The following is a 72,089-nucleotide window of genomic DNA, read 5'->3' on the forward strand; positions in this document are numbered from 1 at the left end:
CAGAATCTAGGCATTGACCCACACCTAACACCATATACCAAGAGAAGGTCAAAATGGGTTTATGATCTAGACACAGAGTGATATCATAAGCAAAATGAAGAACATTGGATAGTTCACCTCTCAGATCTGTGGAGAAAGAAGGAATTTGTGATCAAAAACTGAACGTCATTACTGATCACAAAAAAGATAATTTTGATTATATTAACTTAAAAAGGTTTTGTACAAACAAAACTAATGCAAACAAGATAAGAAGGAAAGCAATAAATTGGGAAAGCATTTTTACATTCAAGGGTTCTGATAAAAGCCTCATTTGTAAACTATATAGAAAATTGACTCAAATTAATAAGAATTTAAGCCATTCTCCCATTGATAAATGGTCAAAGGATATGAACAGTCAATTTTCAGATGAAGAACAGAACTATTTCTATAAATATGAAAATGTGCTGTAAATCACTATTGATCAGAGAAATGCAAATTATGACAACCCTGAGCTACCACTACACACTTTTAAGATTGGCTAAGATGACTCTAAAAGATAATGATGAATATTGAAGGTGATGTGGAAAACCTGGGACACTAATACATTGTTGGTGGAATTGTGAATGGATCCAACAATGGTTGGATCTGGTTTCTAAGCCAGAACCAAATGTTTTTGATAACTGCTGTTTTATAATATAATTTAAGGTCTGGCACAGCAAGGCCACCTCTATTTGTATTTTTTTCATCAATTCCTTTAAAATTCATCAAATTTTCTTCTTCCAGATGAATTTATCATTATTTTAAATATGTAAAATAATATCTTGAAGGTTTGATTGGTATGGCATTGAATAAATAGATTAATCAAGAGCTATTTGGAGCTATGTCCAAAGAGTTATCAAACTATGTATATCCTTTGGTCCAGGAGTGTTTCTACTAGGCTTATGTTCCAAAGAGATTTTAAAGAAGGAAAGCGACCGACATGTGCTAAAATGCTTGTGGCAGCCATTTTTGTGGTGGCAAGGAACTGAAAACTGAGTGGATGCTTACCCATCAGTTGGAGAATGGCTGAATAAATTATGGTATATAGAATATTGTTTTTCTATAAGAAATGATGAACAGGATGATTTCAGTGTGACTTAAAGAAACTTATGTGAAGTGATGCTAAGTGAAGTGAGTAAAACTAGGAGATCATTGGGCAACAGCAAGACTGTATCATGATCAATTCCATAATGAGAAGATTCAGGCCATTTCCAATGGTCTTTTCATGAAGAGGGCCATCTGCATCCAGAGAGGACTGTAAGGACTGAATGTGCATCACAGAATACTATCTTCAATCTTTTTTTTGTTTGCTTGCATTTTATTTTCTTTCCCATTTTTCCTGTTTTATTTGATTTTTCTTGTGCAGCAAGATAATTTTACAAATACGTATGCATATATTGGATTTAACATATATTTCTATCAGTTTTATATTGGATTGCTTGCAATCTAGTGGAGGGAGTGGGGAAAGAGGAAGGAAATTGGAAAACAAGGTTTTCCAAGGGTTAATGTTGAAAAATTATCCATGCATATGTTTTGAAAATAACATTCTTTATTAAAAAGAAAAATAAAAAGTTATTATATATAAAAGCTTTCTATATGATGAAATGAATATTTTCAGAGTAATGTAGAAAGACTTTTTTTAATTAATGAAGAGTAAAGCAAACAAAACCAAGAAAATAATTCAACATTAACAAAAAAAATTAGAGAAAAAAATTAAGAATTTTAATCAATATGGTGACCACATGATTCTGCTGTAACAGTATTGAATCATGATATTCACTTGCAAATGGAAAAAAAATAAAACATATATTTAGAGATGTGGCAGATAGAGATTATATGTTGATTTAGAAAACTACATTATAATTATTTACATTCTACTGAATTTTAATTTATTTTTTAAAAATATTTTTAATTGGCGGAGCCAAGATGGCAGAGAAGACACACGCGTCTTTCTAAGCTCTTCTCTTACCCTCTTTATCAATATTATATAGAGCCTCAAAAATAGTCTTGATTGCTACAATTCGTAAAGATAAGAAGTAGAACAACTCACCAGCCGAAAAAAATCTGCAGTCTCGCCAAAAAAGGTTGGTTCCGGGGCCAGGGGGGAGATCGGCGCAGACTGGGAGAGAAATTAGGTTCCGAGGAGAGTCTCAAACCGAGGGTGAAGGCACAGATCTCAGCACAAGTGCACAGCCCCAACCCGCAGTAAGGGGCTTTTCCTTGGGGCAGTTGTGATCCTGCACTGCAGGAGGACACAGCCCAGGTTAGCCTCCAATCTGCGCAGTGGGGAGCTCGGCTTGGGCCATAGAGCTTTTCCAGGGCCGATTTGCATCAGGCAGAGACACTGGGCAGAGTTTGTGGCTGTCTGCGTTCTGCAGTCTGCACTCAGCTGCTAATATTCACAGTCCCAAAAGAGGCTCCGGCCTGGGTGGTGACACTTTCACCACTTAGTCTCTAGCCAAGGGCAATCGGTAATCCACTCAGCCCTACTAAGCAGTTTGATAGCTCGGCCAGTGCTGAATTCACTTCCTGTTGGGGGAAGGGAAAACTCTCACCCAGAGCACTCCCATACCTCAAAGCCAGAAATCGGTTTACATCTTTCCCTGCTCCACAGAGGAAGCTGGTAACCCCCTTGCCTAGGAGACCTACCCTAAAGGCTTTAAAACATGAATAAAAAGATGAAAAGAACAATCGACAGCTTCTATGCAGAAAAAGAGCAGGTCAGCAAACCTGAAGAGACCTCAAACAGCAAAATGCATCAGACTGTCCTCCTTTACATAATGCTCTCATAGAAGAGACCATTAAAAGTCTCAAAAGAGAGTTAGAAGATAAATGGGGAAAGGAAAGAGAAGCCTTACAAGAGAGCAACAACTTCCTGAAATACGAATTGGAAAAGTTAAAAAATTCTCAGGAAGTGCAGGGAAACAAAATTGGTGAATTGGAAAAAATAAAGAACTCGCAAGAAAGTAGGATCCGTGAATTGGAAAAGACAAAGAACACGCAAGAAAGTAGGATCTGTGAATTGGAAAAAGAAAATAATTCACTAAAAAAAAAAATTAGTGAAATGGAAAAAAATTCCACAGACCAAAACAATACATTCAAAAACTCAATTGGACATATACAGAAGGAAGTAAAAAAAGCTATTGAAGAAAATAATTCTTTAAAAAATTAGAACTGAACAAATTGAAACTAATGATTCATTGAGACAGCAAGAATCAGTCAAGCAAAAACAAAAAATGACAAACTGGAAAAACCAGAATTATCTACTTGCAAAAACGACAGACTTGGAAAATAGATCTAGGAGAGATAATCTGAGGATTGTTGGACTTTCTGAAAACTATGATGAAAAAAGAGCCTAGATACTATTTTACAAGAAATCATCAAAGAGAACTGCCCTAGATGTAATAGAATCAGAAGGTAAAATAGGCATTGAAAGAATTCATCGAACACCTTCTGAAAGAAACCTAAAATAAAACCCAAGGAATATTGTGGCAAATTTCAGAACTATAAGATTAAGGAAAAAATTTTACAAGCAGCCAAAAAAAAAACCATTTAAATAACGAGGTGCCACAATAAGGATCACCCAAGATCTGGCTGCCTCTACATTAAAGGAACGAAGGTGCTGGAATATGATATTCCTGAAAGGCACAAGAACTTGAGATGCAGCCAAGAATAAACTACCCAGCTAAGCTGAGCATTTTCTTCCAGGGAAGAAGATGGACATTTAATGAAACAAATGAATTCCATTTGTTTCTGAAGAAAAAACCAGAACTAAACAAAAAATTTGATCTCCAAGAATAGAACTCAAGAGATGCAGAAAAGGTAAAAATAACTCTTGAGAATTGTATTTCTGTGTGGATATACAAAAAGAATACATGTATAATTTGATTATACTGATATAACATAAAAAAGGGAAGTAGATATGGAAAAGGGATGATGGCAGAATAAGGTGGGAAGGAGGGATAAAAGAGGGAAACCACATCCACAAAGAGGCTAAGGAAACTTATCATATCTGAGGGAATTTAGAGAGGGGAGGAACATTGTGTGAATCTTACTCTCATCAGAGTTGGCTCCAAGAAAAATAATTGACATTTGTTTTAGAGAAAATTCTCTCTGCCTCATTAAAAACAGGGGAGAGGAAAAGGGAAAAGAAAAGAGTAATAAGGAAGGAAGGGGAAAGACTCAAAGGGGGAGGGAGGGATTATAAAGAGGATAAGTATCGTGATACAAGAGGGGACATAAGTTTAAAAGGGGAAAGAGGGTTGGGGGAGGCAAGAATAAGTAAAGCACAATCTGGGGTTATTAGGATGGCAGGAAATACAGATTTAGTAATTCTAACCATAAATGTAAATGGGATGAACTCCCCCATAAAGAGTAGGCAGATAGCAGACTGCATCAAAAGTCAGAACCCTACAATATGTTGTTTACAAGAAACACATTTAAAGCAGGGGGATGCATATAGAGTAAAAGTAAAGGCTGGAGCAAAATCTATTATGCTTCAGGTGAAGTCAAAAAGCAGGGGTAAGCATCCTTATCTCAGATCAAGCAAAAGTAAAAATTGATCTAATTAAAAGAGATAAGGAAGTAACTACATCCTGCTAAAGGGCAGCATAAACAACGAAGCTAATATCAATATTAAACATATATGCACCAAGTGGTATGGCACCTCAACTTCCTAAAGGAGAAGTTAAGAGAGTTGCAAGAAGAAATAGACAACAAAACTGTAATAGTAGGAGATCTCAACCTTGCACTCTCAGAATTAGACAAATCAAACCACAAAACAAATAAGAAAGAAATTAAAGAAGTAAATAGAATATTAGAAAATTAGGTATGTTGGATCTTTGGAGAAAATTGAATGGAGATAGAAGAGAATATACTTTCTTCTCAGCAGTTCATGGAACCTATTCAAAAATTGACCATATATTAGGACATAAAGACCTCAAATTAAATGCAAGAAAGCAGAAATAGTAAATGCTTTCTTTTCAGATCATGATGCAATAAAAACTACATTCAACAAAAAGTTAGGGGAAATAGACCAAAAAGTAATTGGAAACTAAACAATCTCATCTTAAAGAATGATTGGGTGAAGCAGCAAATTATAGATACAATTAATAATTTCACTCAAGATAATGACAATGATGAGACATCATACCAAAATTGTGTGGATGCAGCCAAAGCGGTAATAAGAGGGAATTTTAATCCTTAGAGGCTTACTTGAATAAAACAGAGAAAGAAAAGATTAATGAATTGGGCTTGCAACTAAAAAACTAAAAAGACCAAATTAAAACCCCCAATCAAATACTAAATTGGAAATTCTAAAATTAAAAGGAGAAATTAAAAATATTGAAAGTAAAAAAACTATTGAACTAATTAATAAAACTAAGAGTTGGTTCTATGAAAAAGCCAATAAAATAGATAAGCCTTTGCTAAATCTGATTAGAAAAAGGAGGGAGGAAAAATGAAATTAGTAGTCTTAAAAATGAAAAGGAGAACTTTCCACCAATGAAGAGGAAATTAGAGAAATAATAAGAAGTTATTTTGCTCAACTTTATGCCAATAAATTTGATAACCTAAGTGAAATGGATGACTACCTCCAAAAATACAGACTTCCCAGACTAACAGAGGAAGAAGTAAATTGCTTGAATAGTCCCATTTCAGAAAAAAAAATAGAACAGGCAATTAAACAACTCCCTAAGAAAAAATCCCCAGGACCAGATGGATTTACATGTGAATTTTACCAAATATTTAAAGAACAATTGGCCCCAATGCTATATAAATTATTTGATAAAATAGGGAATGAAGGAGTCCTACCAAATTCCTTCTATGACACAGACATGGTACTGATACCTAAACCAGGTAGGCTGAAAACAGAGAAAGAAAATTATAGACCAATCTCCCTAATGAATATTGATGCTAAAATCTTAAATAAGATATTAGCAAAAAGACTACAGAAAATCATCTCCAAGATAATACACTATGATCAAGTAGGATTTATACCAGGAATGCAGGGCTGGTTCAATATTAGGAAAAACTATCAATATAATTGGCCATGTCAATAACCAAATTAACAAAAACCATATGATCATCTCAATAGATGCAGAAAAAGCATTTGATAAAATCCAACATCCATTCCTATTAAAACACTTGAGAGTATAGGAATAAATGGACTTTTCCTTAAAATAATCAGCAGCATCTATTTAAAACCATCAGTAAGCATCATATGTAATGGAGACAAACTGCAACCATTCCCAATAAGATCTGGAGTGAAACAAGGTTGCCCACTATCACCGTTACTATTTAATATTGTATTAGAAACGCTAGCTATAGCAATAAGAGCTGAGAAAGAGATTAAAGGAATAAGAATAGGTAATGAGGAAGCCAAATTATTACTCTTTGCCGATGACATGATGGTATACTTAGAGAACCCCAGAGATTCTGCTAAAAGTTATTAGAAATAATCCACAACTTTAGCAAAGTTGCTGGTTATAAAATAAACCCACATAAGTCATCAGCATTCTTATATATCACTAACAAAATCCAACAGTCAGAGTTACAAGAGAAATTCCATTTAAAGTAACTACTGATAATATAAAATATTTAGGAATCTATCTGCCAAGGAAAATCAGAAACTTTATGAGCAAAATTACAGACCACTTTTCACACAAATTAAGTCTGAGTCTAACCAATTGGAAAAATATTAAATGCTCTTGGATAGGGCGAGCAAATATAATAAAGATGACAATATTACCTAAACTAATCTATTTATTTAGCGACTATACCAATCAGACTCCCAAAAAACTATTTTAATGACCTAGAAAAATAACAACAAAGTTCTATATGGAAAACAAAAGGTCAAGAATTTCAAGGGAATTAATAGAAAAAAAATCAAATGATGGTGGCTTAGCTGTACCAGATCTAAAACTATACTATAGAGCAGCAGTTACCAAAACTATTTGGTATTGGCTAAGGAATAGATTAATTGATCAGTGGAATAGATTAGGTTCAAGGATAAAACAGTCAACAAATATAGCAACCTAGTCTTTGACAAACCCAAAGATCCCAGCTTTTGGGATAAGAACTTACTGTTTGATAAAATTGCTGGGAAAATTGGAAACTAATATGGCAGAAACTAGGCATTGATCCATACTTAACGCCGTACACCAAGATAAGGTCAAAATGGGTTCATGACCTAGGCATAAAGAATGAAATTATTAATAAATTAGAGGAATATAGGATAGTTTACCTCTCAGACCTGTGGAAGGGGAAGGTTTTATGACCAAAAGCAGAACTAGAGATCATTACTGCTCACAAAATAGAAAATTTCGATTATACCAAACTGAAAAGTTTTGTACAAAACAAAACTAATGCAGACAAGATTAGAAGGGAAGCAATAAACTGGGAAAATATTTTTACAGTCAAAGGTTCTGATAAAGGCCTCATTTCCAAAGTATATAGAGAATTAACTCTAATTTATAAAAAATCAAGCCATTCTCCAATTGAAAAATGGCCAAAGGATATGAACAGACAATTCTCAGATGAAGAAATTGAAACTATTTCTAGTCATATGAAAAGATGCTCCAAGTCATTATTAATCAGAGAAATGCAAATTAAGACAACTCTAAGATACCACTACACACCTGTCGATTGGGTAAGATGACAGGAAAAATAATGATGATTGTTGGAGGGGATGTGGGAAAACTGGGACATTGATTCATTGTTGGTGGAGTTGTGAACGAATCCAACCATTTTGGAGAGTAGTTTGGAACTATGCTCAAAAAGTTATCAAACTGTGCATACCCTTTGATCCAGAGGTGTTACTACTGGGATTATATCCCAAAGAGATTATAAAGAAGGAAAGGGACCTGTATGTGCACGAATGTTTGTGGCAGCCCTTTTGTAGTGGCTAGAAACTGGAAACTGAATGGATGTCCATCAGTTGGAGAATGGCTGAATAAATTGTGGTATATGAAAATTATGGAATATTACTGTTCTGTAAGAAATGACCAACAGGATGATTTCAGAAAGGCCTGGAGAGACTTACACGAACTGATGCTGAGTAAAATGAGCAGGACCAGGAGATCATTATATACTTCAACAACAATACTAGATGATGACCAGTTCTGATGGATCAGGCCATCCTCAGCAACAAGATCAACCAAATCATTTCTAATGGAGCAGTAATGAACTGAATCAGCTATACTCAGAAAAAGAACTCTGGGAGATGACTAAAAACCATTACATTGAATTCCCAATCCCTATATTTATGCACACCTGCATCTTTGATTTCCTTCACAAGCTAATTGTACAATAATTCAGAGTCTGATTCTTTTTGTACAGCAAAATAATGTTTTGGTCATGTATACTTATTATGTATCTAAGTTATATTTTAATATATTTAACATCTACTGGTCATCCCTGCCATTTAGGGAGGGTGGGGGTAAGAGGTGAAAAATTGGAACAAGAGGTTTGGCAATTGTTAATGTTGTAAAGTTACCCATGTATATATCCTGTAAATAAAAGGCTATTAAATTAAAAAAAAAAAAAAGTATTCAAAAGTGAAAAAACCTGTATTAGAAATTAAAGGCTAGATGACCAGTTCTTGAGAGTGTTGTGGGAAAACCATTCAGGTTTCAAATCTAGCTATACACCAGATAATTCACTTTCAAAAGAAGTCTTAATGACGCAATGTGGAGAAGTCTTCAATCAAGATTCAGACATTTTCCCAAATCATTCCACTACATGCTTTTCTTTCTACCTTACCCCATCTTCTTTTCCTCCCTTTTGTGTGTTGTCTTTCCCCATTGTATCGGATTGTTAATGCTGTAAAGTTACCCATGTATATATCCTGTAAATTAAAGGCTATTAAATAAAAAAAAAAAAAAAAAAAAAAAAAAGGAAAAAAAAATATTTTTAATTATGTTTTTACATGGTTCAGGATGAAATTGAAAGTGTTGGCATTGAACATTTTTGTACTAGATGACTTTCAATGTGTCATCATGTGCTCAATTATTTGTTTTCTTTTAAGGTCTTTTTAATATGTCTTTTGGTACTTAATGTCTCATGGTTTATGCTGTAAGAACTTGTCTAGGCAGGGAGAGCCAAGATGGCGGAGAAGACACACACGACTTTCTAAGCTCTTCTCTTACCCTCTTTATCAATATTATGGAGCCTCAAAAATAGTCTTGACTGCTACAATTTGTAAAGATAAGGTAGAACCCTCACCGCCAAGGAAAATCTTAGTCTCGCCAAAAAGGTTGGTTCGGGGCCGGGGGAATCAGCACAGACAGGGAGAGAAATTGGTTCTGAGAGGGCCCAAAGAGTGAAAGCACAGTCTCAGCAAAAGCAGGCAGCCCCAACAGGCGTCGGGCTTTCCTTGGGGGCTTGATGCTGCATGGCGGAGGACACAGCCCGGTTTAGCCTCCAATCTGTGCAGTGGGGGGCTCGGCTTGGGGCCATAGAGCTTTTCCAGGGCCGATTTGCATCAGGCAGAGAAGCGCGGCCAGAGTTCCCGGGCACAGTTCGGGTAGAATCAGTGGTCTGCGGTCAGCTGCTAATACTCACAGTCCAAAGGGTCCTGCCTGAGGCAGTGACACTTTCACCCCTTAGTCTCTAGCAGAGGGCAACCTTCCCATATAGCCTACTGGGCTTAGATAACTCAGCCGTGCAGAATCCACTTCCTGTTGGGGGAAGGAAACTCCCCAGAGCACTCCCCGGTTTACTCTCCTGCTCTGCAGAGGCTGGTTTGCCTGGGAGACTTTAAAAGGCTTTAAAACATGAATAAAAAAGATGAAAAGAACGATCCCACAGCTTCATGCAGAAAAAGAGCAGGTCACAAACCCTGAAAACCCTCAAACACAAACATGCATCCAACTTCCTCCTTTCAGTGCTCTCCAAAGAGAGACCATTAAAAGTCTCAAAAGGGTTAGAAGATAAATGGGGAAAGAGAAGCCTTACAGAGCAACAACCCGAAAAATAATTGGAAAAGTTAAAAATTCAGGAAGTGCAGGGAAACAAAATTGGTTAATTGGAAAAAAAAAAGAATTCACTAGAAAGTAGGTTTGCAAATTGGAAAAGACAAAGAACTCACAAGAAAGTGGATCGGGAATTGGAAAAAAATAATTCACTAAAAAAATTAGTGAAATGGAAAAAAAATTCCACAGACCAAAACAATACATTTAAAAACTCATTTGGACCGAAAAGTAAAAAACTAATGAAAAAATAATTTTTAAAATTAGAATGAACAAATAAGAAACTAATGATTCATTGAACAGCAAAATCAGTCAAGCAAAAAAAAAATGATAAAATGGAAAAACCATAATTATCTACTTCAAAACGACAGACTTGGAAAATAGATCTAGGAGAGATAATCTGAGGGATTATTGGACTTTCTGAAAACTATGATGAAAAAAACAGCCTAGATATATTTACAAGAAATCATCAAAGAAATTGCCCAGATGTAATAGAACGAAGGTAAAAAGGCTTGAAAGAATTCTCGAACACCTTCTGAAAAAACCTAAAATAAAAACCCCAAGGAATATTGGGCAAAATTTTGAACATCAGATTAAGGAAAAATTTTACAAAAAGAAAAAAAAAAACATTTAAATACCAAATAAAAGGATCACCCAAGACCTGTCTTACATTAAAAAGGGAACGAAGGTGCTGGAATATGATACCCAAAGGCACAAGCTTGGGATCGAAGAATAAACTACCCATTTAATGAGCATTTTCTTCCAAGGGAAGAAGATTTAATGAAACAAATGAATTCCATTTGTTTCTGAAGGGCCAGAACAAACAAAAATTTGATCTCCAACCATAGAACCCAAGAGTCAGAAAAGGTAAAATAACTCTTGAGTTGTATTTCTGTTGTGGATAAAAAAGAATAATGTATACTTTATTGTACGATATAACATAAAAGGGAAGTAGATGGAAAAGGATAGGAGAATAAGGTGGGAAGGAGGGATAAAAAGAAACCACATCCCACAAAAGGGCTAAAAACTTATCATATCTGAGGGAATTTAGAGAGGGGAGGAACATTGTAATCTTCTCTCAAGTTGCTCAAAGAAAAGTAATTCATTTGTTTTAGAAAATTCTCTCGCCTCATTAAAAAAGTGGGGAGGAAAAAGGAAAAGAAAAAAGAGTAATAAGGAAGGAAGGGGAAAAGACTCAAAGGGGGGAGGGAATTATAAAGAGGGTAAGCATCAGATACAAGAGGGTAATAAGTTTAAAAGGGGAAAGAGGGTTGGGGAGGCAAGAATAAGTAAAACAAATTCTGCAGTTATTAGGATGGCAGGAATAAATTTAGAATTCTAACCGTAAATGGAATAGATAATTATAAAGGAGGCAGATAGCAGACTGGATCAAAAGTCAGAACCCAAATATTTTTTACAAAGCACTTTAAAGCAGGGAGATACATTAGAGTAAAGGTGAAAGGCTGGAGCACAATCTATTTGCTTCAGGTGAAGCCGAGGGTAGCCATCCCATCTCCAGATCAAGCAAAAGCAAAATTGATCTAATTAAAGAATAAGGAAGGAAACTACATCCTTAAAGGGTAACACAAAATAATGAACAATATCAATATTAAACATATACCAAGTGGACATCCAACTTCCTAAAGGAAGTTAAAGAGTTGGAAGAAATGGGCAACAAAACTGTAATAGTGGGAGATCTCAACCGCACTCTCAAATTAGACAAATCAAACCACAAAACAAATAAGAAAGAAATTAAAAAGTAAATGAATATTAGAAAAATTAGGTATGTTGGATCTTTGGAAAAATTGAATGGAATAGAAAGAATATACTTTCTTCCAGCGCCCATGGAACCTATTCAAAAAATTGACCAAATTAGGGTCATAAAACCTCAAAATTAAATGAAAAAGCAGAAATAGTAAATCTTTCTTTTCAGATCATGATGCAATAAAACTACATGCAACAAAAGTTAGGGGAAATAGACCAAAAAGTAATTGGAAACTAAAAATCTCATCTTAAAGAATGATTGGGTAAGAGCAAATTATAAATACAATTAATAATTTCATAAATAATGAAATGATGAGACATCATCAAAATTTGGAGATGCAGCCAAAGCGGTTAAAAGAGGGAATTTTATATCCTTAGAAACACTTGAATAAAAAAGAGAAAGAAAAATTAATAATTGGCCCAAAATAAAAAATACCAAATTAAAACCCCCAATCAAATACTAAATTGGAAATTTAAAATTAAAAGGAAATTAAAAAATATTGAAAGTAAAAAAAACTATTGAACTAATTAATAAAACTAAGGTTGGTTCTGTGAAAAAGCCAAAAAATAGATAAGCCGGAAATCTGATTAAAAAAGGAGGAGGAAAATAAATTAAGTCTTAAAATGAAAGGAGAACTTTCCACCAATGAAGAGAAAAAGAAAATAATAAGGAGTTTTTTGTCAACTTTATGCCAATAAATTTGATAACCCAAGGAAATGGACCCTCAAAAAATATAACTTCCCAGACTAAAGGGGAGGAATAAATTGTTTGAATAGTCCCATTTCAGAAAAAAAATAGAACAGGCAATTAAACAATCCCTAAGAAAAAAATCCCAGGACCAGATGGGATTTAATGTAATTTTACCAAACATTTAAAGAACAATTGGCCCCAATTTTAAATTATTTGTAAAATAGGGAATGAAGGAGTCCTACCAAATTCCTTCCATGAATGGTACTGATACCAAACCAAGGCTGAAAACAGAAAGAAAATTATGACCAATCTCCCTAATAAATATTGATGCTAAAATCTTAAATAAGTTTAAAAAGACTACAGAAAATCATTCAAGATAATACATTTGATTAAGTAATTTATACCAAGGAAGAGGCTCGTTAATATTAGGGAAAACTATCAATATAATTGGCCTGTTAATAACCAAATTAATAAAAACCATATGATCATCTCAATAGATCGAAAAGCATTTGATAAAACCAACATCCATTCCTAATAAAACACTTGAGGTATAGGAATAAATGGATTTTCCTTAAAATAATCAGCAGTATCTTTTAAAAACCATCAGTAAGCATCATATGTAATGGAGACAAACTGCAATCATTCCCAATAAGATCTGGGAAACAAGGTTGCCCACTATCACCGTTACTATGTAATTTGTATTAAAATGTACTTTAGCAAAAGATGAGAAAAGTTAAAGGAAAAAATAGGCAATGGGAAGCCAAATTATCCCTTTGGATGACTGATGGTATCTTAGGAACCCCAAATTCTACTAAAAAGTAATTAGAAATAATCCACAACTTTAGTAAAGTTTTGGGTTATAAAATAAACCCACATAAGTCATCAGCATTCTTTATATCACTAAAAAATCCAACAGTCAGGTTAAAAGAAATTCCATTTATAATTTATAATGATGGTTAATATTAGGAAAACTATCAATATAATTAGTTAAAACCAAATTAACAAAAACCATATGATCATCTCAATAGATGCAGAAAAAAGCATTTGATAAAATCCCATCCATTCCTATTAAAAACACTTGAGGTATAGGAATAAATGGTTTTTTCCTTAAAATAATCAGCGCATCTATTTAAAAAATACTACATCATATGTAATAAAAACCAAAATTCCCAAAAGATTGGGGAAAAAAGGTTTATATCACCGTTACTATTTTATTGTATTAAAACCTAGCTATAAATAAGAGCTGAGAAAGTTAAAGGAACAAAATAGGCAATGAGGAAGCCAAATTATCCCTTTGGATGACATAGGTATACTTAGAACCCCAGAATTCTGCTAAAAAAGTTTTAAAATAATCCACAACTTTAAAGTTGTGGTTATAAAATAAACCCAATAATATCAGATTCTTTATCACTAAAAAATCCAAAGTCAGACTTACAAAGAGATATTCCATTTAAAGTAACTCGTAATATAAAATATTTAGGAATCTATCTGCCAAGGAAAATCAAAACTTTATGAGCAAAATTGCAGACCACTTTTCACACAAATTAAGTCTGATCTAACCAATTGGAAAAAATTAAATTTTGGATAGGGCGGAAATATAATAAAGATGACAATATTACCTAAACTAATCTATTTTTTAGCCTATACCAATCAGACCCCAAAAAACTATTTTAATGACCTAAAAAAACAACAAAAGTTCATATGGAAAAAACAAAAGGTCCAAAATTTCAAGGGGAATTAATGAAAAAAAATCAAATGATGGTGGCAGCTTAAGATCAAAAATTAATTTATAGGCAGCAGTCCAAACATTTGTATTGGCTAAAGGAATGATTATTGCAGTGGAATAATTAGGTTCAAAAGGATAAAACAGTCAACAAATATAGCAACCTGTCTTTGAAAACCCAAAGATCCCAGCGGGATAAGAACTTACTGTTTGATAAAAATTTGGGAAAATTAAAAAATATGGCAAACTAGGCATTGATCCATACTTAACCCGGTACACCAAGATAAGGTCAAAATGGGTTCAGACCCTGGGATAAAGAAAAATTATTAATAAATTGGGAAATAGGATATTGACCTCTCAGACCTGGGAAGGGGAAGGTCTTTTATAAAAGCAGAACTAGAACTCATTACTGATCACAAAATGAAAATTTCAATTAAAAACTGAAAGTTTTGCAAACAAAACTAATTAGACAAGAAGAAGGGGAAGCAATAAACTGGGAAAATATTTTTTACAGTCAAAGGTTCTGATAAAGGCCTCATTTCCAAAATATGAATTCTCTAATTTATAAAAAATCGCCATTCTCCAATTGAAAAAGGTCAAAGGTAGGAACAGAAATTTGATGAAGAAATTGAAACTATTTCTAGTCATATGAAAAAGATTCCAAGTCATTATTAATCAGAAAAAAATTAAGACAACCCAAGATACCACACACACCTGTCGATTGGCTAAGATGCAGGAAAAAAATAATGATGATTGTTGGAGGGGATGTGGGAAAACTGGGAATTGATGCATTGTTGGTGGAGTTGTGAATGAATCAACCATTTTGGAGAGGGAACAGTCAAAAAACAAACGGGCCTTTGATCCAAACAGTGTTACTATCTGGATTATATCCCAAAAGAGATTATAAAGAAGGGAAAAGGATGTTGTGCGTGAATTTTTGACAGCCCTTTGTAGTGGCTAAAAACTGGAAACTGAATGGATGCCCATCGTTGGAAATTTGAATAAATTGTGGTTATTAAATTATGGAATATTACGTTCTGTGAAATGACCAAAGGATGATTTCGAAGGCCTGGAGAGACTTACAGAACGGTGTGGTGAAATAGCAGGACCAAGGAGATCATTATATACTTCAACAAAATACTATATGATGACCAGTTCTGATGGACCAGGCCATCCCTCAGCAAAGATCCACCCAAACTTTCCAATGGAGCAGTAATGAACTAACCACTGCAGGAAAAGAACTCTGGGAGATGACTAAACCATTAATTGAATTCCCAATCCCTATATTTAGAAACCTGCATTTTGATTTCCTTCACAAGCTAATTGTCAATACAAGAGTCTGATTCTTTTTGTACAGCAAAATAACGTTTTGGTCATGTATACTTATTGTGTATCTAATTTATATTTTAATATATTTAACATCTACTGGTCATCCTGCCATCTAGGGGAGGGGGTGGGGGGGGTAAGAGGTGAAAAATTGGAACAAGAGGTTTGGCAATTGTTAATGCTGTAAACTTACCCATGCATATATCCTGTAAATAAAAAGCTATTAAAAAAAAAAAAAAAAGAACTTGGCTAGTACTAACATTCTATATTCTATTTTTTTAGACTTTTTCTAGTTCTGCCATTCAAGATCTCTTCTACCACTCATGACTTTTTATGCAAATATTCAGAATTTAAAAATTATGCTTTAAAATTCCTTCCAGATTCAATAATATATGTCCCATATCTGTGAGTTCCTCTTAATTCTAGCATTTTTTCCCCCATAATAACTCATTGCATTACCCATTTTCCTATTATGGTTGTTTAGTGAATTATGAAAGAAGCTGAAGGTAAAAATAGTGTTTTTGGAATCAGAATACCTGCATTCATTTTTTAGTCATTCTGTATAGCTCTAATATTATATGACTATAATTTTCATTTAAAAGAAAAAATGCCTCTTCATTAAAATAATGTCATTATCATTGAACAAATCCCAACAAGGCAACTAGAAAAATCAAAAACACATGTACATCCTCAAGTATATACATTGATGTAGAAAAATATTGTTTCTTTGAAACCAATGAAATTAATTATTCTTAATTAATACATGACATTTTAAACACAGAGACATCCCTACCCGAACTCAGTTAAGAAGAGAAATAATGCTCAGTTATAAGAAGCAAAAACCCAGAAAGAGATATACAAAATGGAAATAAAATAATCTCCAAATAAACTTGCCTTAAGTACTCAATAACTAAACAACCTTACATATTAGGATATAAAGCAGGAAATTCTGACAGCTGGAAGTTTCCTGATATCTGCTTGCTTGCCTTGAATGAACAAAATACATATAAAATTGATTAAATTTTATAATTCCCATATCTGTCTTCTAATGCAGTGTGAATTGGAAAAAAAAGAAAATAATAGGGAAAAAACACATTGAAATTAGGATCACTGTACATGCGTTCTGGCCCATTCTGATTAGAATATAGCATCTTGTGTCTTGAGAATATAACCATACTCTAGAAAGGTGTGAATTAAGAACTCATTTTGTGGTTCAGAATATTATTTACCTCCTCTATAAAATGTCATCAATCATACATTTTTCTATAATTTTCACAGAATTTGATATTAATATATTATTAAGTTAGTGTTTTGCAAACTGCTTATGAAGTAGTTAATCACTATGTTTGCAGAGACATGCCATTAAAACTTCTCATTGCTTTATGAGCTTACCTTCTGCAGGAAGATTGTCATTAAATAGATTTCCATATATCGATTGCTCATAGTTAAAAGACAAATATCAACAATTCTGGATAAAAAAAATCTATCATTATTATGTGACAGGCTTAATATTTAACTTCTCTAACCTCAAAAATGAGAGACCGGAACCATGTTATCCTTGTAGTTTCCTCCATTTTCTAGCTCCATTTCATATTATTCTTGTATTTTATATCTTCATTCCTCTAATCTTCAGTTTCTTCCTCTTCAAGAAGAGAATAAAATGCATAACTTCTTCCTATGTATAGAGAATCAAATGAGATAATAGGCGAAGTTATTTCTATCCTAAGTTGAGAATATAACTATAATGGCAAAGAAAAGAAGATTTGGGGCAATGATGATATTGTTATTGATGATAATGGTGAAGAGGTGATGGCAATGATGATGTTCACATTGAATCGGTTATAAGTTTTACCTATATTAGGAGTTTTCCCACTCAATTTTTTCTTCTGTTTTCAGACAAAGCATTTGGGATTATTAAATGAGAATTTGTGTCTGTGTGTGTGTGTGTGTGTGTGTGTGTGTGTGTTTAGTGGTCAGGGATGTGTACATGTTTTGTAAGCTATAAAGAATCACATAAAATTGAAATAAATAGTGTTATTAAAAGACTAATGTTAATTTTCACTTTTAGAAGGAAAGCAAAAATTTTTAATGAACAGCTACAAATGCCTACTAACCCAAAAGTTTCAAACATTCGATTTCAATTGACTGAATTTTTACCAAAAATTTTAACAAAACACAAAATTAATCCCATTGCATTTAACTATTTCTCCCTTCTCTCCATGGAGGGAACAGTGACATGGTTTTTGATGACAATTACTGCTCATGAAATAGACATTGCACACATAATAGGAAAATCACACTCCAACACATACACACACCCACACATACATCCTAATACAATATTGCAGCTTTCAAATAGGGGAGAACAGAAATAAATATCAAAGTGAATAGGCTGTTAAAGGAAAATCAAAAGAAAGAGATTTCTCACCATGTATTTTGGGTTAGCTCTGTTCCTCATTCCCCCACCTCCTACCACAATCATCTATTTTTAGGTTTCTGTTTAACATATAAAATATTCCTGTCATATAAAGGGATTAGTCTAGATTAATGTGGGATGTGGGATGACTGGGATTTTTCAGGAAAACTGACAACTCAATAAATATAAATGGATAGACAAACAGATAACTAGAAGAAAGGATATAATGATAGATAAATTGATGAATAAAATATTTCACACACACACACACACACACACACACACACACACACACCCCTTTATAAAGCCTGACTTACTTCTTGCTGTTAATAAAGGATTACAGAATATCGGAACTGTAAGGATTTTAATAGCTGTCTGTGTTATCATGTAGATAAAAACCAAACAAACAACCAAAAACCTTTAATATTCTTGACAAATGGTAATAAAGCTCTTCAGGAAAACCTTCAGGAAAGGATAATCAACCACCACTTTTGGGAGACTTTTCCTTTTTCATCAGTTCTGTTTTTAACTGAACTCCTCTTTTTAATATGTTTTGTTCCCATTTATGACTTTTCTAATCTAGCAAAGTGGGTCTAATTCATTTTCTCCTTCAAATATTTAAAGCACTTTATTTCAGTAATCATGATTTTATTTCTTCCTCCCTCTTTCCCTCCCCACACACCCATTTTATCTCTTCAAGAAAATTACATAAGTTACTGTATCAGGAAACTTACTACTGTTGAATGATGAATCCAAGAGATTTCAGCGTGATGTTCCAATTATTATTCCCTTACATGCAGGCCTCCTTGTTAAACAAGGTAAGGTGATCTCATAATTATAACTATCTGCAGCTCAGAGATTAAAAATTATCACTAGTTAAATCATATTTCCTGGCCAGTAAGTTTTAAATACAATAAATAGTTGGCAATGTATAATCAGCCTGGGATCTTGCTGTTATATCTGTATCATTAGCTAAAAACAATTTCACTGCCTTACAATACTGACTCGTAAAGTTTAGCAGTAAACAAGTCTAATTTTACCCTCTGATCAACAACATTCTTTAAACTCTTAATTCAATTAGTGTTCTTAGATTAAATTCAGGTGTCTATAAACTAGAAATGGACAGATCAAGACTGGTATAAATTACAAAGAAACAGCCTATGCTCCAAAAAAGAATGGGAGAATTCCAGCCCCTGTGCACACAGTTTCTGAAAAACCAAGAACAATTAATTATTTCCTCAGCACTAGAAAGGTGGCTGAAGATTAATACCAACCTTTATAGTATATCTTTGTAATTTGAAAACAAAGAGGGAACATTTCTATATTGCAAATTAAAATAAATATATTTTAAACTCCCTGAAGCATCAGTTTAAAAAAATGAAAAGAACATTTTAGCAGATTCTAAAATGTGAGGAGAAGTATTTATAAGTCTTTGGGAATCTGAAAAGTAGAGCTGCCAAAAGAAGTTTAGAATTTTTTTTTCAATTAAACAATACTAATCCAACTTTGCTCCCTCCAGAGCATGTGGACACTTACCTGCTGGTCTCATGTGGTATAGTGGAAAATGTACTTCATTTAGAAACAATTCACTATTTTTCAGATCCTGATTGGCAACTGTAATTTTCAATCAGATTTTCCTAGGTTAGTGTCATGAGACTCAAAACAGAAAGTGTACCTGTCTATGTGCATAACTGTCTTTGCCTACCATTTGTAAGAATGAATGGAGAAAGAGAAATGGGGGTGAGAGAAAAAGGAGGGATAAGAGAGAGAGATTGAGGAGGGAAGGGGGAAGGAGGGAGAGAGAGAGAGAGAGGCAGAGATATAGACAGCAATAGAGACACACATAAGGAAATAGAGATGGAGAGACATAGACAGAAATAGACAGAAGCAGACAAACAGACAGAGATAGTGACAGAGAGGAGCACATAATGACAGTGAGACACAGAGACAGAGAGAGACTCGAATATGCAAAGAGACATACAAGGAAAAAACAAAAACAGAAAGAGAGATACAAAGAGAGGAAAATAAGAATTGGTCTGAGAAGAGAAAGGAATATCAATTATCTAGAAGTCCAATTGTTTGGGACTGCTTCTTTCTTCACTAACTTACTCACCTCTCCACTCTTTAAAAAGCTAAAATTTTATTGTTATATCAAGCCCTTCTTAAAACTTATCTATTCAATTTTCAGGTGAAGAAATTAAAACTATTTCTAGTCATATGAAAAGGTGCTCTAAATCACTATTAATCAGAGAAATGGAAATTAAGACAACTTTGAGGTTCCACTACCTACCTCTCAGATTCTCTAAGGTGGCAGGAAAAGTTAATGATGGATGTTGGAGGTGATGTGAGAAAACTGGGCCATTAATACATTGTTGGTAAAGTTGTGAACTGATCCAAACATTTTGGAGTGCAATAGAACTATGCCTAAAGGGCTATCAAACTGTGTATTACCTTTGATCCAGTAATATTTCTAATGGACTTATATCCCAAAGAGATCTTAAAGGAGGGAAAGGGACCCACATTTGCAAAAATGTTTGTGGCAGCCATTTTTGTAGTGGTAAGAAACTAGAAACAATGGGTACCCATAAGTTGGAGAATGGCTAAATAAATTATTGTTTATGAATGTTATGGAATGTTACTGTTCAATAAGAAACAATCAGCAGGATGATTTGAGAGAGGCCTGGAGAGACATGAACTGATACTAAGTGAGATGAGCAGAAGCAGGAGATCATCGTACACAGCCACAAAAAGATTATATGATGATCAATTCTGATGGATGTGACTCTTTTCAACAATGAAATGATACAGGCCAGATCCAATGATTTTGTGATGAGGAGAGGCATCTACACCCAGAGAGTAGTGTGCAGGAACTGAGTCAGTTCACAACATAGTATTTTCACTCTTTGTTGTTGTTTCCTTGCATTTTGTTTTCTTTCTCATTTTTTTTTCTTTTAGATTTGATTTTCTTGTGCAGCAAGATAATTGTATAAATATGTTTGCCTATTTTGGATTTAACATATATTTTTTACCATGTTTAACATATATTGGATTACTTGCCATGTAGGGAAGGAAGCAGGGGATGGTGGGGAAAAAATTGAAACATGAGGTTTTCCAAAGGTTAATGTTGAAAAATTATCCATGCATATCTTTTGAAAATTAAAAAGCTTTAATAAAAAAAGTTTTCTGTTCAAACACTAATTGCTAATATCTTAATCATACCTTATTTCAGGATGGTTGTGTTAAAAACCTTTTTTTGTTTTGGTGGTGTATTACAATCTTAGGAAACATTCATCAGAAGATTGGTGCAAAGTCCTCTTCACTTGTGGCTCCTATATCACGGTTGTGGTTTTATTCTTTGTCTTCTATATTTCCACCTATATTTAACCTACCAGTGGCAGAAAAATGATAAGGAATTTTCCATATTTTCTACTATGATTGAAGCCATGCTGAACCCTCTCATATACACACTGAGAAATACAGAAACAAAGAATGCCATGCAGAGCATTTGGTCAAACAAAATGTCATTGATATCTAAATAAAAACATAATCTTTAATTTTACCCCTCCCCCCTTTATGTCCTTGGTGAACTAATGGGTATTTTTGTCACAGAATATACATTAGTGAATAATCTTTTAAACGAATATTCAAGTCCAGGGTGAAAACCAGATCTTCATTCTTATCACAGCTCAGCATTACTGCTAATGTTTAGCACCAGGCATTGTACCCCTTAGTCACTTCATAAATAGTATAGTAATGATGAAGAGAAAGAATAATCTAACTTTTTTTCTCTCTTATATGTCTTCATCACAAATCCAAAATATTTTTCTCTTCTAAGAATGGAAAGAAGTAAGCTGTGAGATAGGGCCAGGTTCTGTCTTAACTATGAAGTAATCAAAGTTTTTTCTTTAATAATCAAATATTTCAGTCAAATCCACCAGTGTTTAACAAGCACATACTCTATGTCAGGCACTGTGCAAGGCATTTGTGTTACAAGCATAAATACAAAGAAAGACAATCCTTTCCCTCAAGGGTCTTACATTCTAATGATGAAAGACAATATATAAAAGAGTACAGTTTAGGAAGAGAGAAGGTAGGAGAGAATTATTATTTGTGGCTAATGTTTTCCTGATATTGAACAGTCCTGCATTTCTAGTATAAATCCCACATGATCATAGTGTATTATCCTGCTGATAAGTTACTGTAATCTTGAGAACTGTATCTGCTATTGGGGCAGACCAAAGGGGGCATTGCATGGGATGGTGCAGTTCTGAATGAACTCTGATGTGATGACATAAAAGAAAAAGGGATTAAAGGGTGGGAAAATGTCTCTACTGGGAAAAAAAATAGGAAAAGGGAGTTATAATGGAAAAAATTAGTTCCCATGAAGAGGTACAAAAAACTTATTACAATAGAGAGAAAGAAGATAGGGAATGAACATTTTCTGAATCTTGATCTCATCAGTTTTGGCTCTAGATGGAATAACTTAATCATTCAATAGGGTAGAGAAATTCAATAGTACTATTTGAACTTTTGTTAGAGAGGAGATATACCATGAGCATACACACACACACACACACACACACACACACCAGAAAAATTAAAAATATAAATATTTGTCAATGTTGTAATTTGATACAATCTTATTCATAAGTTTCATGATAATAATCTGGAAAATAATTGAAAAGGGGGAAAAGTTTGAGGGAAGAATAAAAAATGTGCTCTAAATTTAAGACTATTATTTCTAATAAAGGAAATTGAGAAAACCATACACAGAAACAAAAAGATTGAATCTTGGGTGAGAGATTAGGACTAATGATACAGATTTATGAGTGGTCAATGGAGACTTGTTGAAAATGATGAGACTGAATAATTTCCATGGTGTCTTTAATATGGGAAAAAAATTCAGAGACAAGAAATGGACCTGGGATATATAAATAATAAATGAGTAAAAAGAAAATAGGAAAGGAAAGGAAATAAAAATCAGAAACACAGATAAATAATAAAAATACTCTAAAAGAAGTAATGAAAATGAAGAAGAATTATGGTAGTCATTGAGGTTCCAATAGATTCAATTTCATATTACTAGATAAAAATAATTCATTCTTTGTAAACCAGATAGTTATTATTTTGATAAATTGAGAAGACATTTCATTGTTTTAGTCAATTCTATGAAATTTATTTTCTATTTCATCTTATAGTTATTATAAATTTAGGGAATCAACTACAATCATATATAGATAATGTGGGGTGATATCTCTATTTTCTACCTCCTATTGGTGAATTTGTCTTCTTTAGTCACATCTAAAGTCTTAGGGGAATCAATTCTAAATATATTAGGTGTATTCTGGTATTTCATTATTAGTTACTAAATTATAAATATTTCTCATTGATCATTCATTTTTTCTAATTAACATCCCAATGAATTAAATATCATTTATTAAAGTAAAAGTAGGTGATTATAGCATTTGATTATTATCTTTTTGCAGTAATCCCTCAAATTTAAATTATTAAAAAAACTGATAAATACAAATTTTAGATGATTTTATGAAAAAAATTAGGGCATTGGATAATTTGATTTAAAAAATGAAAACCAAATTATCAAAAATTAAAAGTATTAAGAATCAAAGGTGTTTCATTCGTCAAATTTAACTCAAAAATTAATGTTTTCATGTTAATAGTTCTGTAAATTGCTGACACAATTCTAGAAATACTTTGAGTAGTGCCTTTTATTACTATTTTTTACTATAAATTCACGGTTACAAAACAAGCATGTAGGCACAAAATGGTATCAGTCAATCAATCAATGAATATTTACTTTTGGTAGCAAGAATTCTTTATGTACAGGCAATTTACTTAACTCTGAGGATAGCAAAAGAGACAAAGGATAGTCTCTCAATAAGCTCACACTTATTACAAAGGATATTTTTATATTACTCTGAAAATAAGACACTTTCTTATTAAAACATTTCATTTTCAAAACATATGCATGGATAATTTTTCAGCATTGATCCTTGCAAAACCTTGTGTTCCCTGTGATTTATCAGATATTAAATTGCTATAGGCCTTGATAATTGTATCATGTGTAACTAATCTATTTCACTATTGCATCACTCTATTTCTTAGCCAGTACCAAATGATGACTGCTGCTTTATAATATAGTATTTGGTTTAGTACTGCTAAGCCAACATCCTTTGTATTTTTTTTTTCATTAATTCCCTTGATATTCTTGACCTTTTGTTCTTCCAGAGAAATTTTGTTATTATTTGTTCTAGTTCTATAAAATAATGCTTTGGTAGTTTGATTGGTATCTCACAAGTAGACCAATTTAGATAGAATTATCATTTTTATTACATTAGCTCTGACTAGCCAGGAAAAAATGATATTTTTCCAATTGTTTAGATGTGAATTTCTTTGTGTGAGAAGTGTTTTGTAATTGTGTTCATGTAGTTCTTGGGTTTGTCTTGGCAGTAGAACCTCAAGTATTTTATTTCGTCTACAGTAATTTTAAATGGAATTTCTCATTTGCTGATGGGCTTTCTCAGTAATATCAAGAACTGCTGATGATTTGTGTGGATTTATTTTATATCCTGAAACTTTGTTAAAGCTAAAAATTGTTTCCAGTAGGTTTTTGGATGATTTCTTAGGGTTCTCTAAGTATATCATCATATAATCTGTAAAGGGTGATAGTTTTATTTCCTTATTACCTATTTTAATTTCTTTAATTTCTTTTTATTTCTCATTGCTAAAGCCAATATTTCTAGTACAATGTTCAATAAAATTGGTAATATGTACCTTTGTTTCATCCTTGATCTTACTGGCACTGTATCCAGCTTCTCTCCATTACAAATAATGCTTGCTGCAAATTTTAGATGGATACTGCTTATTATTTTAAGGGAAGCTTTCTTTATCCCTAGGCTCTCTAATGTTTTTAGTAGGACTAGGGGCCATATTTTATGAAAAGCTTTTTTCTTCATGTATTGAGATTATCCTATGACTTCTGTTAGTTTTGTTATTGATATGTTGATTATGAAAACATTCTTCCTGATATTGAATCAGCTCTGCATTCTTAGTTTAAATCCTACTTGGTCATAATATATTATCCTGCTGATAATTTGCTATAATCTCTTTGCTAACATTTATTTAAAATTTTTTGCATCAAAGTTCATTAGGAAGATTGGTTTATAAATTTTCTTTCTCTGTTTTGGCCCTTCCTTGTTTAAGTATCAATGCTATGTTTGTGCCATAGAAGGAATTTGGCAGTACTCCTTCTTTAGCTGTTTTTGCAAATAGTTTATATGGACCATTTTTTAAAAGATGAATCTCAGCCATAATTTGGTTTAAGTGGTAAGTATTTTTAACCACATAAATTAGATAACTCTTTTAAGTCAGTATTCAAAATTTGACCTTAAGAAAGCTAATAAAAATAGAAAAATTTCCTAAACAACTGATATAGAAGGGTAAAAAGTGCCTAGTATCCTTAAAAAAATTCAACAGTTAAAGAAATATTTTATCAAATTGAAGAGAACATAAAAAATCCAATGTCAACTTAAAAAAAAGATAAATCTATGAAAAATAAGAAACTTGATATTTCTTGCAAAAAAACTAATTTTGATAACACTAAATTTGATTCTTAAATTTACATTGTGTGTATGTAAGTATGTGAGAGTGTGAGTGTGTACATGTGTGTGTGTAAAAGAGAGAGAGAGAAAGAGAGAGAGAGAGAGAGAGAGAGACGGAGAAAGGGAGGGAGGGAGGGAGGGAGAGGAGACTGACAGACAAGTAGGCAGGCAGGCAGAGAAAACAAGACAGAGACAGAGAGGCTATTGGGGTTCAGTAACTTGCCCAGTGTCACACAGCTAATAAGTGTCAAGTGTCTGACTCCTCTTCACATCAGGAGAACATGAGTTCTCCTGATTCTGGGGACAGTATTCTATCCATTGCACCATTTATCTTCCCCTATTTCTTTTCTTTGTTATTTTAAAACATGAAATACTTTGAATAACAAAAATTCTCATTAATTTTTAAGTGAAAATGAATTAACACACTCTATCCTATGATTAGAGTTAAAAGCTTTGAAGAATTATGGTATTGATTGAGAGAAAAGAATTTATAATTTTTTAAAATTAGTTATGAAATATTGTTTTTTTGGTCTCTGTTTCTGCCTCTGTCTCTGTCTCTGCTTCTGTTTCTGTCTCTGTTTTTGTGTGGAGAGAAACAAATCTCTATGTTAAGAAAAATTGAGGTATAAAATTTTGTTTTTCTGTCTCTGTCACTCTGTCTCTGTCTCTGTCACTCTGTCTCTAAGTGTCTCTGTCTTTGTCTCTGTCTCTGTCTCTCTCTCTCTCTCTCTCTCTCTCTATATATATATATATATATATATATATATATATACATATATTGCATTCATTTATATATTTCTGAGTTGAAAAAGTATATATTCAGAAAAATTAAAAACAAATTTTATGTCTGATATATATTCTTGTTTCCTGGTCAAAGGTAATGAGAGAGTTTTGTATTCTATTCCCTGATAGTCAATAATAGCCTTTACACTGACATGACTTAAAAAATAATTTTAATTTACCTGTTTTAAATGTATTATTAAATATGTGAAAATACATATATTATGTCATCTCATATATTTCATAATTATTTAAATATTATTTTAAAAATTTTCTATATATTTTAACATTATTCTGAGGCTGTTATATTTGGTTGTTAAATGACAGAAACATTAACAGAAACGAAAATGTTAACAGTCTCTATAATAGGATTCTAAATCCAAAAGGTGAATGGGCCATGAGATTAAGTAGTCCAAGTCTGTAAGTCACTATATAAAGTACTTGAGATCCAGAGAAGTTAAAATCAAAGTGGTTGGTGTTAAGGATCAGCACCTTAGTTCTCAGAGGTTACATGGTTCCAAGTTCAATGTTCTTTTCATAATGCCAGATGACTAATCTGAGCATGAACGTGGCTGAAGAGCCTGAAAAATATTTTTGGATCTATATGAATGTCTGTCAAAATAAACTCCCCTCACGGTTCTGTTTTTGAGCTATTTATTAGCTCAGAAAGTTTATCATTTTTTTCAGTCATTTTTGTTACATCTGACTGTGACAGTATTTGAGCTTTTCTTGGAAAAGACACTTAAGTAGTTGGTCATTTCCTTTTCTGGCTCATATTACAGGTGAAGAAACTGAGGCAAATAGTATGTAGTGATTTCCTCAGGATCACATAGCTACTTGGAGGCTGAATTAAGTCTTCCTGGTAGCAGGCCTAGCATCCTATTTCTCCACATGACTGCTCTCATGTCCTCAAATGATCTGAACATATAAATTCAGAAAGACAACTTTCAGTTAAACTTCTCCTTCACTGATACTTTCCCAACTAATCTCTTGAGAGCCTCAAGGCATTTCTGGATGGCCACTATCTGAAATTCAAGTGACAAATTCAGCATAGAATATTCAGTATCTACAGGTATAAGGGAAGATGTCTTCAGATATTCCACCATTGATTTATTTAGAATCTATTATTTATTATACTATTGATTAGTTACTAATCCCAGAGTCTGGGAATGAAGAGTTCATTTTATATTTATTTTGGAACCTATTAAATCCCTTACTCACCTACATAGACCAATTGAGAAAATATAACTTTTACTTGGTTTACATAAAGAATCATTTCAGAATTCTATGTATATACATTAGCATTTATATAAACATTTGTGTATGTTTATGTGTATACAGATTATAGGCACATAAATAGCATGTATGTTTATTCATGATTTCATGGTTTTTTATGGAAATAAAATACTTGTTAGAAAGAGACATACTAAGCATGATATTACAAATAAGAAAATTGAGATGGAATAAACATTTACAAGACATATGACTTGAGAAAAGATATAGACAACACAAAATCTTGACATTGATAATTTACACAGCTCACTAGATACTATTTTTGTAATTTTTCCATCACTACTTATGCCCATCATCCCACTACATTCCAATATTCATATGTGGCAAAGAAATACCTTTCATAGAACACTTTCAACCTAAAATTACATTTGAATAATCAACATCTTTTGCATGATAAATTAATGCAATTGATTTAGATTCCCTTTTCCCAAAATCTTTTGACACCATACCTTTCTCATGGCATTTTTCATTTCAGTATTTCTCAGAGTATAGATTAAGGGGTTGAACATTGGAGCAATGATGGTATAAAATAGAGCAAACATTTTATCCTCTGGATAAGTGGTGGGGGGTCGAAGGTAGGAAAAAATTGCAGGTACAAAAAACAAAACGACAACTGTAAAATGGGACCCACAGGTGGAGAGAGCTTTCCGCCGACCTTCAGCTGAATGTGTGCGTAGAGTCCATAAGATAATGGCATAAGAAACAAATAAGATCACAAAGATTGCCAAGACTATTATCCCTGAATTGATTACAACAAGAACACCAGACATGTAAGTGTCTGTACAGGCAATTTCCAGTAAGGGGAAAACATCACAGAAATAATGATCAATTTCATTGGGGCCACAGAAGGGTAATTTGAGAGCCATGGATAATTGAGGAAAGGAGTGAGCAGCCCCTCCAGCCCAAGCAGCGAACACAAGAAGGTTGCATTTCTTTCTGTTCATGATGACTATGTAGTGGAGAGGTTTACAGATGGCAACATAGCGGTCTAAGGCCATTGCAGTCAGGATGAAGACCTCAATACTGCCAAAAAAATGCATACTGAAGACTTGGAACATACAATAATCATAGGAGATAGTTTTTCTCTTGGTTAATAAATTCTGAATTAGTTTTGGTGTAACAGTGGAAGTATAGTAGATGTCCATAGAAGACAAGTGACTGAGAAAATAGTACATTGGCTGGTGGAAAAGATGACTAAAATGGATGGAGATGAGAATGACAAGGTTTCCTGTGAGGAGACTGATGTAACAGAAGAAGAAGAAGATAAAACAAAATATCTGTGTGTTTGGGTCATCAGATAGTCCAAAGAGAATGAATTCTGTGACATTGCCCTTAATCTCCATCTTGTTTTTGGAATTTTATATTCAGGATTAAGTTTTATCTGAAATTAGAAGAAAAAAAAATGTTAACGTAAGCATATTATCGAAAATACCTTATACTTCTTAGGGTTATTATTGTTTTCATTATTTTTAAAAACTAAGTATCATGAATGTCCAGATTGTGGAACTAGATAGAAAATATGTTCTGAGATCAGATTAGAAGTATGACTAACCTTAATCATAACTGCTTACCCTGGAGAAGAGAACTTTGTCATGTTATGATACTGTCTTCAACTATTGGCAGATTATCATGTGAAAGAGAAATCATACACATACATCATATATACACACATAGACATGAAATTACACAATATGTATTCATATACAGGTATATATGCAGGCATGTACATTTATGTGTATATATATATATATATATATATAGTCATAATACATATGTGTATATTGACAAAGAGTTTAAGCTGAATGATTTTTAAACATTTTTTCCTTAAAATTTTATCTGTCCAAAATTCAGATTGTCTGCCTAGTGGCAATATCGATTCCTTCTCCCAACAATATTTCAGATGAATTATTGATATTTATGTGCAGTGTGAGTTTATAATGAGGCTCTTGTTTAAGCATGCTTGAATGAACTCAAAAGAGATATCATATCTAACTCAGTTTCTGTTAATTGAGTCTTAAACAGATTACTAAATATTTAAATATGATTTTTAGAAATAATTTGATTTTAAATTTTGTGGTAGTTAATTATTTTTATGATTAATTTAATAACAATTTGCATTATTAATCCCTTCAAATTAAGTGATGTTTTTATTGCACAAATATCTACATGTCCCAGGTTTCTATTTCCCCAGAAAACTGATCTAATCATTTTTCCTGTTAATTGTAAAATAAGAACATTGTCTAACTAAATTAAAAAAATAAACATTCTTACAGTTCCAAGCATATTCCAAACATCAATTTGTCCATTTATATATTGTTGTACCTTTTTGTGAAAATTTTCCTGAGTACTGAAGTGTAAAAATTAAACTATAAAGGAAAAAAAATACACAGACATTGGCAAACGTAATCTAGATATGTTTGAAAACTGTCACCACATTCTCTAACTGACTATGATACTGCACTCATTTTATATAGAGTAAAGACAAAATATAGAAGCCTACTGTACTGTCAAAAATCATCCCCAGATCTGCTTCTAGATTTTTGTGATATTTGTAATCTCTGAATTTGAAGAGCCCTCAGGGGGTATATTTTTGTTAGTGTTATTCAATTTTTTCAGTGTGTTTGAATCTTGATGACATTTTCATGATACATACATATTTTTCAACATTTTTGAGTAGTTCATAGGCTTTTATATACTGTTCTTAAAAGCACATGATAGAAACAAAAACATTAGCAAACCCTGCAATACAATGTTAGAACCAAAAGATGAATGGGCCATGAGATTACATAATCCAAGCCTATAATTTACCATATGAAATATATAGGACTCAGAAAAGTTAAAGCCATAGTAATTGGTATTAAGTATCAGTGCCTGAATTTTAAGAGGCGACATAGCTCTAAGTTCAGTGCTCAAGCTCTCCATAAGGTGGAGATTTCACAGTTGTATGGCTAGGGCTTTGTTTGTTTGTTTGTTTGTTTTTTTGATACCTGCAATTTTTCCCTACCTTAGTCTATATTCTAAAACAAACTCACACAATCACAAACACACACACACACACACACACACACACCACACACACACACACGAACAAACATTTTTGGATACCCATAAATATAAATATATACATACCTACATAACCCTAAAAATGAACAGCATTTACAGGAATATGCTTGCACTAATATAACATTTCGTTTAATTTAAGATAAAAACAGTCATCTTGCACATAGGATAATAATAGGATTATTATCTAATAGGATAATAACACACCAACACATACACACATAAACATACACACATACAACAATACAACACAGTAGCCTTCAAATATGGGAAATAGATACATATCAATAAGCAGTTCAAGGAAAACCAAAAGAAAGAGATTCCTCACAATGTGTTTTGGATTAACTCTATTCCTCACTTCCCCATCTCCTACCATAGTCATCTATCTCTACATCTTCTGTTTAATATAGTATAATATATATATATATATTAATAATATATATATTATTAATATAATATATATATTATATAATATATAATATATAGTATAATATAATATAATATAATTATAATTACAAAATATCAAATAAGGATTAGTCTAGAGCCCCAAAAATCCACATTTCAGATGACTGGGATTTTTCAGAAAAATAGAGCTAGATAAATAAAAATGGAGAGACAGACAAATAGAAGACATAATGTAATGATGGATACATTGATAAACAATATATTTGATGCACACACTTTATAAAGCTTGATGTTGTTTCCTGTTAATAAAAGATTACAGAATATTAGAATTGCAAAGATCTTAATAGCTTTGTATTTTATCATCTAGATAAAACTAATCCACCAACCAAAGAGTATTCATATTCTTGAGATATAGTCCTACAGCTCTTGCTGGAAAACCTTCAGGAAAAACCAACCACCACTTTGGGAATCCATGAAATGTTTAGACTTTTCCTGTTTTTTATCAAGTCTGTCTTGCCTGAATTCCACCTCTTTTACCATTTTTTCTCCTATTTATGACTTTTGTAATAAAGCAAAGTGAGTCTACAATTTTTTCTTCTTCAAATTTTTCAAGTGCTTGATTTTAATAATCAAGATTCCATTTCTTCCTCCCTCTCCCTTCCCCCACATTTTATCTCTTCCAGAAAATCACATAAGGTAATATTTTCAGAAACTTACTGTTATTGAATGAAGAATTCAAGGGATTTCAGGATGTTTTTTTCCCAATGAGTCCTTTATGTCCAGCCCTCCTTGATAAAAAAATGCTAAGTTGTACTCATAATTATAACTTTTTATACTGCAGAGATTATAAATTATCAATGGTTAAACCATATTTCCCGACCAGTAACTTTAAAATACAATAAATAATTGGTAATATATAATTAGCCTGGAATCTAGCTATTATATCTGTACACCAACACCCTTAGTTAAATTAAATTTTACTGCCCTACAATACTGATTGGTAAAGTTTAGTACTAGCCAAGTCTGATCTTACCCAGTGGTCAAATATATTCTTCAGACTTTTAATTCAGTAAGAGTTCTTAGATTAAATGCAAGTGTGTATAAACTAGAAATGGACAGTTCAAGACTGCTATAAATCACAAAAAAAAGCCTTTGCTGCCTATAAGAATGAGAGAATTTCAGCCCCTGTCCACACAATTTCTGAAAAACTGAGAACAATTAATTATTTCCCACGCACTGGAAAAGAGTGTGAAGATAGACATAAATCTTTATATCATATTTTTAAATTCAGAAATAAAGGGGGAGCATTTCTATATTGTAAAGTAAAATAAATATAATTTTCAACTCTCTAAAGCATCAATTTGAAAAAAAAATAAAAATAAAATCTAAACATATAAAAAAATGTGAGGATAAGTATTTATAAGTCCTTAGGAGTCTGAATATCTGATGCTCCCAAAAGCAGTTTAGAATTTTTTTTTTCAATTAAACAGTATTAATCAACTTTACTCCCTCCAGGTTATGTGGGCACTTACTTTCTATTCTCATGTGACATAGTAGAAAGTGTACTTCATTTAGAAACACATAATAAATTCACAGTTTTTCAGATCCTGATTGCCAACTGTAGTTTTCTTTTTTTATTATTATTATAGCTTTTTATTTACAAGTTATATGCATGGGTAATTTTTCAGCTTTGACAATTGCAAAACCTTTTCTTCCAATTTTTCCCCTCTTTTCCCCCACCCTCGCCCACAGATGGCAGGTTGACCAATACATGTTAAATATGTTAAAATATAAGTTAAATACAATATATGTATACATGTCCATACACCAACTGTAGTTTTCAATGAGATCTTCCTGGGTTAACATGAGAGCTATAACAGCAAGTATATCTGTCAATGTGCATAATTACTTTTGGCTACAATTTATAAGAATGAAGGAAGAGAGACATGAATGAGAAAGAGAGAAGGGGGAAAGAGAAAGACAGAAAGAGAGAGAGAGAGACAGAGACACAGAGACAGAGAGACAGGATAGAGACACATAGAGAGAGAAACAGAGAAAGATACATAGAGACAGACAGTGAGACAGAGAAATGGAGAGACAGAGAGATGGAAAGACAAAGAAAGACAGAGAAAAGCAAATATAGAGAGACACAGAATGAGACACACAGAAAGAGAGATAAACTTGCATAAACACAGAGACACAAAGAGAAAGAGGAAAAGAAAGAGATATACAGAGAAAGAAGCATAAGAGTTGGTCTAGGAATAACAATTTTCTAGAGGTCCAGTTGTTTGAGACTGTTTATCACAGTTACCATGGAAAAGAATCCAATAATATTGAGAGCCACCATCAACATGGATGGGAATCATTTTGTTTTATTGAGGTTTTATCTGTCCCTGTCAAGCATATGTCACATATACACTGAGAGATGCAGAAATGAAGAATGTCATGGAGAAAATGCAAACAAACAAATGTCATTATTATCTAAATAAAAAGATGGGCTGTAATTTCTTTGTTCCCCCTTTGTGTCCTTGGTGAAAACAATGGGCATTATGTCACCAAATATTCTTTAATGAATAATCTTTTTTTAAAACAATAATCAAATTCATTGTGAAAACCAAGGATACATTCTTATAAAAAATCTCCATAATTCGTGGTGATTGGCCTGCAGCATTGTACAATTTAGTCACTTCATACATAATATATTCAGTAAGGATGAACAGAAAAAATAATTTCCCCATTTTCTCTTCCTTATATGAGTTTTCATCTTAAATCCAATTTTTTTTTTTTTATCTTATATGAAGGCAAAGTAAGCTGTGAGATAGGCCCAGGTTCTACATGAACTCTGAAGAAATCAAAGTTTTTCTTTGATAATGAAACACTTCAGGCAAATCCAACAAACATGTGCTCTGTGTCAGGGAATGTGCTATAGGTTATAGCCCTTGAGTTATAGGTAAAAGTAAGTAAAAAGTAAGACAATCCTTGACTTCAAGGAGCTTACATTCTAATAATGAAAGACAATATATAAAAAAAAATAAAGACAACTTGGGAAGAAAGAAGATAGGAAAGAACTATATTAGTAGTAATAGTTTTCCTGATATTGAACCAGCATTGAATTACTAGTATAAATCCCACTTGGTTATTTATATTATCCTGCTGATAAGTTGCTATCATCTCTTTGCTAATATTTTATTTGAAATTTCCGTACCAATATCCATTAGGGAGATTGGTCTAAGTTTCTTGTTCTCTTTTGACTCTTCATGATTAAAATATCAGTATCCTATTTGTGTTATAGAAGGAATTTGGTAATACTCTTTTGTCTATTTTTTTCTAAATAATTCACATAGTTTTGGAATTAATTGTTATTCAAATGTTTGGTAAAATTCCCTTGTGAATCCATTGGATCATGGAGGTTTTATCATAGGGAGTTCATTAATGGCTTGTTTAATTTCTTTTTCTAAAATAAGATTACTTAAGTAATTTATTTCCTCTTCTCTTAGTATGGGCAATTAAAATTTTTGTAAATATCCATCCATTTTGGTTAGATTGTTGGATTTGCTACCATATAATTGGACAAAATATATCCTAATTATTGCTTTAATTTCTTTTACATTGGTGGTAAATTTACCCTTTTCATTTTTGATTCTGGCAATTAGATTTCTTTCCTTTTTCTAATCAAAGTAGCCCAGAAATTATTTATGTTATTATTTTTTTTATAAAACCAACTCTTTGTTTTATTAATCATTTCAATAGTTTTCTTAGTCACAATTACATTAATCTTCCTCATAGTTTCAGAATTTCCAATTTGGTATTTAATTGAGGGTTTTTAATTTGTTCTTTTTTCTAGTCTTTTAAGTTGCATGCTCAATTCAGTGATCTCCTCTTTCTCTATTTTATTTATGTAGCTATTTAGAGATATGAAACTTCCCCCATGAACTGCTTTTACTGCATCTCAAAAGTTTTGGTATTGTCTCATTATTGTCATTCTCTTGGAAGAAATTATGGATTGTTTCTGTGTTTTGTTGTTTGACCCATTCATTTTTTAGAATTATATTATTTAATTTCCAATTTATTTTTAGTTTATCTTTCAATGTCTCTTTATTAAATATATTTTTTACTGCATTGTGGTCTAAAAAGAAAGGATTTACTGTTTCTGCCTTTCTACAATTGTGAGGTTTTTAATGCCCTAATAGATGGTTAATTGTGTTCAGGTGCCATGTACTGTCAAGAAAAAAATATATTCCTTTCTATGCCCATTCAATTTTCTCCAGATATCTCCATATCTAGGTTTTCTAAACTCTATTAACCTCCCTATTTTCTTTAGAAAATTTTGATGCATTTAGTTTTCTTTCTTTAAATTAGATTATCCAATAGTTTATTATTTTTTCTTAAAATCACATTTGTATTTATTAGTTGAGTTTTTTTAATACAATTTCAATTTGGAGGTATTACTTTAAAAAGAGATGAATCAAACATTATGATAAAATATTTTTTCAGTTTAGTAAATCTTATTTAATAAATTAGGATGCTAATTGAAAAAATATTGAATGACCAATGCATCAGAAGTTTAAAATATGAACAAACAAAAGGGCTTCATTTATAAAATTTAACTTAATAATTAATGTCTTCATGGTAATATTTCAGAAACTTGTTCATAGAGGTTCTTGAAATGCTTTAGATACAGAGAACATTTATTTATTTATTTATTTATTTATTTTACTTTAGATCCCATGTACTGTTTTTTTTTTCTTTTTTTTTATTTAATAGCCTTTTATTTACAGGATATATACATGGGTAACTTTACAGCATTAACAATTGCCAAACCTCTTGTTCCAATTTTTCACCTCTTAACCCCCCACCCCCTCCCCTAGATGGCAGGATGACCAGTAGATGTTAAATATATTAAAATATAAATTAGATACACAATAAGTATACCTGACCAAAACGTTATTTTGCTGCATAAAAAGAATCAGACTCTGAAATATTGTACAATTAGCTTGTAAAGGAAATCAAAAATGCAGGTGTGCATAAATATAGGGATTGGGAATTCAATGTAATGGTTTTTAGTCATCTCCCAGAGTTATTTTTCTGGGCATAGCTAGTTCAGTTCATTACTGCTCCATTAGAAATGATTTGGTTGATCTCGTTGCTGAGGATGGCCTGGTCCATCAGAACTGGTCATCATATAGTATTGTTGTTGAAGTATATAATGATCTCCTGGTCCTGCTCATTTCACTCAGCATCAGTTCATGTAAGTCTCTCCAGGCCTTTCTGAAATTATCCTGTTGGTCATTTCTTACAGAACAGTAATATTCCATAATTTTCATATACCACAATTTATTCAACCATTCTCCAACTGATGGACATCCATTCAGTTTCCAGTTTTTAGCCACTACAAAAAGGGCGGCCACAAACATTCGTGCACATACAGGTCCCTTTCCCTTGTTTATATTCTCTTTGGGATATAATCCCAGTAGTAACACTGCTGGATCAAAGGGTATGCACAGTTTGATAACTTTTTGAGCATAGTTCCAAACTACTCTCCAAAATGGTTGGATTCGTTCACAACTCCACCAACAATGCATCAATGTCCCAGTTTTCCCGCATCCCCTCCAACAATCATCATTATTTTTTCCTGTCATCTTAGCCAATCTGACAGGTGTGTAGTGGTATCTTAGAGTTGTCTTAATTTGCATTTCTCTGATTAATAATGACTTGGAGCATCTTTTCATATGACTAGAAATAGTTTCAATTTCTTCATCTGAGAATTGTCTGTTCATATCCTTTGACCTTTTTCAATTGGAGAATGGCTTGATTTTTTATAAATTAGAGTTAATTCTCTATATATTTTGGAAATGAGGCCTTTATCAGAACCTTTGACTGTAAAAATATTTTCCCAGTTTATTGCTTCCCTTCTAATCTTGTCTGCATTAGTTTTGTTTGTACAAAAACTTTTCAGTTTGGTACAATCGAAATTTTCTATTTTGTGATCAGTAATGATCTCTAGTTCTGCTTTGGTCATAAAGACCTTCCCCTTCCACAGGTCTGAGAGGTAAACTATCCTATGTTCCTCTAATTTATTAATAATTTCATTCTTTATGCCTAGGTCATGAACCCATTTTGACCTTATCTTGGTGTACGGCGTTAAGTATGGATCAATGCCTAGTTTCTGCCATATTAGTTTCCAATTTTCCCAGCAATTTTTATCAAAAAGTAAGTTCTTATCCCAAAAGCTGGATCCCATGTACTATTACAAATTAAGCATGTATGCACAAATGAGTCAATATCAATCAGTCAACATTTACCAAGAAATTTTCTAAAGTTAGGCTTTCTACTCTTGGAATACCAAAAGAGGAAAAATAATCCTGGCTTTCAGTGAGTTTACAATATAATGATCCAGTGTTACAAGGGATATCTTTGGATTATTACTCTTTAAAAAGATATATTTAAATATAATTATAATAAAATTACAAAGAATGTAAAAATGACAGTATTTTCAAGAAGGCAGAGAAGTTTTTTTATTATTATTCCACAAATAAATATCAACATATAGAGGACCACTTAAGTACCATGATGAACTATAAGTCTATAGAAGACATTTAATCTATGAGGATAATGGAGAGATTCTACAGTACAACTAATTTTACTTGTCTGTAAAATTCTTGAATAACATTTAATTAGCAAAAAAGTTGTTGATGCTAAAAGTGATGCTTCAGACTGGACCATTGCCTTTTTAAAAGATTTTGCATAAAATGGGAAATATCTGAATAGATAGATAGATAAACAGATAGATAGGAGTGTGTGTGTGTGTGTGTGTGTGTGTGTGTGTGTGTGTGTGTTAAACTATATAGAATTCTGTTATATTTCAAGATGACAATTAAAAGTTGTGCAAAAAGAGGGGGGAAATTCTGAAGAAAAAATGTCATCTGGACCACTGTAAAAAGACCTCATCCATAATCTCAGCCATAATTTGGTTTAATTGGTAAACTTTTTAATCATATGGATGGGATAATTCTTTCAATTCAAGATCCAGAATTTACTTTTAAGAATGCTAATATTGAATAAACAAATTTGCTAAACAGTTGATATGGAAGGGGGGAAAGTGCCTAATATCATTATAAAAATTCAAATGTTGAAGAAAGTATTTTATCAAATTAAAGAGGAAATAGAAAACCCTTTGTCAGCTTTTTTCAAAAGAAAAAAATGTACAAACAGTAAAAAAAAATCACATTACTTGGAAACATATTTTGATGATGCTGAAGTTGATTTATAAATTTATATTTTGTGTGACATATATATATTTCTGAATTGAGAATTTATATATTTTTCCAAGAAAATAAAAACAAATCTTATATGTCTGTCATGATATTCTTTTTTTGCCTGGAATAAGGTGATGACAAAGTTTTTTATTCTATTCCTAGATAATCAACACTAGCTTTTACACTGCTATGCCTTTAAAAAAATAAAATTTAATTTACATGTATTTAAATGTATTGTTAAATATGTTAAAAACATACATAACATCATTTAAATATTTTGATAATTATTTCAATGTGATTTTTAAAATTTTCTACATATTTTCAATATTATTTTGAGTAGTAGATTTTTATAGACTGTTAAATATTCACAATGGAAACAAAAATGTTATCAATCCCTATAATAGAATGCTAAATTCAAAAGATAAATGGTCCATAAGATTATGTAGTCCAAGCATTTCATTCACAGTGCATGAGAGCCAAAGTAATTAATGCCATAGTGGCAGCGTTTAGAATCAGCACCTAAATTCTAAGAGGTTGTATAATTGTAATTTCAGTATTCTTTCCATAATACCAAATGATTAACCTGAACATTGGTGGTGAATGTGGCTGAAGAGCCTTAAAAATAATGTTAGATCTACTTTAATGTCTGCCAAAATAAACTTTCAAAACTTTGTGCCTGAACTATTTATTCTCTCAGAAAGTTTGTCAGCTCTTAGTTTTCAGTCAACATCTAATTTTGTTACACTATTTGAAGTTTTCTTTGCAAAGACACAAGTAATTTGTCATTTCCTTCTCTAGTTTATTTTACAGATGAGGAAACTGAGGTAAACAATGTGTAGTGATTTCCTCATTAATGAGTGTCTGAATTAACTCTTTCTGATGGCAGGCCCAGCATCTACTTTTCCAACTGACTGCCCTCATCTGCTCAAATGATGCAAACAGATGAACTCAGAAATACAACCTTCAGATAACTCTCTCGTTCATTGATAATTTCCTACTCAATCTTCTGAAAGTCTTAATGCATTTCTGGATATTCAGTATCTGTAATTCAAGTGCCATATTCAGCCTGGAATATTCAGCATCCAGAGGTGCAAGGGAAGGTGTCATCAAACTATTTCACCATTGGTTTATCTAGACACTGTTATTTACTATACTATTGATTAGTTACTAAGAAACAAGAGCCTGGGAATGAAGAGTTCATGTTATATTTTGAAACCCATTTAGCCATTTCTTTACCTACACAGAGCAATTGGGGAAAATAACTTATACATGATTTGAATCTTATGATATGTGAAGCACAGAATTAAGGAATCAGTTGAGGTCATTTCACAATTACACATATATACATAGATTATGCAAACATATATATTAGATATCTACATAGGCATTATAAACATACACACATTGATTCTATGCACGTAAACAATATATGTGTTTGTTCCTAATTTTACGTTTGCTTTGAATGGAAGTTAAAAAAGAAATAAAACATCTATTTGAAGGTGATATGCTAAACCATATATTATAAATAAGTAATTTGAGGTACAATAAACATTTAACAGATATATGACTTGGGAGAAAGAGAAAATATGGCCAACACAAAAACTGGACATTATCTCACTAGGTAATCTGTTGTCAATTTTTGTAATCACTACTCATGCCCATCATTATGCCTTCACTCCAATATTGATATTTTCCAGGCCATACCTTTCATATAAGACGTTCATCCTAAAATTATATTTGAATAGTCAAGCCCTTTTTCCTTCCATGAAATACTGCAAGAGACAAATCAATGCAACTGATTTAGATTTTCTTTCCCTAAAATCTTTTGATACCACACCTTTCTCATAGCATTTTTCATCTCAGTATTTCTCAAAGTATAGATTAATGGGTTGAACATAGGAGCAATGATAGTATAAAATAGAGCAAACACTTTATCTTCTGAATAGGTGGTAGGAGGTCGAACATAGGAAAAAATTGCAGGCACAAAAAACAAAACGACAACTGTGAAATGAGACCCACAGGTAGAGAGAGCTTTCCGCCGCCCTTCAGCTGAATGTGTGCGTAGAGTCCATAAGATAATAGCATAAGAAACAGATAAGATCACAAAGATTACCAAGACTATTATCCCTGAATTCAGTACAACAAGAACACCAGACATGTAAGTATCTGTACAGGCAATTTTCAGTAAGGGGAAGATGTCACAGAAATAATGATCAATTTCATTGGGGCCACAGAAGGGTAATTTGAGAGTCATGGATAATTGAGGAAAGGAGTGAGCAGCCCCTCCAGCCCAAGCAACTAACACAAGAAGGTTGCATTTCTTTCTGCTCATGATGACCATATAATGGAGAGGTTTACAGATGGCAACATAGCGGTCTAAGGCCATTGCGGTCAGGATGAAGACTTCGATACTGCCAAAAAAATGCATACTGAAGACTTGAAATAGACAATAATCATAGGAGATAGTTTTTCTCTTAGTTAATAAATTCTGAATTAATTTTGGTGTAACACTGGAAGTATAGTAGATGTCTACTGAAGACAAGTGACTGAGGAAATAGTACATTGGTTGGTTGAAAAGATGACTAAAATGGATGGAGATGAGAATGACAAGGTTTCCTGTGAGGAGACTGATATAACAGAAGAAGAAGAAGATAAAACAAAATATCTGTGTGTTTGGGTCATCAGATAGTCCAAAGAGAATGAATTCTGTGACATTGCCCTTAATCTCCATCTTGTTTTTGGAATTTTATATTCAGGATTACGTTTTATCTGAAATTAGAAGAAAAACTCTGTTAATGCAAGAATATTATTGAAAATACCTTATATTTTTTAGGGTTATTATTGTTTTCATTATTTTTTAAAAACCATGTATCATGAATGTCCAGATTGTGGAGTTAGATTGAAAATATGTTGTGAGATCATATTAAAAGTATGAATAATCTTAATCAAAAATGCTTACCCTGGAGAAGAGAATTTTGACATATCATGATAACTGTCTTCAACTATTGGCAGATATACTTCATATATACACACATAGACATGAAAGTACACAATATGTATTCATATATAGGTATATATGCAGGCATGTGCACTTATGTGTATATATATATATATATATATATGCAGTTATAATACATATGTGTATACTGACAGAGTTTAAACTGAATGAAATTTTTTTTTATTTTTTCTTAAAATTTTATCTGTCCAAAATTCAAATTGTCTGCTTAGTGACATAATCTATTCCTTCTCCTAACAATATTTTAGATGAATTATTGATATCTATGTGCAGTGTGAGTTTATGATGAGGCTCTTGTTTAAGCCTGCTTGAATGAACTCAAAAGAGATATGAGATCTAACTCAGTTTCTGGTAACTGGGTCTTAAAAACAATTATTAAATATTTAAATATGATTTTTAGAAATAATTTGATTTTAAATTTGGTGGTAATTGATTATTTTTACTGATTAATTTGATAATAATTTGGATCTTTAATTCCTTCAAATTAAGTGAGTTTTTATTGCATAAATATCTGTATGTCTCAGATTTCTCTTTCCCCAGCAAACTGAGCTAATATTTTTTCCTGATAATTATAAAATAAGAACGTTGTCTAACTATATTTAAAAAAAAAACATGCTTAGTGTTCCAAACATATTCCAAACATCAATTTGTCCATTTATACATTGTTGTACCATTTTGTGAAAATTTTCCTGAGGACTGAAGTTTGAAAATTAAAGTATAAAGGAAAAAAATTACACAGATATTGGTAAACTTAATCTAGATATATTTGAAAACTGGAACCACGTTCTCTCATTGAGTATAATACTGCACTCATTTTATATGGAGTAAGGACAATATATAGAAGCCTACTGTACTGTCAAAATCATGCCCCAATCTGCTTCTAGATTTTTGTGATGTTTGTAATCTCTGAATTTGAAGAGCTCTCAGGGGGTATGTTTTGTTAGTGTTATTCAATTTTTTCAGTGTGTTTGAACCTTGATGGCATTTTCATTATACATACATATTTTTCAACATTTTTGAGTAGTCCATAGGCTTTTATATACTGTTCTTAAAAACCCTACAATACAATGTTAGAACCAAAAGATGAATGGGCCATGAGATTACATAATCCAAGCCTATATGCAATACATAAGACACGGAGAAGTTAAAGCCATAGTGATTGGTATTAAGCATTAGTGTCTGAATTTTAAGAGGCAACATAGCTCCAAGTTCAGTGCTCTTTCCATAATGTAGAGATTTCACAGTTGTAAGGCTAGGGCTTTGTTATTTATTTTTTTGATACCTACAATTTTTCATATTAACACACACACACACATACACACATACACACACACACACACACATGCACAAGTATTTTTGGATACCCACAAATATAGATACATACATACCTACATAACCTGAAAAGTGTGTGACATTTATAGGAATATGCTTGCTCTAATATAACATTTCTTTTAATTTAAGATAATATTTAATCCTGAATAGGAAGTATATTTTTTCATCTCAGTAGGTGTTTTCTTGATAAACATATTGGACTGATGTATTATTTCTTCTCTAAAGCTTATTTTTACAGATGGGCAAATTGAGTCAAATAAGATTAAGTGACTTGCTCATGGTCACAAAACTAGTAAAGTGTCTAAAGTCATATTTGATTTCAGGTCCTTCTGATGTCTTGCGAGGTCAACCCATATCCAAAGCAAAATGTACACCACAACAGTGGTGGCAAACTCAAATAGGAATTAGGGCCACTAATTCATACATAAGCATTCATGTGGATTCCATACTGAGTTTAAAATGTAGTATTAGTTATATTTTATTGAATTTTTATTTATTTTCTTAAACATTGTCCATTTCCATTTTAATCTGCCTACGGTCATATATGTTGTTGACACATGCCATTTATGGGCCATGTGTTCAATGCCTTTGCCATACAATAATATTATTATTCTTCCAGCTTTGTTTGAAGACCATTAATGAATAAAAACCATTTATTCCACAACTTCTCTATTCCATCTTTAAACCTTTCTACCTTTTAATGGTGCTTAGTATTATCAATCTTCAGTCTTACTCTTATAATTCTCTTTGATCGTTCCCCATTTTACTCAGAACTAAAAATATATATATATTTAATCCTTCCTCTATTTAAGAGTAATTCAGGCGCTTGACTAAAACTATATAGTCACACTTAAAAATTCTTTTATTTAGGTTAAACCTGTCTATTTTATTGAACTAGTCCTCATGTAGCATGATTTCAATCCCCTTCACCATGCTGGTTGTCCTTATCTATACATTATCAATATCCTTTCTGAAGCAGGTGCTGTAAACACACCAGACAGCTAAGAAGAGAAAAGAAGATAATATAAGTTCTGGAGAAAAAAAATTACCACATAGAAAACTAGGGCTGGGAATTGGGTTATGTAGGGAAGATGGTTGTGTGTTATCAAGATTAGCATGAAATAGAGTTCAAAGTTCCATTGCAATTCCCACAAGGTACATGATTATGTACAAATCATTTTTTGAACCCACTCACCTCTAAAATGGAGATTTTATTTTTTTCAATGGTATAGACCAGTGGGATCACTACTTAATAAATTTGGACAGAATTTTCAATTCTGATTGCAAAATGACAGGACTATAGATTTAATGTTGGCAGGGAATTCAGAGGACATTTAGTTCAACACCATTTTATAGAGCAAGAAATTGAATATTTACGTAATCTGCCAAAAGTCACATTAAATAGTAAATGGCAGAATATTTACTAGGAATGTACTCCTCTGATTTCCAGTAAAGAGTTATTTAACCTTCACTATAGTCTATCTTTGCTGTGACCTGTGATCTTAAGGGAAGCACTAGGTTGAATTTAATAGGAAGAATTTAATTGCTTGTCTGTGGTTAAAAAGTAAGTATATATCAGAGCAATGATTTTATATTTAAATGCCAACATTTGGACTTAGTCTATTATCATTTTAATACAATATGATATATCTGTGATCTTAATAGATTATCTCATGCTTTGTCTTCCTTAAAATGGGAATGTTGACCAACAAGGGAACTGAATGGCAGAGTGGATAGAAACCTGGGATCAGAAATATTTGAATTCAAATTAAGTCTGTGATACTTCCAAGTTTTGTCATATTAATCAAGTCCCTTAGAGTTCCAGCTTCAGATTCTTCATCTGTAAATTGGGGATAATGTAATTGCAAGAATTTTATAAAATGAAATGGTTGCACAGTGAGACCTAGAAACAGTGACACATGAGTTTAAATTCCTAGCGGATATAACAGTAGGCAAATCATTTAACTTCTGCTTTTCTTTTGTTGTTGTTGTTGTTGTTTTACCTATAAAATGGTTAAAATTATAGCACTTACACCCCAGGGTTGTTGAGAGGATCAGAAGATACAGTGATCATGAATTGCTTAGCACAGTGCTTGGCACAAAGTAATTGCTATTTAAACGTTAGCAAATTCTCATCATGATTAATGATGATTTCAAAACCTTGAAGAATTATATACAATGCTTGTATTACTGTTATTGGCATGTTTATTGTGATTAATACATCTCCTTTCTTCTTGTGCTCATCAAAATAATAGTGTGCACAAAATTGTGAATCTTACCTTGCTATATCTACAAAAAACCCACTAGAATATATAATGTCCTATTTGAAAGAACCTCAGAAAATAGAATGTTATAACATATATCATAAATACACACATATATTTAGAAGTTTTAATATAATGTCTATGTATATATAGGTATGTATTTATATACATATGTATATGTATATATATATATATACATATATATATGTGTGTGTGTGTGTGTGTGTGTATAATCTACTCTAACCTTTATCTTAAAAGGTGAGTGATCTGAAACCTCCACCCCTCCATTAAATGCCTTTCATCATATAACTATTATTTTATGTTCTGGGGTCAAGGGTCCCCTGTTTCATTACTCTGAGTTATGGTGAAGACAATTAGAAGAGTAAAAGTAGATTGGGGGCAATAGAAGCAGGGGCTAATTTCACTCCTTTTTTCATCATGGTGGACTTTCAAAGTCATCAATCTATAATTTTAAAAAAAGAATCATTTCCAATTCTTTCCTCTTTACATATTGTAAAAACTTAGCCATGTAGTTCAGGAACAAACTGTGATCCAGAATTGTATAGATCTTTACCCAAATTTTTCTGCAACAAAATTTCATAGTTATACAACAAAATGCAAGCTGGTTAAGCCTGCATTTTTTCTCCTTTCTTGGAATTATGTTTGTTTGTTTTGTTTTTAAAATCAATTATTAAATTTCACTAAATATAGAAACAGCATGGTTTACTACAAATTAAACTTGGAAGACATTCATGAGATTGTTCTCTAACTGCATGAGTATGGAACTTTGAGCAACTCACTTCTCTCACTCTTAATGCCACAGTTTCCTGTTTTGTAAAAACATATGAGACGATATCTCTGATATAAATCTCAAATGAAAAGAACATAAAAATTTTCTGCAGATTATATGCTGATTAGTGTAATTTGGAACTATGCCCCAAGGGCTAAAAAATCTGTGCATATCCTTTGCTACAGCAGTGTCTCTACTAGATCTGTAAGCCAAAGATATCATAGAAAAAGGAAAGAATCCCCATGTAACAAAATGCTTGTAGCAGACCTTTTTTTGTAGTAGCTAGAAACTGGAAATTGAATAGATGTCATCATGCTGGGGAATGACTGAATAAGATATTATATATGAATGTAATGGGATATTGTTCTATATGAATGACAAATAGGCTGATTTCAAAAAAGCCTATAAAGACTTACATGTACTGATACTAAGTGAAGTGAGTAGAACCAAGAGAACATTGTACACATCAAAAACAACAACTAGAGTATGTAACTGTAATGGACTTGGCTCTTTTCAACAATGAAGTGATTCAAGGAAATCCCAATAGATTTATGAAGGAAAGAACCAAATGAATCCAGAGAGAAAATAATGAAGACTGAATGTGGATAACAACAGGGAATTTTTACTTTACTATTGTTGTTATTACTTTGTTTGCTTTATTGCCTTTTTTGCTTTTCATTTTTCCCCTTTTCATCTAATTTTCCATATGCAGTGTGATAAAAGTAAAAATATGTTTTGAAGAATTGTACTAGTTCAATCTGTATTAGATTATTCACTGATTAGAACAAAAGGATAGGGAGAGAGAGAAAAAAAATAAAAACAAAATTTTGCAAGGGTGAACATTGAAAACTATCTTTGCATTGCATGTATTTTAAATAATAAAAGTTATTATATATATATATATATGAATATCCAATATGATGCAAATGATAATATCAGAGAAAGGTAGAAAGACTTTTATGAATGGATGCAGAGTGAAATGAACAAAACCAGGATAATTCATATATTAACTACAATGTAGAGAAAAAAAAGATAATTTTAATAATATGGTGGCCATTTATGTCTATTGTAACAGTAATGAAACACGATATTCACTTGCAAATACAAACAAAATAAAATATAAATTTATAGATGGGGCAAAAATGATTATATGTTGAGTTAGAAAACTACATTTTAATTATCTGTATTCTTTTGAATTTCAATTTGTTTTGTTAAATACTTTTTACATGATGCTTTTTGTATGGTTCAGGTTGCACTTGAGTGTGGACATCAAATACCTCTGTACTAGATGATTTCCAAAGGATCATCATATGCTCATTTTTTAAAGTTGTTTTTTAGGAATTGAATGTCTCATGCTTTATGCTGTAAGATACTGTCGTGTTAACATTCTATATTCTATTTATTTAAATCTTTCTAGTTCTGCCATTTAATATTTCTTCTACCACTCATCACTTTATGCTGCATTCTGTCAAACCATCTAAAAGTTATATTCTAAAGGTCCTTCCAGATTCAATAATATATGTCCCATATCTGTGAGTTCTTCTTAGTTCTAACATTCTTTTTTTCCTCATTATAGATCATTGGCATTACTCCTCTTCATATTCTGGTTCTTTAGAGAATTATGAAAAAAGCTGAATGTAAAAATAGTGGGCTGGGAATCAACATATCTGCATTCATTCTATGGTCATGATATATATCTCTAATTTTCAATGATTATAATTTTCAATTAAAATATTTCTATTTTTTAAAATGATGCCATTATCCTTGAAGTAATCACACCAAAGCAAACAGAAAAATGAAAAACACATATACGTCCTCAAATATACACATTTATGTAGAAAAATGATTTTTATGGGAAAGCAATGAAATTAATTTCTAATTATCTTACATATACATTATTGATGCACAGATCCACTCATAAGTACTTAAAAATGGAAATAATGCTGTCATAAAAAGCAAAAGCACAGAAGGAAAGTGAAAAAATGAGAATAAGAATATCACCCAAGGAAATATTCAGTGTCTAAACACCTTTCATATTAGGACATAAAGTGGGGAATTTTGGCAGCTAAAAGTGTCCTGATATCTGATTTCTTGCCATTGCATGAACAAAATACATATATTATCAATGAAACTTTATACTTCCCATATCCTTAGTCTTCTCATGTGATGTTAATTAAAGGAATGAGAAAAATAGAAAAAAAAACACCTTGGGATTAGTATCATGGTAGCTGTGTTCTGGCCCATTCTGGCCATAGGACATAGGAGCTTGTTTTATGAGAATTGAGCTTATAAATATATTTTTGAGAGTTGTGAATTAAGAACCCATGTTGTGGGTCAGAATATTATTTACCTTCTCTGTCAATCATAATCTTTTCTATGATTTTCACAGAATTTGAATTGATAGTTTTTTGCAAAATGTTTATGAAATAGTTAATCTTTATGATTAACTTATGATTTAAAATAGTTAATCTTTATGATTGCAGAGACAAGCCTTTGGAACTTCTTTTATTCTTACCTTCTGTAAGAATATTATCTTTGAATAGAGTTTCCATGACATCAATTCCTCATACGTAAAAGTGGATAAGGTGTCTGAGTGTGGGTCTGTACATGTTTTATAAACTATAAAGGATTCCATAAATTTGAAATAATTGTTATTATTAAGACTAATGTCAGTTCTAACGTTTAGAGGGAAGGTACCACCATTTTTGAATCAACAGCTACATATTGACTGCTAAATTAAAACTTATAAACTTTCAATTTCAATTGACTGAATCTTTTACCAAGAATTTTAACAAAACACAAAGTTAATCCCATTACATTTAACAATTTCCCCCTCCTCTCTATGAAGGGATCAGTGATGCAATTTTTGATGATAATTAATACTTATGAAACAGGCACCTTTCACATAGGATAATAATAGGATTATTATCTAATAGGGCAATAATATACCAACACATGCACACACAAACATTCACAAATACACCAATACAACACAGTAGCCTTCAAATATGGGGAGATAGACAAATATTCATAAGCAGTTCAGGGATAACCAAAAGAAAGAGGTTCCTCACAATGGGTTTTGGGTTAACTCTATTCCTCACTTCCCCATCTCCTACCATACTCATCTATCTCTACACCTTCTGTTTAATATAGTATAATATAATATAATATAATTAAGATAACTATAATTACATAATATAAAAGGATTAGACTAGAGCCCCAAAAATCCACATTTGGGATGACTGGGACTTTTCAGAAAAATAGAACTAGATAAAATGGATGGACAGACAGATAGAAGACATGATGTAATGATGGATAAATTGATAAACAATATATATGATGCACACACATTTATAAAGCTTGATGCTGTTTGCTATTAATAAAGGTTACAGAATATTAGAATTTCAAGGAGCTTAATAGATCTGTACTTTATCATCTAAATAAAACTAACCCACCAACCAAAAGGTTTTCATATTCTTGAGATATAGTCCTACAGCTCTTGCTGGAAAACCTTCAGGAAAGAATAACCAACCACCACTTTGGGAATCCATGGCACATTTAGACTTTTCCTGTTTTTTTATTGCCTGTCTTTGTCTGAATTCCACCTCTTTTACCATTTTTTTCTCCTATTTATGAATTTTGTAATAAAGCAAAGTGAGTCTACAACTTTTTCTTCTTCAAATTTTTCAAGTGTTTGATTTTAATAATCAAGATTCCATTTCTTCCTCCCTCTACCTCCCTCCACATTTTATCTCTTCCAGAAAATCACATAAGGTAATATTTTCAGAAACTTACTGTTGAATGAAGAATCCAAGGGATTTCAGGATGTTTTTTTCCAATGAATCCTTTATATCCAGGCCTTTTTGATAAAAAATGCTAAGTTGTACCTATAATTATAACTTTCTATACTGCAGAGATTATAAATTACCATTGGTTAAATCTTATTTCCTGACCAGTAAGTTTTAAATACAATAAATAATTGGTAATATATAATTAGCCTGGAATCTAGCTATTATATCTGTACACCAACTTCCTTAGTTAAATTAAATTTTACTGCCCTACAATACTGATTGGTAAAGTTTAGTACTAGCCAAGTCTGATCTTACCCAGTGGTCAAATATATTCTTCAGACTTTTAATTCAGTAATAGCTCTTTGATTAAATGTAAGTGTGTATAAACTAGAAATAGACAGATCAAGACTTCTATAAATCACCCCCTCAAAAAAAGCCTTTGCTGCCCATAAAAATGGGAGAATTTCAGCCCTTCTCCACACAATTTCTGAAAAACTGAGAAGAATTAATTATTTCCCACGCACTGGAAAAGTATGTGAACATAGACATAAATCTTTATATCATATTTTTTTTTAAATTCAGAAACATAGGGGGAGCATTTCTATATTGTAAACTAAATTAAATATAACTTTCAACTCTCTAAAGCATCAATTTGAAAAAAAAAGAAAAAAGAAAATCTTAACTGATTAAAAAATGTGAGGATAAGTATTTATAAGTCTTAAAGACTCCTAAGTCTTTAGGAGTCTGAAAAACTGATGCTCCCAAAAGCAGTTTAGAATACTTTTTTCAATTAAACAGTATTAATCCAACTTTACTCCCTCCTGGTTATGTGGGCACTTACTTTCTATTCTCATGTGACATAGTAGCAAGTGTACTTCATTTAGAAACACATAATAAATTCACAATTTTTTAGATCCTGATTGCCAACTGTAGTTTTCTTTTTTATTATTATTATAGCTTTTTCTTTGCAAGATATATGCATGGGTAATTTTTCAGCACTGACAATTGCAAAGCCTTTTGTTCCAATTTTTCCCCTACTTCCCTCCACCCCCTCCCCCAGATGGCAGGTTGACCAATATATGTTAAATATGTTACAGAATAAATTAAATACAATATATGTATACATGTCCATACACCAACTGTAGTTTTCAATGAGATCTTTCTGGATTAACACCACGAGAGCCATAATAGCAATAATATATGTCAATGTGAATAATTACTTTTGGCTGCAATTTATAAGAATGAAGAGAAAGAGACAGGGATGAGAAAGAGAGAAGGGGGAAAGAGAAAGACAGAAAGAGAGAGACAGACACAGAGAGACAGAGACAAAGAAACAGGATAGAAACCCAGAGTCAAAGAGACAGGACAGAGACACACAAAGAGAGAAATAGAGAAAGACACATAGAGATAGTGACACAGACAGATGGAGAGACAGAGAGATGGAGAGACAAAGAAAGAGAAAAGCACATCTAGACAGACACAGAATGAGACACACAGAAGCAGAGACAGACTTGCATAGACACAAAGACACAAAGAGAAAGAGGAATAGAAAGAGAGATATAGAGAAAGAAGCATAAGAGTTGTTCTAAGAATAAAAACAGATATAACAATTGTCGAGAGGTCCAACTGTTTGAGACTCTTTCCTTTTTCACTACCAAATTTTTGTGTCACAGTTACCATGGAAAAGAATCCAAGACAATTGAAAGCCACTATTAAAATGGATGGGAATCATTTTGTTTTACTGAGTTTTTATCTGCCCCTGTCAAATATATGTCATATATACACTGAGAAATGCAGAAATGAAGAATGTCATGGAGAAGATGCAGACAAACAAAATGTCATTATTATCTAAATAAAAAGATGGGCTGTAATTTATTTCTTCCCCCTTTGTGTCCTTGGTGAGAAATATGGGCGTTATGTCACCAAATATTCTTTAATGAATAATCGTTTTTTTAAAACAATAATCAAGTTAAATGTGAAAACTAAGGATACATTCTTATCAAAAATCTCCATAATTGCTGGTGATTGGCCCCAGGCATTGTACAATTTTGCCACTTCATAAATAATATATTCATTAAGGATGAACAGTAAGAATAATCTCCCCATTTTCTCTTCCTTATATGAGTCTTCATCTTAAATCCAAAATATTTTTTTATCTTATATGAAGGAAAAGTAAGCTGTGAGATAGGACCAGGTTCTACATGAACTCTGAAGAAATCAAAGTTTTTCTTTGATAATGAAACACTTCAGGCAAATCCAACAAACATGTGCTCTGTGTCAGGGAATTGCCATAGGTTATAGCACTTGAGTTATAGGTAAAAGTAAGTAAAAAGTGAGACAATCCTTGACTTCAAGGAGCTTACATTCTAATAATGAAAGACAACATATAAAAGAGTACAGACAACTTGGAAAGAAAGAAAATAGGAAAGAACTATATTTATAGTGATAGTTTTCCTGATATTGAACCAGCATTGAATTCCTAGTATAAATCCCACTTGGTTATTTATATTATCCTGCTGATAAGTTGCTATCATCTCTTTCCTAATATTTTATTTGAAATTTATGTACCAATATCCATTAGGGAGATTGGTCTAAGTTCCTTGCTCTCTTTTGACTCTTCCCGATTTAAATATCAGTATCCTATTTGTGTTATAGAAGGAATTTGGTAATACTCTTTTATCTATTTTTCTAAATAGCTCACATAGTTTTGGAATTAATTGTTCTTCAAATGTTTGGTAAAATTCCCTTGTGAATCCATTTGGTCATGGAGATTTTATCATAGGGAGTTCATTAATGGGTTGTTTAATTTCTACTTAAGTAATTTATTTCTTCTTCTCTTAATAGGGGTAATTTATATTTTTATAAATATCCATCCATTTTGGTTGGATTGTTGAATTTGCTGCCATATAATTGGATAAAATATATCCTAATTATTGCTTTAATTTCTTTTACATTGGTGGTAAATTTACCCTTTTCATTTTTGATGCCGTGTAATTAGATTTCTTTCCTTTTTCTAATCAAATTAACTCAGTGATTATTTATTTTATTGTTTTTTTTTCATAGAACCGACTCTTTGTTTTATTAATCAGTTCAATAGTTTTCTTAGTTTCAATTACATTAATCTTCCTCATAGTTTCAGAATATCCAATTTGGTATTTAATTGATGATTTTTAATTTGTTCTTTTTTCTAGTCTTTTAAGTTGCATGCTCAATTCAGTGATCTCCTCTTTATCTATTTTATTTATGTAGCTATTTAGAGGTATGAAACTTCCCCCATGAACTGCTTTGACTGTATCTCAAAAGTTTTGGTATTGTCTCATTATGGTCATTCTCTTGGAAGAAATTATGGATTGTTTCTGTGTTTTGTTGTTTGACCCATTCATTTTTTAGAATTACATTATTTAATTTCCAATTTAGTTTTAGTCTATCTTTCCCTGCCTCTTTATTGTATATATATATATATATATATATATATATATATATATATATATATACTGTATTGTGGTCTAAAAAGAAAGGATTTACTGTTTCTGCCTTTCTACAATTGTGAGGTTTTTAATGCCCTAATAGATACTTAATTTTGTGCAAGTGTCATGTACTGTCAAGAAAAAAAGTATATTCCTTTCTATCCCCATTCAATTTTCTCCAGATGTCTACCATATCTAGGGTTTCTAATATTCTATTAACCTACCTATTTTCTTTAGAAAATTCTGATGCATTTAGTTTTCTTTCTTTAAATTAGATTATCCAATGGTTTATTATTTTTTCTTAAAATCAGTTACAATTTGTATTTATTAGTTAAGGTTTTTAATACAATTTCAATTTGGAGGTATTACTTTAAAAAGAGATGAATCAAACATTATGATAAAATATTTTTTTCAGTTTAATAAATTATATTTAATAAATTGGTATGCTAATTGTAAAGGTATTGAATGACCAATGCATCAAACATTTAAAATATGAACAATCAAAAGAGCTTCATTTATAAAATTTAACTTAATAATTAATGTCTTCATGTTAATATTTCAGTAATTGCTCATAGAAGTTCTTAAAATGCTTTGGGTACAGAGAACATTTATTTATTTTACCTTAGATCCCATATACTGTTACAAAGTGAGCATGTATGCACAAATGAGTCGATATCAATCAGTCAACATTTAGCAAGAAATTTTCTAAAGTTAGGCTTTGTACTCTTGGAATACCAAAAGAGGAAAAATAACCCTTGCTTTCAATGAGTTTACAATATAATGATCTACTGTTACAAGGGATATCTTTGCATTATGACTCTTTGAAAAAATATATTTAAATATAATTATAATAAAACTAAAAAGAATTTAAAAATTATAATATTTTCAAGAAGGCAGAGAATTTTTTTTTATTCCACAAAGGAACATCATCATATAGAGGACAACTTAAGTACCATGATGAACTATAAGTCTATAGAAGACAACATAGTCATTTAGTCTATGAGAATAATGGAGAGATTATACAGTACAACTAATTTTACTTGCCCATAAAATTCCTGAATAACATTTTATTAACACAAAAACTTGTTGCTGCTAAAAGTGATGCTTCAGACTGGACCATTGCCTTTTTAAAAGATTTTGCATAAAATGGGAAATATCTGGATAGATAGATAGGTAGGAAGGTAGATAAACAGATAGATAGGAGTGTGTATGTGTATTTGTGTATGTATGTGTGTGTGTGTACTATATAGAACTCTGTTTTATTTCAAGATGATAAGTAGAAGTTGTGCAAAAATAGGGGGAAAATTCTGGAAGAAAAAGAAGTCACCGGGACCATTGTAAAAAGACAAATTTCAGTCATAAATTGGTTTGATTAGTAAAAATTTTAACCACATGAATGAAGAAATTCTTTCAATTCAAGGTCCAGAATTTACCTTTATGAATGCTAATATAGAACAGACAAATTTGCTAAACAGCTGATATGAAAGGGGGGAAAGTGCCTAATATCATTATAAAAAGTTAAATGTTGAAGAAAATATTTTTTCATATTAAAGAGGAAATAGAATACCCTTTGTTGATTTTTTTAAAAACAAAAAAAAAATCTATGAACAGTAAAAAACTTCTTATTATTTAGAAAAAAATATTTTGATGTTCCTAAGTTGATTTACAAATTTATATTTTGTGTGTGCCATTTATATATTTCTCAATTGAGAACATATATTTGTTTCAAGAAAATAAAAAACAAATCTTATTTGTCTGCCATGATCTTCTTTTTGCCTGGAAAAAGGTGATGACAAAGTTTAGTATTCTATTCCTGGATAATCAACACTATACTTTTCACCGCTATACTTTTAAAAAAAATAAATTTAATTTATTTGTATTTAAATGTATTGTTAAATGTGTTTAAAACACATATTATTTCACTGCATTAAATATTTTGATAATTATTTCAATATGATTTTTCAAATTTTCTATATATTTTCAACATTATTTTGAGTAGTTCAAAGATTTTTATAGATTGTTAAAAATCCACAATGGAAACAAAAATGTTAACAGTCCCTATAATAGAATGCTAGATTCAAAAGATAAATGGTCCATGAGATTATGTTGTCCAGGCCTTTAATTCACAGTGCATGAGAGCCAAAGTAATTAAGGCGATAGGGGCACTGTTAAGAATCAACACCGAAATTCTAAGAGGTTGCATAATTGTAATTTCAGTGTTCTTTCCATAATGCCAAATGATTAACCTGAACATTGGTGGTGAATGTGGCTGAGGAGCCTTAAAAATAATGTTAGAACTACTTCAATGTCTGCTAAAATAAACTTCTTTCAAAGCTTTGTGCCTGAACTATTTATTCTCTCAGAAAGTTCGTCAGCTCTTTGTTTTCAGTCAACATGTGATTTTGTTACACTATTTGAAGTTTTCTTTGCAAAGACACAAGTAGTTTGTCATATCCTTCTCTAGTTTATTTTACAGATGAGGAAACTGAGGTAAACAGTGTGTAGTGATTTCCTCATTGATGAGTGTCTGAATTAACTCTTTCTGATGGTAGGCCCAGCATCTGCTTCTCCAACTGACTGCCCTCATCTGCTCAAATGATGCAAACAGATGAACTCAGAAATACAAGCTTCAGATAACTTTCACCTTCACTGATAATTTCCCAGTCAATCTTCTGAAAGCCTCAATGCATTTCTGGATATTCACTATCTGTAAAAGTGCTATATTCAGCCTAGAATATTCAGCATCCAGAGATACAAGGGAAGGTGTCATCAAACTATTTCACCATTGGTTTATCTAGACACTGTTATTTACTATACTATTGATTAGTTACTAAGAAACAAGAACCTGGGAATGAAGAGTTCATGTTTTATTTTGAAAACTATTAAACCATTTACTCACCTACACAGAGCAATTGGGGAATATAACTTATACATGATTTGAATCTTACAATATGTGAAACACAGGGAGTCAAGGAAGCACTTGAGGTCATTTCACAATTACACATATATACATAGATTATACAAATATATATATTACATATATACGTAGGCCTTATAAAACACACACATTGATTATATGCACATAAACAATATATGTGTTTGTTTCTAATTTTAAGTTTATTTTGAATGGAATTAAAAAAAATAAAACATCTATTTGAAGGTGATATGCTAAACCTTATATTATAAATAAGTAACTTGAAGTACAATGAACATTTAAAATATATATGACTTGGGAGAAAGAGAAAATTTAGACAACACAAAAACTGAACATTATCTCACTAGGTAATCTGTTATGAACTTTTGTAATCACTACTCATGCCCATCATTATGCCATCACTCCTATATTGATATTTTCCAAGCCATACCTTTCATATAAGACTTTCATCCTAAAATTACATTTGAATAGTCAAGCCCTTTTTCCTTCCATGAAATACTGCAAGAGACAAATTAATGCAACTGATTTAGATTTACTTTCCCTAAAATCTTTTGACACCACACCTTTCTCATGGCATTTTTCATCTCAGTATTTCTCAGAGTATAGATTAATGGGTTGAACATAGGAGCAATAATAGTATAAAATAGAGCAAACACTTTATCTTCTGAATAGGTGGTGGGAGGTCGAACATAGGAAAAAAATGCAGGCACAAAAAACAAAACGACAACTGTGAAATGAGATCCACAGGTAGAGAGAGCTTTCCTTCGCCCTTCAGCTGAATGTGTGCGTAGAGTCCATAAGATAATAGCATAAGAAACAAATAATATCACAAATATTACCAAGGCAAGTATCCCTGAATTCAGTACAACAAAAACACCAGACATGTAAGTGTCTGTACAGGCAATTTTCAGTAAGGGGAAGCTGTCACAGAAATAATGATCGATTTCACTGGGGCCACAGAAGGGTAATTTGAGAATCATGGATAATTGAGGAAAGGAGTGAGCAGCCCCTCCAGCCCAAGCAACGAACACAAGAAGGTTGCATTTCTTTCTGCTCATGATGACCATATAATGGAGAGGTTTACAGATGGCAACATAGCGGTCTAAGGCCATTGCAGTCAAGATGAAGACCTCGATAACTCCAAAAAAATGCATACTGAAGACTTGAAACATGCAATAATCATAAGAGATAGTTTTTCTCTTAGTTAATAGATTCTGAAGTAATTTTGGTGTAACACTGGAAGTATAGTAGATGTCTACTGAAGACAAGTGACTGAGGAAATAGTACATTGGTTGATTGAAAAGATGACTAAAATGGATGGAGATGAGAATGACAAGGTTTCCTGTGAGGAGACTGATATAACAGAAGAAGAAGAAGATAAAACAAAATATCTGTGTTTTGGGGTCATCAGATAGTCCAAAGAGAATGAATTCTGTGACATTGCCCTTAATCCCCATTTTGTTTTTTTGGAATTTTTGTTTGTTTGGAATTTTATATTCAGGATTAAGTTTTATCTGAAATTAGAAGAAAAATTCTGTTAATGGAAGCATATTATTGAAAATACGTTATATTTCTTAGGGTTATTATAGTTTTCATTATTTTTAAAAACCACGTATAATGAATGTCCAGATTGTGGAGCTACATTGAATATATGTTCTGAGATCATATTAAAAGTATGAATAATCTTAACCATAAATGCTTACCCTGGAGAAGAGAACTTTGACATGTCATGATAACTGCCTTCAACTATTGGCAGATTATCATGTGAAAGAGAAATCATACACATACATCATATATACACATATAGACATGAAAATAAACAATATGTATTCATATACATGTGCATTTATGTGTGTGTATATATATATAGTTATAATACATATGTGTATATTGACAAAGAGTTTAAACTGAATGAATTTTTTTTATTTTTTCTTAAAATTTTGCCTGTCCAAAATTCAAATTATCTGCCTAGTGACAAAATCTATTCCTTCTCCTAACAATATTTCAGATGAATTATTGTTATCTATGTGCAGTGTAAATTTATGATGAGGCTCTGTTCAAGCCTGCTAGAATGAACTCAAAAGAGATATTAGATCTAACTCAGTTTCTGGTAACTGAGTCTTAAAAACAATTACTAAATATTTAAATATGATTTTTAGAAATAATTTTATTTTAAATTTGGTGGTAATTATTTTTATGATTAATTTAATAATAATTTGCATTATTAATCCTTTCAAATTAAGTGATGTTTTTATTGCACAAATGTCTGCATGTCCCGGTTTCTATTTCTCTAGAAAACTGAGCTAATAATTTTTCCTGATAACTATAAAATAAGAACATTGTCTAAATAAATTTAATAAAAACATTCTTACTGTTCCAGGCATATTCCAAACATCAATTTGTCCATTTATACATTGTTGTACATTTTTGTGAAAATTTTCCTCAGTATTGAAGTGTAAAAACTAAACTATAAAGGAAAAAAAATTACACAGACAATGGTAAACTTAATCTAGATATATTTGAAAACTGGAACCATGTGCTCTAATTGACTATGATACTGCACTCATTTTATATGGAGTAAGGACAATATATAGAAGCTTACTGTATTGTCAAAAATCATCCCAAAATCTGCTTCTAGATTTTTGTGATATTTGTAATTTCTGAATCTGAAGACCCCTCAGAGGGTATGTTTTTGTTAGTGTTATTCAATTTTTTCAGTGTGTTTGAATCTTTATGGCATTTTCATTATACATACATATTTTTTCAACATTTTTGAGTAGTTCATAGTCTTAGAAGCCCATGATAGAAACAAAAACATTAACAAATCCTACAATACAATGTTAGAACCAAAAGATGAATGGACCATGAGATTACATAATCCACGCCTATAATTTGCCATATGCAATACATAAGACACGGAGAAGTTAAAGCCAAAGTGATTGGTATTAACTATCAGTGCCTGAATTTTAAGAGGTGACACAGCTCCAAGTTCAGTGCTCTTTCCATAAGATGGAGATTTCACAGTTGTAAGACTAGGGCTTTGTTTGTTTGTTTGTTTTTGATACTTGCAATTTTTCCCTACCTTAGTTTATACTCTAAAACATGCATACACACACACACATACACACACACATACACACACACACACTCACAAACATTTTTGGATACTCACAAATATAGATACATACATACCTACATAACCCTAAAAATGCATGACATTTACAGGAATATGCTTGAACAAATATAATATTTCTTTTAATTTAAGATACAATTTAATCCTGAATAGGAAGTATATTTTTTCATCTCAGTACATGGTTTCTTGATAAACATATTGGTCTGATCTATTATTTCTTCTCTAAAGCTTATTTTTACAGATGAGCAAACTGAGGCAAATAAGATTAAGTGACTTGCTCATGGTCACAAAATTAGTAAAGTATCTAAAGTCATATTTGAATTCAGGTCCTTCTGATGCCTTGCAAGTTCAACCAATATCCAAAGAAAAATGTATACTATAACAGTGGTGGCAAACTCAAATAGGAATTAGGGCCACTAATTCATACATAAGGATTCATGTGGATTTCATACTAAGTTTAAAATGTAGTATTAGTTATATTATATTGAATTTTTATTTATTTTCTTAAACATTGTCCAATTCCATTTTAATCTGCCTATGGTCATATGTGTTGTTGCACACATGCCATTTATGGGTCATATGTTCAATGCCTCTGTGATACAATAACATTATTAATCTTCGAGCTTTGTCTGAAGACCACTAATAAATAAGAAGCCATTTCTTCCACAACTTCACTATTCCATCTTTAAACCTTTCTACCTTTTACTGGTGCTGAGTATTATCAACCTTCAGTCTTACTCTTATAACTCTCTTTGATTGTTCCCCATTTTACTCAGCACTAAAAAAAAAAAAAAAAAAAAAAAAAAAAAATTAATCATTTAATCCCTCTTGTATTTAACATTAATTCAGGCACTTGACTAAAACTATACAGTCACACTTAAAATTTCTTTTATTTAGGTTAAACCTGTCTAATTTCTTCAACTAGTCCTCATGTAGCATGATTTCAATCCCCTTCACCATGCTGGTTGTCCTTATCTGTATATTATCAATATCCTTTCTGAAGCAGGGGCTGTAAACACACCAGACAGCTAAGAAGAGAACAGAAGATAATATAAGTTCTGGAAAGAAATTACCACATAGAAAACTAGGGCTGGGAATAGTGTTAAATAGAGGGAATAATTGTGTGTTATCAAGATTAGCAGGAAATAGAGTTCAAAGTTCCATTGCAATTCCCACAAGGTACATGATTATGTACAAATCATCCTCTGAATTCACTCACCTCTAAAATAGAGATTTTATTTTTTAAATGATATAGAACAATGGGATCATTACTTTAATAAATTTGGACAGAATTTGCAATTCTGATCGTAAAATGACAGGACTATCGATTTAATGTTGACAGGGAATTCAGTGGCCATTCAGTTCAATGCCATTTTATAGAGCAAGAAATTGAATATTTAAGTAATGGGCCAAAAGTCACATAAAAAGAAAATGGCAGAATATTTACTAGGAATGTACTCCTTTGATTTCCAGAAAAGAGTTATTTAACCTTCACTTTAGTCTATCTTTTCTGTGACCTATGATCTTAAGCCAAGCAGTAGATGGAATTTAGGGTTTTAATTGCTTGTCTATGGTTATACAGTAAGTATATATCAGAGCAATGATTTTATATTTAAATGCCAATATTTGGTCTTAGTCTATTATCATTTTAATCCAATATGTGATCTTAATAGATTATCTCATGATTTGTCTTCCTTAAAATGGGAATGTTGACCAACAAGGGAGCTGAAAGAATGGATAGAAACCTGGAATCGGAAATGTTGGAATTCAAATTAAGTCTGTGATACTTCCAAGTTGTGTTATTAGTCAAGTCCCTTTGACTATTAGCTTCAGATTCTTCATCTGTAAATTGGGGATAATATAATGGCAAGAACTTTATAAAATGAAATGGTTGTACAGTGAGACCTAGAGACAGCAACATATGAATTTAAATTCCTAGTGGTATAACAATAGACAAATCATTTAATTTCTGCTTTTCTGTTGTTGTTGTTTCTTTACCTATAAAATGGTTATAATTATAGCACTTACCGCCCAGGGTTGTTGAGAGGATCAGAAGAGACAGTGATTATGAATTGCTTAGCACAATGCTTGGCACAAAGTAATTCTTATTTAAGTGTTAGCAATGTACATCATCATCATGATTAATGATGATTTCAAAACCTTGAAGCATTACATACGATGATTGGATTATTGTTATTGGCATGTTTGAAATCATCATTAATCGTGATGATGATGAACATTGCTAACATTTAAATAGCAATTTGGCTAGTGTTTAGCTAAGTGTTAGGAGTGTTCATCATCATCACGATTACTGATGATTTCAGAACATCATGTTCATCATCATCATGATTACTGAAGATTTCAAAACCCTGGAGCATTACGTACAATGCTTGTATTATTGTTATTGACATGTTTGTTGTGATTAATTTGACTCCTTTCTTTTTGTGCTAATCAAAATAATAGTGTGCACAAGATTGTGAATCTTACCTTGCTATATCTACAAAAACCCATTAGAATATATAATGTCCTATCTGAAAGAACCTCAGAAAATAGAATGTTATAACATCTTTATCATAAATACACACATATACAAAAATATATGTATTTTTAGAAACATATAGGTAGACAGATACCTATATGTTTGAAATTTATATTTAGAAGTTTTAATATAATGTCCATGTATATGTAAGTACATTTATACACACACACACACACACACATATATATATAAATAATATATATTTGTAATCTACTCTAACCTTCTTATCTTAAAACGTGAGTGATCTGAAACCTCCACCCCTCCATTAAATGCCTTTCATCATATAACTATTATTTTATGTTCTGGGGTCAAGGGTCCCCTGATTCCTTACCCTGAGTTATGGTGAAGACAATTAGGTGAGTAAAAGTAGATTGGGGGCAATAGAAACAGGGGATAATTTCACTCCTTTTTCAATCATGGTGGACTTTCAAAGTTATCAATCTATAATTTTAAAAAAAAAGAATCATTTCCAATTCTTTCCTCTCTACATATTGTAAAATTTTAGCCATGTAGTTCAGGAACAAACTGTGTCCAGAATTTTACAGATTTTTACCCTAATTTTTCTTCTACAAAATTTCATAGTAATACAATAAAATTCAAGCTGGTTAAGCCTGCATTTTGTCTTCTTTCTTGGAATTATGTTTGTTTTGTTCAATACCAATTAATTAAATCACAAATATAGAAACAGATTGTTTACTACAAATCGCACTAGGAAGGCATTCATAAGACTTGTTCTACAACTGCATAAGTATGGAACTTTGAACAACTCACTTCTCTCACTATTAGTACCTCAGTTTTCCGATTTGTAAAATCATATGAGACTATATCTCTGATATCAAACTTAAATAAAAAGGACATAAAACATTTTTGCAGATTATATGTTGATTAGTGTAATTTGGAACTATGCCCAAAGGGCTAAAAAAAAGAAAACAGTGCATATCCTTTGCTACAGCAGTGTCTTTCCTGGATCTGTAAGCCAAAGATATCATTTAAAAAAAAAAAAAAAAAAAAAAAAAAGGAAGAAAGAATCCACATGTAACAAAATGTTTATATTAGATTTTTTTTATAGTGGCTAGAAACTGGAAATTGAATAGATGCCATCAGCTGGGGAATGGCTGAATAAGATATTGTATATGAATATAATACAATATTATTCTATATGAAATGACAAGTAGGCTGATTTCAAAAAAGCCTAGAAAGACTTACATGTGCTGATACTAAGTGAAGTGAGTAGAACCAAGAGAACATTGTACACATCAAAAACAACAACTAGAGTACATAACTGTAATGGACTTGGCTCTTTTCAACAATGAAATGATTCAAGTAAATCCCAATAGATTTATGAAGGAAAGAACCAAATGAATCCAGAGAGAAAATAATGAAGACTGAATGTGGATAATAAGAGGGCATTTTTACTTTATTTTTGTTGTTATTTCTTTGTTTGCTTTATTGCCTTTTTTGCTTTTCATTTTTCCCCTTTTCACTAATTTACCATATGCAGTGTGCTAAAAGAAAAAATATGTTTTGAAGAATTGTAATAGTTTAATCTGTATTGGATTATTCACTGATTAGAACAAATGGATAGGAAGATAGAGAAAAAATTAAAAAGAAAATTTTGCAAGGGTGAATATTGAAAACAATCTTTGCATTGCATGTATTTTAAATAATAAAAGTTATTTTTTATATATATATATATATGAATATCCCATATGATGCAAATGATAATTTCAGAATTCAGACTAAATTCAGAAAGGTAGAAAGATTTTTTTATGAATGGATGCAGAGTGAAATGAGCAAAACCAGGCTAATTCATATATTAACTACAATGTAGAGAAAAAAAAAAAGAGAATTTTAATCAATATGGCGGCCACTTCTGTCTACTGTAACAGCAAGGAACCATGATATTCACTTGCAAAAAAAAAACAAAATAAAATATGAATTTATGGATGTGGCAAAAATGATTATATGTTGATTAAAATACTACATTTTAATTATCTGCATTCTTTTGAATTTTAATTTATTTTGTTAAATACTTTTTACATTATGGTTTTTGTATGCTTCAGGCTGCACTTGAGTGTGAACATCGAACACCTCTGTACTAGATGATTTCCAAAGGATCATCATATGCTCATTTTTTAAAGTTTTTTTTTTTAGGAATTGAATGTCTCATGCTTTATACTATAAGATGTTATCGTGTTAACATTCTATATTCTATTTATTTAGCTTATTTCTATTTCTGCCATTTAATATTTCTTCTACCACTCATCACTTTATGCTACATTCTGTCAAACCATCCAAAAGTTATATTCTAAAAGTTTTTCCAGATTCAATAATATATGTCCTATATCTGTGAGATCTTCTTCCTTCTAACATTCTTTTTTTCCTCATTATAGCTTATTGGCATTACTCCTCTTCAAATTCTGGTTGTTTAGAGAATTATGAAAAAAGCTGAATGTAAAAATAGTGGGCTTGGAATCAAGAAATCTGCATTCATTCTATGTTAATGATCTATATCTCTAATTTTTTATGATTATAATTTTCATTTAAAATATTTCTATTCCTTAAAATGATGCCATTATCCTTGAAGAAATCACACCAAAGCAAACAGAAAAATGAAAAACACATATACATTCTCAAATATACACATTTGCAGAAAAATGATTTTTATGGAAAACATTGAAATTAATTTTTAATTATCTTACACATACATTATTGATACACAGTCCCACTCATAAGTACTTAACAATGGAAATAATGCTGTCATAAAAAGCAAAACCACAGAAGGAAGTGAAAAAATGAGAATAAGAATATCCCCCAAGGAAATATTCAGTGTCTAAACACCTTTCATATTAGGTCATAAAGTGGGGAATTTTGGCAGCTGAAATTTTCCTGATATTTGATTTCTTGCCATTGTATGAACAAAATACATATAATATTAATAAAATTTTATATTTCCCATATTCTTAGTCTTCTCATATGATGTTAAAGGAATGAGAAAAATAGAAAAAAAAAAAAAAACACCTTGGGATTAGTATCATGGTAGCTATGTTCTGGCCCATTCTGGCCATAGTACATAGGGGCTTATTTTATGGGAACTGAGTTTATAATTATATTTTAGACAGCTGTGAATTAAGAACCCATGTTGTGGGTCAGAATATTATTTACCTTCTCTGTCAATCATAATATTTTCTATGATTTTCACAGAATTTGAATTGATAGTGTTTTGCAAACTGTTTATGAAATAATTAATCATTATGATTGCAGAGACAAGCCATTGGAACTTCTTTATGAACTTACCTTCTACAAGAATATTATCTTTGAACAGAGTTTCCATGACATCAATTCCTCATACTTAAAAGTGGATGAGGTGTCTGAGTGTGGTTCTGTACATGTTTTATAAACTAAGAAGGATTCCATAAATTTGAAATAATTGTTATTATTAAGACTAATGTCAGTTCTAACTTTTAGAGGGAAGGTACCATTTTTGAATCAACAGCTACAAATGACTGCTAAACTCAAAGTTATAAACTTTCAATTTCAATTCACTGAATCTTTTACCAAGAATTTTAACAAAACACAAAGTTAATCTTCCCCTTCCTCTCTATGGAGGGATCAGTGATGCGATTTTTGATGATAATTAATACTTATAAAACAGTAACCTTGCACATAGGATTATTATCTAATAGGATAATAACATAACAACACATATACACACGCAAACATTCACACATAAACCAATACAACACAGTATCCTTCAAATATGGCAAGATAGATAAATATCAATAAGCAGTACAGGGAAAACCAAAAGAAAGAGATTCCTCACAATGGGTTTTGGGTTAACTCTATTCCTCACTTCCCCATCTCCTACCATAGTTATCTATCTCTACATTTTCTGTTTAATATAGTATAATAAAATATAATATAATTATAATTACATAATATAAAAGGATTAGTCGAGAGCCCCAAAAATCCACATTTGGGATGACTGGGATTTTTCAGAAAAATAGAGCTAGATAAATATAAATGGATAGACAGACTGATAGAAGACAGGATGTAATGATGCATAAATTGATAAAATAAATATATTTGATGCACACCCATTTATAAAGCTTGATGCTGTTTGCTGTTAATAAAGGATTACAGAATATTAGAATTGCAAAGATATTAATAGCTCTGTACTTTATCATCTAGATCAAACTAACCCACCAACCAAAAAAGTTTTCATATTCTGGAGATATAGTCCTACAGCTCTTGCTGGAAAACCTTCAGGAAAGAATAACCAACCACCACTTTGGGAATCCATGGCACGTTTAGATTTTTCCTGTTTTTTATTGTCTGTCTTGGTCTAAACTCCACCTCTTTTACCAATTTTTTCTCCTATTTGTGACTTTTGTAATAAAGCAAAGTGAGTCTACAGCTTTTTCTTCTTCAAATTTTTCAAGTGCTTGATTTAAATAATCAAGATTCCATTTTTTCCTCCCTCTCCCTCCCCACAAATTTTATCTCTAAAATCACATAAGGTAATATTTTCAGAAACTTACTGTTGAATGAAGAATCCAAGGGATTTCAGGATGTTTTTTTTTTTCCAATGAGTCCTTTATAACCAGGCCTTCTTGATAAAAAATGCTAAGTTGTACCCATAATTATAACTGTCTATACTGCAGAGATTATAAATTATCATTGGTTAAATTATATTTCCTGACCAGTAAGTTTTAAATACAATAAATAATTGGTAATGTATATAGCCTGGAATCTAGCTATTATATCTGTACACCAACATCCTTAGTTAAATTAAATTTTACTGCCTTACAATACTGATTGGTAAAGTTTAGTACTAGCTAAGTCTGATCTTACCCAGTGGTCAAATATATTCTTCAGACTTTTTAATTCAGTAATAGCTCTTAGATTAAATGCAAGTGTGTATAAACTAGAAATGGACAAATCAAGACTGCTATAAATCACCAAAAAAAAAAAGCCTTTGCTGCCTATAAAAATGGTAGAATTTCCGTCCCTCTCCACACAATTTCTGAAAAATTGAGAACAATTAATTATTTCCTAAGCACTGGAAAAGTTTGTGAAGATGGTCTTAAATATTTATATCATATTTTTTTTAATTTAGAAACAAAGGGGGTGGATTTCTATATTGTAAAGTAAAATAAATATAACTTTCAACTCTCTAAAGCATCAATTTGAAAAAAAATAAAAAGAAAATCTTAACAGATTAAAAAATGTGAGGATAAGTATTTATAAGTCTTTAGGAGTCTGAAAAACTGATGCTCCCAAAAGGAGTTTAGAATTTTTTTTTCAATTAAACAGTATTAATTGGGCACTTACCTCCTATTCTCATGTGACATAGTAGAAAGTGTACTTCATTTAGAAACACATAATACATTCACAGTTTTACAGATCCTGATTCCCAACTGTAATTTTCTTTTTTATTATTATTATAGCTTTTTATTTGCAAGATGCATGCATGGGTAATTTTTCAGCATTGACAATTGCAAAGCCTTTTGTTCCAATTTTCCCCTCCCTCCCTCCACCCCCGCCCCCAGATGGCAGGTTGACCAATACATGTTAAATAAGTTAAAGTATAAGTTAAATACAATATATGTATACAAGTCCATACACCAACTGTAGTTTTCAATGGGATCTTCCTGGCTTAACACCATCAGAGCCATAACAGCAAGAATATCTGTCAATGTGCATAACTACTTTTGGCTGCAATTTATAAGAATGAAGGGAGAGAGATAGGGATGAGAAAGAGAGAAGGGGGAAAGAGAAATACAGAAAGAGAGAGACAGAAAGACAAAGACAGAGACATAGAGGCAGAGACATAGAGTCAGAGAGACAGGACAGAGACACACAAAGAAACAGAGAAAGACACATAGAGACAGACAGTGACACAGAGAGATGGAGAGACAAAGAAAGAGATAAGCACATATAGAGAGACACAGAATGATACACACAGAAACATAGACAGACTTGCATAGACACAGGAACACAAAGAGAAAGAGGGACAGAAAGAGAGATACAGAGAAAGAACCGTAAGAGTTAGTCTAAGAATAAAAACAGGAATAACAATTGTCTAGAGGTCTAACTGTTTGGGACTGTTTCTTTTTTTACTAACAAATTTTTTGTGTGTCACAGTTACCATGGAAAAGAATCCAAGACTATTGAGAGCCACCATCAACATGGATGGGAATCATTTTGTTTTACTGAGTTTTGATCTGCCCCTGTCAAACATATATCACATATACACTGAGAGATGCAGAAATGAAGATTGTTATGGAGAAAATGCAGACAAACAAAATGTCATTATTATCTAAATAAAAAGATGAGCTGTAATTTATTTGTTCCCCGATTGTGTCCTTGGTGAAAAATATGGGCATTATGTAACCAAATATTCTTCAATGAATAATCTTTTTTTGTAAACAATAATCAAGTTCAATATGAAAACAAAGGATACATTTTTACCAAAAATCTCCATAATTGCTGGTAATTGGCTCCAGGCATTGTACAATTTAGTCACTTCATAAATAATATATTAAGTAAGGATGAACAGAAAGAATAATCTCCCCATTTTCTCTTTCTTATATGAGTCTTCATCTTAAATCCAAAATATTTTTTTTATCTTCTATGATGGCAAAGTAAGCTGTGAGATAGGACCAGGTTCTACATGAACTCTGAAGAAATCAAAGTTTTTCTTTGATAATGCAACACTTCAGCCAAATCCAACAAATATGTGTTCTGTGTCAGGGAATGTGCTATAAGTTATAGCACTTGAGTTATAGGTAAAAGTAAGTAAAAAGTAAGACAATCCTCGACCTCAAGGAGCTTACATTCTAATAATGAAAGACAACATATAAAAGAGTACAGACGACTTGGGAAGAAAGAATATAGGAAAGAACTAGATTTATAGTGATAGTTTTCCTGATATTGAACCAGCATTGAATTCCTAGTATAAATCCCACTTGGTTATATTATCCTGCTGATAAGTTGCTATCATCTCTTTGCTAATATTTTATTTGAAATTTCTGTACCAATATCCATTAGGGAGATTGGTCTAATTTTCTTGTTCTCTTTTGACTCTTCATGATTTAAATATCAATATCCTATTTGTGTTCTAGAAGAAATTTGGTAATACTCTTTTATCTATTTTTCTAAATAGTTCACATAATTTTGGAATTAGTTGTTATTTAAATGTTTGGTAAAATTCCCTTGTGAATCCATTTGGTCATGGAGATTTCATCATAGGGAGTTCATTAATGGCTTGTTTAATTTCTTTTTCTAAAATGGGATTACTTAATAATTTATTTCCTCTTCTCTTAGTATGGGAAATTTACATTTTTGTAAATATTCATCCATTTGGGTTAGATTGTTGGACTTGCTACCATATAATTGGACAAAATATATCCTAATTATTGCTTTAATTTCTTTCACATTGGTGATAAATTTACCCTTTTCAGTTTTGATGCTGGCAATTAGATTTCTTTCCTTTTTCTAATCAAATTAACCCAGAGATTATTTATTTTATTGTTTTTTTAATAAAACCAACTCTTTGTTTTATTAATCAGTTGAATAGTTTTCTTAGTTTCAATTACATTAATCTTCCACATAGTTTCAGAATTTCTAATTTGGTATTTAATTCAGGGTTTTTAATTTGTTCTTTTTCTAGTCTTTTTAGTTGCATGCTCAATTAGGTGATTTCCTCTTTCTCTTTTTTATTTATGTAGCTATTTAGAGCTATGAAACTTGCCCTATGAACTGCTTTGACTGCATCTCAAAAGTTTTGGTATTACCTAATTATTGTCATTCTCTTGGAATAAATTATGGGTTGTTTCTGTCTTTTTTGTTTAACCCATTCGTTTTTTAGAATTACATTATTTAACTTCCAATTTATTTTTAGTCTATCTTTCCCTACCTCTTTATTGGCTATATTTTTTACTGCATTGTGGTCTAAAAAGGAAGGATTTACTATTTCTGCCTTTCTGCAATTGTGAGATTTTTAATGCCCTAATAAGTGGATAATTCTGTGCAGGTGCCATTTACTGTCAAGAAAAATTATATTGTTTCTTTCCCCAGTCAATTTTCTTCAGATTTTACCATATCTAGTTTTTCTAATAGTTTATTAACCTCCCTATTTTCTTTAGAAAATTTTGATGCATTTAATTTTTTTTCTTTCTTTAAATCAGATTATCCAATGGTTTATAATCTATCTTAAAATCAGTTACAATTTGTATTTATTAGTTAAGTTTTTTAATATAATTTCAACTTGGAAGTATTACTTTAAGAAAATGAATCAAACATTATGATAAAATATTTTTTCAGCTTAATAAATTATATTTAACAAATTGGGATGCTAATTGGAAGGATATTGAATGACCAATGCATCAAAAATTAAAAATATCAACACTCAAAAGGGCTTCATTTATAAAATTTAACTTAATAATTAATTTCTTCATGTTAATATTTCAGCAACTTGCTCATAGAAGTTCTTGAATTGCTTTGGGTACAGAGGACTTTTTTTTTAATTTTGGATTCCATTTACTGTTACAAAGTAAGCATGCATGCACAATTGAGTCAATATCCATCAGTCAATCAATGTTTTCCAAGAAATTTTCTAAAGTCAGGTTTTGTACTTGGGATAGCAAAAGAGGAAAAATAATTCTTGCTCTCAGTGAGTTTACAATATAATAATCCAGTGTTATAAGAGATATCTTTGTCTTATTACTCTTTGAAAAAATATATTTTAAATACAATTATAATAAATATGAAAATGATAATATTTTCAAGAAGGCAGAGAAGTTTATTTTATTCCACAAATAAACATCATCATATAAAGGACTACTTAAGTACCATGATGAACTATAAGTCTATAGAAGACAAAATAATCATTTAATCTATGAGAATAATGGAGAGATTATACAGTACAACTAATTTTACTTGTCCACAAAATTCCTGAATAACATATTTTATTAACACAAAAACTTGTTGCTGCTAAAAGTAATGCTTCAGACTGGACCATTGCCTTTTTAAAAGATTTTGCATAAAATGAGAAATATCTGGATAGATAGATAGACAGGTAGGTAGGTAGAGAGATAGATAGATAAGAATTTGTGTGTGTGTGTGTGTGTGTGTGTGTGTGTGTACATACTATATAGAATTCAGTTTTATTTCAAGATGACAACTAAAAATTGTGCAAAAATAGGGGGAAAATTCTGGAAGAAAAAGAAGTTACCAGAACCATTGTAAAAAGACAAATCTCAGCCATAACTTGATTTGATTAGTAAAAATGAATGTAACCACATGAATGAAGAAATTCTTTCAATTCAAGGTCCAGAATTTACGTTTATGAATGCTAATATAGAATAGACAAATTAGCTAAACAGCTGATATGAAAGGGGGAAAAGTGCCTAATATCATTATAAAAAGTCAAATGTTGAAGAAAATATTTTTTCAATTAAAGAGGAAATAGAAAACCCTTTGTATTTTTTTTAAAAACAAAAAAAAATCTATGAACAGTAAAAAAAAACTTGTTATTATTTAGAAAAAAATATTTTGATGTTCCTAAGTTGATTTAAAAATTTATATTTTGTGTGTGCCATTTATATATTTCTCAATTGAGAACATATATTTGTTTCAAGAAAATAAAAAACAAATCTTATTTGTCTGTCATGATCTTTTTGCCTGGAAAAAGGTGATGACAAAGTTTAGTGTTCTATTCCTAGATAATCAACACTAGCCTTTTCACTGCTATACCTTTAAAAAAATAAATTTAATTTATTTGTATTTAAATGTGTTGTTAAATGTGTTTAAAACACATATATTATATCACTGCATTAAATATTTTGATAATTATTTCAAAATGATTTTTCAAATTGTCTATATATTTTCAACATTATTTTGAGCAGTTCAAAGATTTTTATAGACTGTTAAAAATCCACAATGGAAACAAAAATGTTAACAGTCCCAATGATAGAATGCTAGATTCAAAAGAGAAATGGTCCATGAGATTATGTTGTCCAGGCCTTTAATTCACAGTGCATGAGAGCCAAAGTAATTAAAGCTATAGGGGCAGTGTTAAGAATCAAGACCTAAATTCTAAGAGGTTGCATGACTGTAATTTCAGTGTTCTTTCCATAATGCCAAATGATTAACCTGAACATTGGTGGTGAATGTGGCTGAGGAGGCTTAAAAATAATGTTAGAACTACTTCAATGTCTGCTAAAATAAACTTTCAAAGCTTTGTGCCTGAACTATTTATTCTCTCAGAAAGTTCGTCAGCTCTTTGTTTTCAGTCAACATGTGATTTTGTTACACTATTTGAAGTTTTCTTTGCAAAGACACACGTAGTTTGTCATATCCTTCTCTAGTTTATTTTACAGATGAGGAAACTGAGGTAAACAGTGTGTAGTGATTTCCTCATTAATGAGTGTCTGAATTAACTCTTTCTGATGGCAGGCCCAGCATCTACTTCTCCAACTGACTGCCCTCATCTGCTCA

General features: G+C 31.5%; 3 protein-coding genes across 3 annotated transcripts; all 3 read right to left on the bottom strand.

Moving 5' to 3' along the window:
- Nucleotides 1-27,996: 27,996 nt before the first annotated feature.
- LOC100930030 (olfactory receptor 4P4-like) lies at nucleotides 27,997-28,941 on the bottom strand. The gene has a single exon (XM_003773799.2). The coding sequence runs from the start codon at nucleotides 28,939-28,941 to the stop codon at nucleotides 27,997-27,999; it is 945 nt and encodes a 314-aa protein (XP_003773847.2).
- An 11,164-nt stretch (nucleotides 28,942-40,105) lies between these two features.
- On the bottom strand, nucleotides 40,106-41,050 carry LOC100922077 (olfactory receptor 4P4-like). The gene has a single exon (XM_031943700.1). The coding sequence runs from the start codon at nucleotides 41,048-41,050 to the stop codon at nucleotides 40,106-40,108; it is 945 nt and encodes a 314-aa protein (XP_031799560.1).
- Nucleotides 41,051-56,426: 15,376 nt separating this feature from the next.
- LOC100921730 (olfactory receptor 4P4-like) lies at nucleotides 56,427-57,377 on the bottom strand. The gene has a single exon (XM_003774646.2). The coding sequence runs from the start codon at nucleotides 57,369-57,371 to the stop codon at nucleotides 56,427-56,429; it is 945 nt and encodes a 314-aa protein (XP_003774694.1). The 5' UTR covers nucleotides 57,372-57,377.
- Between the last annotated feature and the right edge of the window lie 14,712 nt (nucleotides 57,378-72,089).

The sequence above is a fragment of the Sarcophilus harrisii genome, chromosome 6 (assembly GCF_902635505.1).
Source record: "Sarcophilus harrisii chromosome 6, mSarHar1.11, whole genome shotgun sequence".
In the NCBI taxonomy this organism is placed as follows: domain Eukaryota; kingdom Metazoa; phylum Chordata; class Mammalia; order Dasyuromorphia; family Dasyuridae; genus Sarcophilus; species Sarcophilus harrisii.

What these genes read in the sequence shown, in the direction of transcription:
- LOC100930030 (XM_003773799.2), bottom strand. Translation starts at nt 28,941, where the DNA reads ATGGAGATTAAGGGCAATGTCACAGAATTCATTCTCTTTGGACTATCT.
- LOC100921730 (XM_003774646.2), bottom strand. Translation starts at nt 57,371, where the DNA reads ATGGGGATTAAGGGCAATGTCACAGAATTCATTCTCTTTGGACTATCT.
- LOC100922077 (XM_031943700.1), bottom strand. Translation starts at nt 41,050, where the DNA reads ATGGAGATTAAGGGCAATGTCACAGAATTCATTCTCTTTGGACTATCT.